The sequence below is a fragment of the Emydura macquarii genome, unplaced genomic scaffold (assembly GCF_026122565.2).
Source record: "Emydura macquarii macquarii isolate MOO-44397 ecotype Brisbane River unplaced genomic scaffold, CSIRO-AGI_Emac_v2 contig_1390, whole genome shotgun sequence".
NCBI lineage: Eukaryota > Metazoa > Chordata > Testudines > Chelidae > Emydura > Emydura macquarii.
In genome coordinates, this window is record NW_027131527.1 from 2568199 (window position 1) to 2629146 (window position 60948).

General features: G+C 38.1%; 2 protein-coding genes across 2 annotated transcripts; one reads left to right on the plus strand and one right to left on the minus strand.

The window, feature by feature from the left end:
• Positions 1-7660: 7660 nt before the first annotated feature.
• LRIT1 (leucine rich repeat, Ig-like and transmembrane domains 1) lies at positions 7661-19761 on the minus strand. The gene is made up of 4 exons (XM_067552928.1): positions 19640-19761; positions 15274-15740; positions 10439-10744; positions 7661-8673 (listed from the first exon to the last, which is right to left on the minus strand). The coding sequence occupies exons 1-4, from the start codon at positions 19759-19761 to the stop codon at positions 7661-7663; spliced, it is 1908 nt and encodes a 635-aa protein (XP_067409029.1).
• Positions 19762-35632: 15871 nt separating this feature from the next.
• RGR (retinal G protein coupled receptor) lies at positions 35633-59497 on the plus strand. The gene is made up of 7 exons (XM_067552929.1): positions 35633-35740; positions 39404-39560; positions 42501-42622; positions 54969-55122; positions 56202-56319; positions 57760-57873; positions 59078-59497. The coding sequence occupies exons 1-7, from the start codon at positions 35662-35664 to the stop codon at positions 59219-59221; spliced, it is 888 nt and encodes a 295-aa protein (XP_067409030.1). The 5' UTR covers positions 35633-35661; the 3' UTR covers positions 59222-59497.
• Positions 59498-60948: the final 1451 nt, after the last annotated feature.

The following is a 60948-nucleotide window of genomic DNA, read 5'->3' on the forward strand; positions in this document are numbered from 1 at the left end:
GTGCCAAAAGTGCAGCATGAGTTGTCTTAAAAAAAACAATTAATGCAGAATATTTCCAGAGCATATTTCTGGAAATATTGTGAAAAGTGGTCAAAGAAGTCTGTAAATTCCCAAAATAAGGGAGTCCCAAGAGAGCTCAAATGCAGCTCCTTTTAGCAAAACGAGAGAGGAAAGAGCATAAAACTTCACCATTACATCAGTGCTTAATAAAATCAGGGCTGACGTCCAAGCTGATGATTTGGCAGCAATGGCAGTAAACAATTCAGTGATGGCTAAATTGGATGTTGATAGGTGATACAACAGGATACTAACATCAAGAATAATAACCTAGTGAAACTGCGTGACATTTGCTTAAAAGTAACTCACAAAACCATCCACCAGAACCTGTAAGACACAGAAAATAGGAAGTTTTCCTCAGCGAAGCAACATATCAGCTGCCCAGTTCTCTTCATCATCAGTCAAGTTTGCTGGTCTCTGCCTCTTAGAGAACTTGAGTCCTAGAAGTTTGCTCCATTTAGAGCAATCCTATGTCAAGAGGAATTTGAGGACTATCGCGCATGACTGAATCTTTCTGACATTGCTGCTGGGAATATTTCTGACACATGAGATCCAAGGCAGTCAGTTGCTGCAATTTTTCCACGCAGCTCACACATATGCTACTTTGGGATGAGATTTTCAAAAGCACTCAGAGTTGAACTAATGTTGCTCCCACTGCAGCCATTTCCTGTGACTTGATCAGGAGCAGATTTAGGCCTACACAGAGCACTTTTGAAAATCGCATCCTTGCGCATCATCATCAGAAATGTACACACCTGGCACTTGCCACTCACAATCTTTCCAATGAATCAGACAACACCACGAATACGTTCCATCTTAGATCACCAACACAGCCACAGAATCAAAATACGAAGTAAGATGCGACCAGTTGTAATGGTAAAAGAACATCGTAAAACAATTTGCAAAATTTGCATTATCCTCTCTGATTCATTCATAAGGGGACTGGCTTCATTACTCACTTCAAGCATCATAATATGAGGTAAGCCTGCCTTCCACATTGAATTAGGACATATGCAAATGGTTTCCTAACACTTTACTTCAGGTAAATTCTGCCCTCTGTTGCACACGTGCATGATTCCATTTGGATCTGAGCTTCACTGTATCTAAGGGATATCTGTGTGTCTCTTTGGAGCTTATTTTGATAATTTACCAACTTTTTTGTGGTCATTTTTCATCATTTTAGGTTAATTTTGAGACACTTTTTGTGCTGTTTTAGAGGGCTTTTTATGTTTTATTTTCAGGCACTTTAAAGCTTTGTAGACTACAGCTGAATATTATTTAAATGCTTTTACCCATTAAACAGTTTCTTCAGAACTCTTTGGTGCCTTTTTTGACTTTTTAGTGTACTTTTGCACCATTTAAAAACTAATATTGACTTTCTATATAATAATTTTTAGCCACTGTGTGACTATTTCGGGACCTTCTTTACACTCTTTCCTTGAGCTTCTTTTATACTTACATGCCACTTTTTTTTCAACCATTTAGACACTTAAAAGAAACATTTTTGGATCATCTTCCAGAAGTTAAAAATTTTTGATCACTTAAAAAAAGCATTTAGATCTTGACATATTTTAGTACATTTTAGATGATCTTTTAAAAAACAACAATTTTGTTATTTTAGGAGCATAGTTTCAACCACTTATTTGAACTTTGGATGATATAGGATACACACATTTTAAAAATAATTGAAAGGATTTTTTTGTGGTGTAAGGTTTCCTTTTGGCTCATTTTTATATACTTTCGAACAATTTTGAACAAGTCTTTACAATATCTTGGGTTTTTTTCCTTCTTTGGCATTTCGGGGACATTTCTTGTACTTTATTTTAACCATTTTTGGACACTTAGGGGGCACCTTTTTTTATAATATTTTACTTGCTGCTGTCTGTTTTGACACTTCTTTGGGGGTCTTTTAATGCACTTTTTAACATATTTGACCATTTTACATTTTTCAACATATTTCAGATCATTTTTAACCCAATTCCCAAAGTGATCCAAAATGTCAAAGAAAAATTTTTCAAATGCATAACCCAAAAGTGTCATAAAACTTTTTAAGAGCACCCAATATATGTCAATCACTGGTCCAAAATGTCCACCAAAGGGATGAAAATTACAGCCAAAGTGTCGAAGTTTTATAATAGTACTGAAAACCTTCTAAAATTGGTCCAAAATACACCCCAACAGTATACAAAAAAAAGTCAACATGCTTTTATTAAATGTCACAGAAAGCTGCAAAGAGTGTACAAAAGAGAATTTTTAAATGCATAAGTTATCCTAAAGGTGTTAAATGGGTCCAGAAAGTACTTTAAAGGATCCAAAAAGAGTCAGAATAGTCCCAGAAAAAATGCTCAGAAATGTGAGCTTTGTAAACTATAGAGTTGATTAAATCAGTTCAGTTTACATAGTGCTCCAAAACTGTCAGCCACGTGTAAAACAAAAAACAAAACAAAAAAAATACTCAAAAATGTTGTCCCAAAACTGTTTGAAATCTCTTAAACAATTATGTGTGTTTAAAAATTCCAAAACTTCCCCAAGAGTGTCAAAATCATCCAAAACATGTTAAAAAAAGGTCAATGTATTAGATTATACATGTCCTCTGTGCAAAAGGTCCAGAAGTTTAAGATGTGGACTCTCAAAGATGATTTAAATAATCAACGTTGAAAGGTTAAGATTTGATTTTTGTAAAAGTTCTCCTCTAGAAGATGTTACAAAAGAGAAACAAAAGCAAGTGAAATGAAATCCAAAAACAAATTCCAAAGCAGATTCAATACTAAACTGCAGTAATGAAGATTACGGGATAAATCAATTTGCAAAAACATTTTAGGCCTATTGAAAATAGTACTCAAAATAACTAAGAAAGCATGTTAAATGATTACGTGTACAAATCAGGGGAAGTACCATAAATTTGTTTTTATTATTCTTTTTGAAAAACTGACTGAAATGACAAATTTTCAAAAAGCTCCTCCACCGGTTTTTGTGCTCACTCATCTCAACAAACACCCAGGTGGGGTTCATACATACACAGGGGCCTTTTCTATACCATTTTCAGTGCTGCACAATGGGTGGCCTGTGTGCACCAATCAGTTACCAAGTTGCAGTCAGGAGACAAGTAGCAAGGGTGGGGGGTGTCAATCCAGGTCGGGATACCAGGGATCCAGGGTCAGGCACCAGGTTACAGACAGCAGGCAAGTAGCAGAGTTAGGGATGAAACGGGGTCAGAAGCTGGAATCTGGGGTTCACAGCAAAGCAAGGTCTAGAGTGGAAGTAACCAGACAGTGACTTCATCATTGCTCAGCCAGCAACCCTGGAATTTAGTGCTCCAGCTTGGAGTGTATATGTGCCAATTAGGCAATACATTTGAAATGACCTTGTCTTCATGCAATACAGAAAAATTCACCAAAATAGTTCCACTCTCAGTGAAGCTACTGAATCTATTGACTCAATAGAAAAAGATTACTACTATTTACATCACTATATATTGGAAAGAACTCTTCTTTCAAACATGAGGTACATTTCTTTAACACGTGCTAGGGTCAGCACTACGTAAGTGGCGCAAAGGACACATTTTTTAGCCAAATTGACTCAATGGATCAAGTTCTACTTTGATTTACACACTGTGTAATCTTATTGGCCCAGAGTGTTCTGTTTAGATACTGCCAATTCTTCATAGACATATGTGTCAATTTACTAAACAAGGCACCTTGTTCCATATAATCTTTTACAGAGCCCCACATGCAGTATAATAAAAGGGAGTTCTTCAATAATCCTGCTACTTAGACTAAGATTTTGGGGGGGAAGGACAGTCTCTTTGTTCTGTGTTCATACAGTACCTAGCTCAAGGGGGCTCATCCACACTACAAACAACAAATACTCTGCCTCCTCCCAAGTCCAACCAGCGGCTGACATACTTGATGACTTCTTCCCTTATGGGAGGAGCTTTTTAGGATCACTATTGTTGGTTTTTGCCTACTTAAAAGTATAGTTCCACTAATTAACAAGGAGAGGAGACTTACAAACTTACAAACTACAGAACTGAACCTTTGGGGGAGTCTTGGGTATTGTCTAATAATTGCAGTCTTTGAAATATTATTCTCTTTTAGGTGAATTTTCAACACACTGAGAAGGATTTTAGCTGTGCATCAACTTCCATTACAGTCAATGGGAGTTATGTGACTAAGGCACCAGACACCACTTTGGAAATGTAAGGGATGGTAGTTTTCATCTTGGAACCATTTTAGTGAATGCCACATGCAAAAAACAGTTTTAGAAAAGTGAACTAGGAAATAGAACCAAATGGTGATAGGATTACATTTCTTCTTCAGGCAGAAAAACAACTAGCTATTTACATGTTACTTCCATGAAATGTTTCATGTATCTGGAACTTGGTATGAAATATATCTTCTTTAAACACCATAGAGACAGATTTTCAAAGGTATTTAGGCACCTAAAGATGCAGATAGGTACCTGGAGGGATTTTCAAAAATGCCTAAACATGTTAGGATCCTAATCCCCATTGAATTGAAAATCTCACAAAGTGTCTGTCTGAATCTTTAGGTGCCTATGAAAATCTGGCACATAGCTTTTAAATTCAAATTCCACCAGTTCAGTAGAAAATCAGTTTACAGAGTGGTTTGAAATTTAAACCATGGTTTAGAAAATGTAGGTATTTTTCTAATTTATACACGAGATATACTGGATGAGATATGTCTTTTCTCTTACTTCATAATTCACTTACATGAGACAAAGATATATTTGTTTTAGAGTAAAAAAAGTGCAGTTGCTGTACTAATATGACTCATGAGACAACAGAAAGCAAAAAAATCACACACAGAAAAAATACACTCATTGTTTTAGACATCTATTTATTCAAAAGCAAAGTGTAAAAAGTGTATAAAGTTTGAAAAATTTAACACATTCATGATGAATATTTCTTTCTCCCCCATATGAACAATATTTTGGCCCAAATGATATCTTCACAAAAATTAGTGTTTATATTCCCCAAATAGTCTATTTCTTCAGTGATGATATGCAACATGCAATGACCCTTGGCAAGATCATAATCATATAATGTAGTAGCCACCTAACCAGCAATCTGAGGAAAACAACTGCTTTTGCTCACTTTAGCTTGATGAGCTAAATCACATCACACATGAGGTTGGCAGGCAGCTGAGAAAGTAAATGCATATCTCTTTCAGTCTGGTCCTGTAAACCCTTGCTTATGCGAGTAGTACCTTTGATCTACTCAGCTGAGTACATGCTACTCATGTCAGGAACATTTAGAATATTGTGCCCTTGATTCTTAAGGGCCAGACTTCTCTATTCATTTACACTATGTCATTCTGTTGATTTCAGTGGAGTTACTAACTGAAATCACTCTAGATTGACACTGATGTAAATGAGAGCAGAATCTGGCCCAATGAAATTAAATTATATGCCAAACGTATGAGTATTGGAGATACTCTGTCTATACAAAAACCTATTTACAGCAAGAATATTTTAGCATCATCTTCGTGAAACATCTGAAACCACCATTTGAAACCTAATATGTACAAATAACATATCCAACACATACTTCATCAACTAATCTGTCATGCTAAAATACTAATCTGACATTGCAAAATGTTATTGGTAAACAGAAATCTGTGGGGGATGTGGCATTACATATTAAATACAGCAATCACAGTTACATAATTTATTCCCTTTTAACAGATTCTCTCAGTCTGAGAGAAGTTCCCTATACTTAAAATAGGAAATATAGGTAGAATGGTCATCTTTCCAAACTGAAGTTTCAAGTAGAAACTTTTTCAGGGCACCTACTTTAAGTGTCTAGGCTGGCAGCAAATTTACTCATTCTCCCAGAAGGGCAGATATTCAGAGGTAATTGAAATCCTGTTGTGGAAGTGGGTACTTGCAACATCTGAATAGCTATTCCTTCCTACCAGAATCCATGCATTACATGTACATATATAGCATGACTTCAGATAATTCCATATACATTTACAAATTCATATTTAAATATCACCCAAAAGAATAAGACTTCCACAGCTACCATTACTTGACTGAAGCCGTCTTGAATATCATTTGGCAGAATGTTTACATTTTGTCATGAGGTGACCTGAAGAATATTTATTAAAAAGTGAAAGAGGCTATATATAATATTTCTATGTATGGATTGCAGTGGAAAATTATTCAAATGGTAACTGCTTTGAGAATGAGCAATCATATGCCAAACTTCTTTAGATTTGTCAGGTTCTAGTAGTTGATAAGTTTATACTGTTGTAAAACTAAGTTTAGATGGACCGGGGACATCTAAGTGGCTTCTGGAACCTCTTCACCCTAAGATCTGCAAAGTGTTTGAAACAGCTTAACAGTGTTGTAACATGGTCCACGCTTACACTAGACTTTGCTGGGAAATTTCTTACCTTTATATTACCACTGGAGCAGCTCCACCAGTGGTAGCAACGATGTAAGAATATGTGTAGACTAGCCAACCAGAGGTTTTACCACTGTCTCATCTAACCCTGCTCAAAGCAGGTCTAAATGACACTTGGACAAAAATGCAAATGGCTGCCTGAGCTTTGTCTACATTATTGGTCCCACTACAATGGAGCTGTAGTGGTGGCAGTGCAACTCTGGGAGACTTTCCAAAAAGGTCTAATGTGGATAAGGCCATGGATTGCATCCATATTATCGTGGTAACAAACCGTGTACAAATTATAATATTTAGACAATCTGGCATGTAGTCCATCATATGATTGCAACTAGCAAAGTCATTATACAACAAATTATGCTAACTATAGCAATAATGGAAAATGATTGCCAACCATAGTGCTTACATACAGCACTAAATGATAGTTCTCATAAATCATAGCTGGCCCTGTTCAAGCCATAGCATCACAAAAATAAATCTCAGAACTCTTAGTCCCTATGTCTGGGGTTTTTTCCTCTTGATTGCTGCTCTTCACTATTTTTTTCTCAAATCAGTACATTAATGTAATAATAATTATGATTATCACATTTTATAGTTAATTGTGTGTTTGCATTTCATGATCTATCAAGCATCAAGATGGGTATTTTCACACAAGCTTTTAATTGTGTTGGGAGTACCCAATGAGCCTATGAATCTTCAAAACATATGTAGTTAAATTTCTATCATCATTGGAAATAACTTCATTGTATGTCATCCTAAAGGAGTTCAACATCGTTGATATTAAAATATTTAGTGTACTACAAGCCAGATATTAAAACAACAAATCACAAGAATGTATTTGACAAAATTACTTAACATTCTGATATTCAATGAGCAGACTTCATTTTGTCAAAGGAACACTATCCCAGGGGAATTTAGGAACAATCACAGAAATCTTTTGTGTCTATCTGATTAGACGCAACTCAGCAAACAAAACTGTGCAAAATGTTCCAAAAGAGCGGAGTATAACCAGTCTTCTCACATTGTTCTCTTGAACATGTTAGTATACATTACTATTGACATACTGACCTGAAATATCACACAGTGGTGTGTGATCTGCAGGGTAAACAGTCATATGCATTTGTGTGTGCATGTGTGTTTGTCTAACATGGCAACAATTAGCCTTATAATACTGTATCAGCAAAAGTACTCATTGGGTTGCCCCTCTGTCTTTGGTATTGCTTCTGAGTCCATGCTAGATCGTGCAGACAGCAGCCTATTAGACTCATCCGGGGTGTGTCTAGTTAAGTATTCTCCTTCCACTCCTTTAGTTTTGGCTCCTGGAGACAGGCTTTCAAATGTGACATAGGAGTCCTGAACTTCCTTGGGTTTCCGCATTAAGCATTTTTTGCAGCGTCTTTTCAATGCCCCACAGCAGACCACAAGGGTTAGAGGGACAGCAATGACACAGGCCACACTAATCACCACCACATTAATGAGTTTTTGGGTTCCACCGGCACTGGCAACTTCATCTGTGGAAAATATGATGCATTGCTCCTTTCTGGGGATCAGCCCTTTCACACAGACACACACTATGTATTTGGTCTTTGGCATCAGCCCATCAATGGTGATCTTAGTCTTACCTGGCTCCACACTGATTCTACGCATGTCCCTTTCTCCAAAAATGGCATAAAGGACACTGAATATGGTTGTGTTCTTTGCCTGTGGAGCTTTCCAGGCCAATGAGACACTTTGATCAGTGTCTCCAATCACTCTGACAGACCTCACTATACGTTCCGGCTCCTGTTGGCCAGTGGGTAGACTTGATAGAAGGTTTCTTGGATTGTTATTTTGCTCCTTAACCATATTCTGTGCCTCATTCTGGAGCCCTAGATTCTCTTCTGTGTTGACACGGACTGGTCTGGCACCTAGTGTAGGTGAAGTTGAGGTTGTGATAACATACCTAGCCACCAGCTTATCATTATAAGCAGCTGCTTCCATCCCACTCACCTTCCCATTCCATACTCCTTTAGAATTAGCATTAGGGTCATCGGTGCCTTCAGAATCAGTGATGATGAGGGATATGAAAGCCTCTGTAGCCCCTAGGAAGTTCTTGGCTTTACAGATATACTCTCCAGAATCCAGATAGGAGACTACAGGTAAGCCTAGAATAGACCAGCTCATCCCATCACTAGAAATTTCCTGGTGCACTGAAAAAAAAATAGCCAAACGTGGATATAATGTAAAATATTAAGATTAATTCAGCAAAATGACTATTAGACCTATCATAATGATCATTTTTCTGTTACCCAAAATATTATGAAATCAAAATAAACCTAATGAAAGGATATTAGCTGTTAGACTACTGTCAAGATCACTTTACTTGATCTAGTTCATCCACACACACTCCTCCAAAAATATGATGGAATTTTTCCATCAGGGCAAAGCTATAGTTGGAAAACAAGATTTTCCTTATCCTTAAAAAAACAACATATGAATGTCAAACTCTGTTAGAATGTGCAGTAATAAGAGTGAAGAAGGCTGTGTTTAGAGGAGTCAATATACTTTTTACTTCTGATTCACATGAAAGAAAATCACTGCTCAAGAGGAGACTATCTTCCAAGACATATATATGGTAGCTCCTAGAACGAGTAGACAAGAGACAAATGGCTGGGAAATAATATGCTTTTTGTTGTAGAATTAAGGTGAGTATTTATAGCATGTTAAATATTCAGAACCTTACAAAAATTAGATAGTCAACAAATAGTACACACACAGTTGACCTTTAGTTTTCTCCCTCTACTTTCCACGAGGCTCTAAATAGAGTTTCTTCCCCTTCTCTCCCTATCAACTTACATTTGTACAGAAAGAAAAGAAAACTTGAAGAAAAAAAGGAAGTTGGACAATGCAGGATGCAAAAAGTATGTTTTTAAGACTGTAAATATGGAAATCAAAGCACATGCAAACTTTATCCTTTCCCAAATTCCATCTTCTGAATGAGATTTTAGTTTAAAATAGAGATGAATTTTTCAGCTTTCATATTGGGATCCAAGCTTCCCCAAAATCTAAGCATGTTAAGATCCAGCATTTCGAAGCAGGACTCTTTCTAATGAAAATCGAATCAAATCAGCCAAACAAAAAATAATTGAAGGCTTTTGCTCCTTACAGATTAAGTATTTATTGAGTTGGGAGGTTTAGCAGAAAACAATTTCCAAATCTCCTGGGCCCATTCTACATCACTCTTACAACTAGAATGAGAACAGTTTTTCCTTTCGCTCTTTCAGAAAAGTTAATATTTCAACTGTCATATTATAGTGTTCATGACAAAACTTTATCACTAAGAGGTACTGTATTTTTTCCAGACAACTGTTGACTGAAAGGTGGTAAAGCCATGTTTAATGTGGCACAAAAACATCACAGAAACCTCTGACAGAGATCTATTAACTGTTTTGATAGCAATCCAACTTTGCAGACATGCAAAAGCACACAATGGGGCCATGGCAAGCCTACAGGTTAGGTTTTTAGGAAGGCTGTTTAATATGTAATTAAAATTAATTTTAGAGTGCCTCTTATTTCAGCTGCACAGGCTTCAGCCTTGTGATGCAAACAGGTGTGCAAACCATCCTAAAGTACTGTGCAGAGAACAGCTTGAGAGCCACTACTGCAGTGCAATTGTTGTGGAACAAAGAAAACATAACGTGCTTCATATGATAATTATATGATTTATAAATATTAACGTATTCACACTGAATTGTGGATTAGTTGTATGAGTCTTCTGAAAAATCACAAATACTGTAGAGAGTCACAGTGTTAACTTTCTTCTCTTGCTATCCTCCTGTTTTCTTATTCAGCATGCGGCATATACAGTGATTCTATTTATTTGGAAGAGCTGAAGCTGATATTTGCTCCTGGGTGTTCAGAAAATACAAGCTTACTTTCCAATCATACAATGTGAAATAAATAAGCAGAACCCACCTGTGCCATTGAGTTGATTATCATCAGCCCGTCTCCAGCTGAGTTCAGGAATGGGAACCCCAGTAGTACCACATCGCAGTAACACAGTGCTACCTAATATGGTCTTTACTTTGGCTACAGATGTATGTACAACAGGGCTTTGACATTTTCTTAGTTCAACTTGACTGAAGAAGACTCCAGCAAGACTCCGTGGGGTGAAGCATTTCAGTCTTGGCTCTATAAATGCTATGTTAGGAGACTGAAAATTTAGGAAATGGACCATTTCATACAGACTGCAGTCACAGACCCAAGGATTATCCTGCAAACCTGTGAAGAGAAATCATAACCATTATTAGTCACTCTGCCACCAACATTTCCATTACTATTTTTCACTTTATATTCTTTAATAGATAAATGGTGACTGGCTCCTAGTCTGTTTCCAATTAGGGGCATTTGAGGCCTTGCATATGGAATATAACCTTGGAGTCCAGAAACCTGAGTCTCAATCCTCACTATATGGCTTGGACCATTCTGAGCCTTACCTACCCCATCTGTAACATGGAGCTAACACAGCTTTATGAAGTGTTTTGACACCTGTAGATGAAAAAGTACTATGGAAGTGAAAAGTAAGATTATTCAGACAACCAAAACAGATTGTTAGGAGGAGACAATAGACTCTCTTTAATTAAGATTGCTCTCAGCTTAAATATCTTTGGCTTGACAAAAATAATTGGCCTGAAAATCACCACATTTATTGTGGAAGCGAAAGAGAGCGTTTGTGCAAAGTTTGAAGAGAACTCATTCTGCTGTTTTAGAGTTGCTCTGTTTTGAAATTTTGATTAAAGTTTCTTTGTCTCCCGCTAGCACAAAACTGGCTATTTGGACAGCACACCTTCAAACTTTCCACATAGTTACATTTCTTTGGAAACTTGTATGCCAGCTGTATTGGATGAAAATAGGTGACAAGAAATCAAACAGCTATTAGTTTTACCCAGTTTACACTAACTCTCCCAGCATTTATACCACTTAAGGAATGGCCAGGAAAGGGATAAGTTATTAAAACTCTACTCCCTTTACCAGAAAGTTCTCCTGACCCCAAAAGGTCAGCCACATTATCAGACAAATACGAGTTTGGATCTTACCCGTAATACCACTCTAATTTATCCCTTTACTGGACCTAGTGGTTGATTGGGAGCCTGAGACTGAAATGCAATAAGGGGGCTCTGTAACTTCTTGTTTTTAGCTTCTTGATAACCAGTGTGGGGGATCAGAAGCACTGGTTGTGACTGGTTGGTGAATTTACTACAGTGTTAGCCACCAGTTTGGGAGAATCTGCTCTCCTTTTGCATCCTGCCCTGACCTTGGCTTTTTCAGGTGAGCTACCCTAGGCATGGATGGGTCACAGGCAGTTTGAAGTATGGTTTTATTATATGGTCATAGCTTGGTTCTTTAAAAGGTTCTTCTCGAGTTCTTGTGGCTCAGCCTTTGGTTATGGTCCTCAGATGCCTTCTATGTGGGCATGTACTCACTCCTTGGTTACTATAACATATAAGGAGATTATGTATTTATCTACTCAGTAAAAAGGACTAAAAAAAAAAAAAGTAAAAGTAAAAAAGAACTATCTAAAACCTATGTTCAGTGTGCACCAACAATAAAAAAAAGTAAACAAAAAAGTAAACAAAATGCTAGAATGGGTGGATGAGGTGGCTTGGTGCAGCTGGAGTGGAAGTGACATCCCCTCTCTTTCCCCCTATGCACAGCTTTCATCTCTGAGGAACACTGCTCCAAGGGGCTGTGATACTGGCTACACGGAGCCAGGCACAGTGTGGGCTGACAGGCAAAAGGGGCCTGAGGAGCTGCTCTAGGATTGGGTCTTTCCTAGAAGTCAATGACAGCAAGGATAGTGTTGGAATTAAGATCCAGAATGGACCGGTTCAGAGTGGTTCAGAGATGGATAGATGAGCATTTGTATAAAACTATTCCTCCACCCCGCCTTCCATCTCCTTAGTATAGCAATACCTGCAACATGTCAGTTATGGGGAGGAGCCAGGAATACCTTATTTGCTGATGGGCCTTCCTCATTCTTGCCTTTGGCACAGATTTTACAACCCAAAAGGAATAACTTCCATTGAAAATCTTTCTCTGGGAGTGAAAATAAGAAGTGACTCTAAAATCCACTTTTCCCTCTTCTAAACTCACAGTGCAGCCATTTGTTAGATATCTTGGCAATACTTTCCTTTTTTCACTTCAGGACTCAAGGCTTATGTGAGTCTAGTCCAGTAGATACCGTGAAAATGTTTTTGCCATAGAAATAGACAAATAAACAGTGGGAAATACCAATTTAGTCACATAAATAACCAGTCTACTATATTTCTATTTTCCAAAAAAAGGGCTTGGGAGTAGTTGTCAAGACTTCCTCTCTCTCTCTCTCTCTCACTTAAGCACCACACTACTAATCCCTTTACTGTTGCCCATTTCTTGGCCCTTCCTCTGTCTCTTCTGCAGCTTTTTCCTGGAAGATGATCCAGATTCTTAGCTTCACATTTAACTGAATCTATGTCAGTGTGTGACACATGAGCCAGTGCAGCCATTGATGATCAATCACCCTATCACTCCTCAAGCCCCTACTCAATTTTTGATGCCTCATCCAAGCAATTCTTATAGAAAAGAACATCACTAGGCTGACAATGAAAGCCATGAAGATCAAGAAAGCACCAAGCTATTTCTAGAATACTTTTATTATAAAAACCTAAAACCAGAGGCTTTGAAGAGAATTCAGAATAATGTGCTTTACAGACCTAAAGGGAATGATTGAATCCTTGCTATTCATAGATTTTTATGCTTCAGTGAGAAAGAGCCATGGCCAGGAAGGAAATTTACGATGCAGCTGTGTGCCCCAAACCCATTCTTCTAAAATCCATGGACTTCCCACACTACAATCCCTGTGTATGTGCACAGAGGGGAAATCTGGAGCGGAATTTAAGGGTCAGGGGGTCGGTCTATGAATTGTAGTATGAACCTCTCCTGATATCTCCACATACATTTCTCTGTATGGGTTTCTTAAGTTCCTGGCACAAGCAAACTACAGGTGATTATGCAAGACAGTCTTAGGTTGGGCAAAGTAACAGCACAAAAACCCTTCCTGATCAAATACTGTAATAATCCATATAATGAAATATCATGAAGTAACATTTCCACGAAAAGAGATCTATGCAATATAATGCTACTAACAACATTCTATAATATGATAGGGACCATGCAATAGCAAACACATCTTTTGTTTTGTTAAGAATGTATATACCACCTTGCAAAATGCACAGATACTAAAAAACTGGATGGACCACAACTTGATTCTTTCTTTTAAAAATGTGTGGGTTTCTTTTAAGTGTGACTGTAGTGCTGGAAAAAGAAGAAGAAAAGTAGCAGCAGCATTGTAAGCTTCTTCACTCTATGGGGACCACCTCTGGGAATAAGAGTAACTCATGTCCTCTCCAATGAGGTTGTCAGCAAGAGTGTGACTTGATGCCAAATATCGTGTGGTTATGTATGCAATATGGACATAAAGAGTCACATCTTCAGGTGTAAGATGAAGTCAGTGGAGCTCCATCAGTTTATACCAATTGAGGATATGGTCCATAACCACTAAGAACTGCCTAGAGACCATCAATTCATTTCATAGTCTACCAAACAACTAGCAGATGGCAACAACCTGGAGACATCACTATCCTGAGATGGATTTGAATAAGTGACCTAGAGGTAAAAGACTCATAACCAATCCCCTGAACATCTCAGTATGCTCGTTACATAACTTTGTTCTAGGTTACTGCATTTGAGATGGTTCACAAGATAACTTGTTTTTCTGACCACATAAACCAATTTCTGTTCCCCTTAAAGTTATACTACAGAGAGAACCAGGTTTGCCAGCTGAAAATAAATGCTAGTAACATTATGCCTGTTCATAGAAACATTTCTGTCCTGATGGCTTTCTGGAGACTGCTGTTTGACTTTTTGCATACAGGTAAACAAGACTCTGAAAATAAGGATATGCCTACGGCATTTTTATGGCTGACAAGACACATCTTATATGCCCAGCAGCAGTGGAACAAGGTTCTCCCAGTGAATTTAGATATAATGATCATGAATCTCTCTAAGGTCTCCTGAAAATGCTCATCACCATAGTATCTAGGTACTGTTTTAAAAAAAGAAAAAGGTGTATTGTGGGATTTGGAGCTTCTGTCCCTTTGTGCTCCAGTCAACACCAGCAAATACAAATGCTATGTTTGGGGTCTAGTCTGTAGTCTACTACCATAATTCTCTATACTTCCATACTTGAAAGCTGGGTTCATTGGTCAGTCAAAGTTCCTTGCTTCTCTAGCCCAACAGCACGTGGAATCATTGCTGATGCAGCAACTTTAGCCCATGAAAGAAGGGATGCCTTGCATTTTTCAGCAGCAACTCCTCTGGTTCATTAAGGAGCGGCACTAATGGGCTCGGACAAGATCTCCATTCAGTCATCTTTAGCAAGGATTGTAACTGAGATGCTGAATTTTTGAGGTGGAAGGGATAGCAAAGTAGGGGCATGCAGTGCACTATTACAGATGCAAAGCTACCCATTAAAAAAAAGTTACTCTAGAAACCATGGTTGTTCAGATAGTATGAAGATCTGTAGCTGTCCTTACTTTCAGCAGGGGATTTCAGCCTGCAGGAGGCCTATAGGAACAACAACGTATTTTTAATAAAATACACTTTCTTCCTAGAGTGAAGGAGCAGTATAAAAAGTACTGCTATTGTATGTTGCATGCTCGATATTCATCTCGGTGCATTCTAATTTGCCCAATCTTATTTAATTATCTTACCTAAAATGATCTTGGAATTGTCATTGGGGAAGTAAGGAACAGCCTGGAGGTTGGCCCAGGTTGAAATAAGATCTTGAGGAAGAGTCATGAGTTTATTGCTAGACAGATCCAGGTAGGTGATGTTCTTGATGTAACGAGCAGCCTCTGCTGGTACTGAGGTGAGTTCATTATTGTGTAAATCCAGCAGCTTTAGCTGGGGCATGTCTGCAAGAACTTCCCATGGGAATAAAACTAAGTCATTCCCATCGAGTCTCAGCTCCTGTAACCGGCGGAGACCCCTAAAAGTAATCACACTGAGGCTAGCCAAAGAATTGTAGGGCATCCAGAGGTATTCTAGCTTACGGAGAGAATGGAAAGCTTCTCCTGGTACTCTCCTGATCGCTGTCTTTTCTATTCGAAGTTTGGATGTATCTCCTGGGATGTTCACAGGCGTGAGTGTCATCTCTGGGTCATTGCACAGCACAGTTCTAATTGGAAGAAAAATACTAAAATTACTTTTCTATATTTTGAAATCTCTTTACTTTATTTTAACCTATTATTTGTATCTGCTTTTCCCTTTTTCAGCCCCTTCTTTAGTTCATTTACTTACCAGCCATTGATCTATCTATGTCTATATAACTGACTCAGCTATGTAAAAAAATCAAAGCAATTTAGGTGCATGGGATCAAATCCAGTCTTGGTGTAAATGAATTCCAGTGAATTGCATCTATTTATATTAGGTAAGAATCTGGCTTGTGAAATCTTTCTTCTTTTTATTTTTAATTCACTTTCTGAAAATTGTGACCATAACATCCTGCACTAGAGAATATGCCAGTACATGTTAAAACACAGATTACCAGTTGGAGCCACCAGAGTAAAATATTAAACAAGCCTCTCTGAGGTAGGGGTCAGAGGAGTTGTGATAATTGGGCCTATAAATTTATCCTAATTGTGAGCTCAACTGTGAAAAATAGTGAAAGTTCATAAACTGTCACAATAACCTATGATAATCAATGTTGATTGGAAAAGGTGCAAAAGAAATAAAAAGGTTGATTAGTCCAAATAAGAAGCTGCTTGGTAAACACAAAAACTATGGAACTGGAAATCAATTAACCAAAATTCATGTGCTGGAAATTAGGCCTCATTGGTGGACAAAATAAAGAGAGGATGGATCATTCCACCCATTGCCTTATTGGGGACCTTCAAAAAGAGACTTTGAGGGAGAAAATGGGTAACTTTTTACCACCACCATGGCTGCAGTTGAAGGATTGTTGACTTGACACCAGACCTTGATACTTCAGTGGGGACACTTGAGCATCATTACTGCACCAACGAGGACCTCAATCCGATATGTGTGAGATCTTACTCTATCTCCCCCCACCCATCATGCTCCTTTCTGTTCCCCCCTCCCCCCATCTTCCTCCTGGCCTTTCTCTCTCAGCTTTTCACGTGACTCTGAAACCAACTGTACTGCACGGCACCAGCACAGCGAGATGAAATGGCCCATTCAGCTCTGCTCAGTCTGAGAAGGACCAGTGAAGGAGAAGAAACTGACCAGACTAACCAGAAGATGTTCCTGACTGGGGAGGTGAGCTGGAGTCCACAGTAAAAGCTGTCATGGACAACCTGTCAGCCCAAAACATTCATCTTTGACTGATCAGCTGCCCTGTATCCTGAGAATATGAGCAAAAGCCATATTTCCCTCATCTTTACTATCCTATCTGTTCTCTTCCTTCTGTGTCTGTCTGTTTTGTCTAAAGTAGGAAAGTGACGATCATTCCCAATTAAAGATTGAACAAGAGGACTAAGGCTTTCCTTCCCCACCAAGAAGTACTGTTTAAACTGAATAAGAGATTTTAACCAATATTCACGGTCTCCAAAAAGAGACGTTGTCAGGTTTCGATTCAGTTTGTTTTACATAATCAATCAATTTCAGTTTCAATGTTCATTACCTCATTTTGATTCTTTTCCTTTTGTACGTTTCAAATCAATAAATTAGACCTTTGGTATGAATTTTATAATGTGTTCACCACAGTCCTAAGCAGGCTGAGGTCTCTGTATACCAAACTCAAAACTTGTTTAAAACTGTTCAGTGTGGATGGTTTCAGAGTCATGATAACACCTTTGACTTTTTGGGCCCTTTATTCCATCTAAATGAATATAAAAGGGGAATGCACATTAAAGGCTGCCTGGAATCTCCTGTTCATGAAGTGAAGTCAATTAAATCAACAAAACACTACTTAAAATCAGAACTATAGTAAACTCTATTGGACTATATAATAGTCACTAGTCAATAGTCAGTAATATATGGAAGCCACTTCACTTCAGGCATTTATAAGTAAATGAACCAAAGCACTGGAAAATATACTGCTGGGGAAAATCCTGCACTGACTGCAGTATGAACTAGATGACATAATTGCCCTTTCCCATCTCTAAAGGCCAAATCCTAAATCCTTATTCTTTATTGACTTTGACTCTGAAAATGTAGATACCAGCAAGGAAGACAGAGACACAGATATCTTAGAAAATACAGTACAGAATGCACATTGGTTTGCCTAACAACAGGGAGAAGGGGGAAGGCAAATTCTTAACATGAAACAAAGTTTAATTTACAAACAGTAGCAGAATCAAATAAGGGTGTTCCACTTCATATGCTAAAAGAGATACTGTGAGGGAAATGTAATACGATAATCCAAGGACCATCTCCTAATGACTGTGGTTAGTTAACAAATGGAATATTATAAAACCAGATCATTTTTAGCTGAAAGTGGTTATTCCTCTTCTATTGGTGCAAATAAATAACATAGCTAAACTGCTCTTGCTAAGTGGGGCTTCCCAGAGTTACATGTTTTCAAGCTTCCAGTTAAAATTGTTCATTTATGATAGGTATACACCATAGTTACTTTCATTTAGTATTTCTACCACAGCATTAAGTCTGTGATAGAAGATGCACACACAACCCTGGGAGGTTGAGAAAAAATGCTTCACTTAACTCTCAAGCACAAGGGTGCAGTCAACACTCAGAACAGAACAGAACTGATAGGCTCGGAAGAAGGCTCATCCCCACCCTCCTTAACTGAGCGTTGGGGATTTGAGGAAAAAAACAAGAACTGAAAGAAGAAAACAAGGAGACAGAAAACACTTCTCAATAATGCAGTTCTTTTCTGTGAATGGCACAGAAGGTTCAATAATATGAGAAGTTCTTACAGTGTAGCAATGTACACTATGCTATTGATGGTATTTTCCAGATGAGAGTGTTGAGCACTAAACTGTTATTTTATGGGATAAGCCTCTTCTACCACTGGGAAATTTGCTGTTTTATCATTGAATCATAACATAAAAATGACAATTATTCACCTTACAGAATGGTGGACACCAGCCTTTTTAACATATTTACCACAAAGCATTACAGTATTTCCCAGTCACTGGAAGGCAATTCCACTATGGCCTTTTTGGGGTAATTCAGATTATTTTTATTGCATTCCTTCTCAGTAACTACAGGTAATTTGTTTTACCACCTTACTTCTCACACGGAAAGCTACTGATGCTACTTCTATAGCACCTGAACAGTCTTGAGGAAACAGGTCCATTTTACTGGCATCAAAATATAGGTGACAGTTTTTAATTCTTCTTTGTTGAATTCCTCCATTAGAATCCTGTCTAGAAGGAATACACATTCCAAATAAAAAGAGATTGCTTTCTCTCCATCTCTTTCTTTTTGTATTGTGAATATATCTTATAAAAGCTTGCCCTGTTTCCTATTAAGTCAAAACATTGCTTAATTACTACATTTCAAAAAAGATTTTTATACTAATAAATTGTGCTTCATCCCAAAAATAAAGAACTTTCAATCTGGTCTTTGTTGGGATTTTGTGAAACTGAAATAAACAATTCTCAGATTTTACATTTAACGTGTGGAATCTGCCTTTGAGTTTTCTTCTGATTTGGGGACTGTTTCCTTCTCAAAAAACCTCTGATTAAAGGAATCTTAAATAAATGGAATAAAGGAAAATACTCCATGAATTTCTTTGAAACTACTGTACAGAGCAAGCCTGATTAACTCTTTGACAGAAAAATAGGGTGGGTTAGAACTTAAAGACATTTTCTGCACATACAAAGTCTAGTATTTTCCATTTTATTCATCTTCACCATTATACTGATGTTAATTATATTGCTTCTATCTTAGTATAGAAAATCACCAAATGTTTTCTCTGAAATCAGATTACAGTGTGCTCAGAAGCTAATCCTTCTGCGCATAAAGCTGTAGTACAAAGTGATTGGGAAAATAACATACAGACAGCCATGACACAAGCCATGTTTTCTTCCATACATCTCTACAAAGGTGAACAGAAAATCTTCCAGATGAAATACAAGTGTATCAACGTACCTTGCTTTTGTTCCTTCATTGAGACTGTGGAAGGTGCAGCTACATTGGGAAGGGCAAGTGCAGCGAGACGAAGGCAGTCCTCCAAAAACTAAGCAGCAGACCAAGCCCAGAGTGATCCACATTGTTACCTGCACATGAGAAGGACACCCAGATACTAGACAAAGTGAAGGTTTTGCTCTATTGTTTTGTCCAGGGACTGGTTACATCTTGTTAACTCTCTTTCCATTTCATTCGCACAATGATCTTCCAGCCCTCGCTGAATCCATCAGATAAAAAGGATAGGCAGGGGATTAAGAATGGGGACTTGAGTTATTTTCATGTAGGTGCTTATTGCTTCCTGGAACTGCACAGACAGAGCATTTCTTTTCCTCAGCGAGCAGCATGAATCCTGGATCCCAACAGAAAACCAGTGACTGTGATGTGAAACAACACAGTCTTTTTGTGATTTGTATCAGAGGAAACAAATATTATTTTAATAGATGTTGTCAGTAGTTCACTTTCCTGAAGTGACTTTTTGGATATTCAAAAAGGGATCCTAGTACTACAGGAAACTGAGCCACTGAGAATATACAAAAATATCAAAAATTGTTTTATTGATTTTTCTTTTCTTTTTTTTAAAAAGAACCAACAAGTTTAATGACTAATTGATTTTGCCAGTATGACCGATGTTATAAAACTAAGAATGATACAGTAGCCAGAACTTTAATAAAATATTAAATACATACATTTTCTAGGTGTTTGTCGCAGTGCTAACACAATCCTGAAAGACTACCCAGACTAACCATCCCAAGACTGCTTACTGTGCTTAAGGGTCTTTTATGAGAGACCTTGACAAAGGTTTTTGAAAGTCCAAGTACATTATATCCAACAAATCACCCTCGTCCAAATTTTTGTTGACACTCTCAAAGAATTCTAATAAATTGGTGAGGCAGGATTTCCCTTTACAAAAGCCATGTTGACTCTTCCCCAACATATCATGTGCATCTGTGTGTCTGACAATTCTGTTCTTTACTGCAGTTTCAACCAATTTGCCTGATGTGAAGTTAGGCTTACTGAACAAAAGTCAGATAAAATTCTTTGGGTGCTGCAATATAAATGCAATAGGGCTGATTCTGACCTGGATTACACTGGTGTAAATCAGGAGTAATTCCAGTAAAATCTTGAAGCTAATGGCAGCCTTTCATTGACTTTAATGGAGCCAGGATTTCACTCAGTGGTGTTATTGTGGTAAAAACTGATGAAAAGGAGATTAGGTTCTTTTGTTTTGAGGCACAATGCTCAGTGTTGCTGAGTTCAGCAAAAAGGTTTCTACCTCTCCTAGAGGAACATTTCTCTTCATTTTACCATGAATCCATTTCCTGTCGTTTTCTTCTCTACTGAGGACTAAGGTCCGAAAAGAAAAAAAAAACAAAAAAAAAACCACCTCAGAAATGAAATTTCCTTTGGTCTTGCTCACTGGCCCTTAGATCAGAAAGCACAGCCATTACATTTCCTCCTTCCAAGGTTCTCTTAGTGGGAAGAGGTCTTGGCTCTGCCTATTTGCTATCCAGTTGCTCCCAGGGGGAAGCACTGGGCCTAGTCCCTTGTGCTTCCCTGCGTACCTGGAGTGAAACTGCAGCCATCCCTCATGCACCCAGGGAAGGAAACAGTGAATTCTTACACCCACTTACGCCTCTGTGTAACCAAGTAAGGGCCAGGCACAATCTAACTTTAAGTAGATTGTAAATCTTTTTTAAAAGACACTGACTTGCAGGATTTCTCTCTGGTTATGCCATAAGGGAAGGATTTGTCCTGAAGAACTGCCAGGAATGTTTTCCCCCAAAACTCAGATATATTCCATATCTTCTTGGGTGCTGAGAGATTGGGAAAGGTAAGTGCCATTTATTCAGAGGCCCTGTGCCTCACACAGATTCAAGGCCTTTCCTGACCCTTATATCTGCTCAGCTCCTAAAGACTCACTGCTTCTCCACCAGCCACTGCCATCATACCCTCCCATCTAGGGTGGGCAATTAGCTGTGTGGGATGAACATGGGGTCTGCAGAATTTATGGCAGCAACCACTGCAGGGTTGAAGTGGGGGACAATGCTTCAAAGAAGGACCATCCCCTCAGACCTGCACTTGCCTCCTCACCTACAACCCCCCCATTATGGATAAGTTGCTTTTGTGTCACCCTTCAGATATGGAATCAAGGGGTAGCATTCAGCCCTTCCTGAATAACATACATGTTCACTGCAGGAAAAACTGATACACTACTGAATGTTAATGGATAAATTACAGTAAGAGCAGTGGACATTATTTCTAACAAAGAACCTTTACTAAAGTTTTTACTACAGAATATAGTATGAATTAATAGAATTCATTTTTAATTCTTCATCAGAATGAAATATCACTAACAATTGTGTTATAACAATGTGTAAAGAATTCAAAGAAAGAAGAATTTAAAGGTAATCTATATGTGATGTGTGGGCTAACTATTGAGTAGACATTTTACAGTGCCATGGTTTTGCATAAGTTTGTTTCACTAGTAACTGTACAGTGATGATTTGGATCACAAAGCTTGCGAAAATCAGTAATTTTGAGGAGTGCTCAAAGGATTATTTTTCCCCATGCTATTTTTATATTTAACGTTTATTATTCTTTGAAAAGAACTTCAAGCAGCCCCTTATTTATTTGGTGGTATTAGGGACTATCATTAAGAGCTGAGCTTCCCAGAAAAAGGTTCTGGCTGGGGTGATGTGAAGCTTGTGCTGTTATGCACAGCCAGTTGGAACCAGACACAGAATAAAGACGAGCCCTTGCAAGCACTTTATGCACAGAGTGATCAATGAGCAGCAAGTGGTATAAGCAGTGGGGTGATTGCCCAGCCCTGCTGTCACCTCGAGCAAAGAAAAATATTTGGCATCAGCCATTTCCCCCAAAGTATCTTCCCTGATAGGTGGCAGGAACTGTTCCCTTTTTTACACATTTATTTAATTCTTTTAGGTCTATATAGAAGTGAAGGGTTCCATCTTTTTTTTTCTACAATAATCAACGAGTTTACTCACTCTGCTGATTCATCTAGGCATGTGCTGTGATTCCCAAAACAATAAGCTTATCCAGCTCCTCTTTTAGCCTCTGCCTTAAGGCAAGGGGAACGTTCTCACAGGCATGAATTGTGGGGCGGTTGGACTCTTCAGCTCTATTCTGTACACTTTGAGAGTTTCCCTGTCCCTCAAGAATCGAGAGATTATTTTTTCAGCTACAAATGTATAATCTGTGAACTGAGTACAATCATGGGAGAGATTTGGTGGTTGCAGACACATCTTCTAGAGCATTTGACAAAAGGGCAATGGAGCAAAGTAGGCATAGATTTGTTTACGCTGTCTGGAAAAAAACTATGTACTTGTCCTAGATAATTATTCTCACCTCCCAGAGAGAGCTCACTAGAACATACTACAGCTAAACAGGTGATCATGCATATCAAATCTATTTTTGCTAGACAAGGTATGACACAGTGATATCTAACAATGGGCCACAGTTTAGTGGGCATGAGTATAAGCAATTTGTAGTGAAGAATGTGTTTAGGCAGGTAACTGCCCATCCCCATTATCCCCAATCCAACAGGCTGGTGGGAAATGGTATCAGAATAATAAAGCACATACTGAAAAAGTCTGTGGAGTCAGAATCTGGTTTGTATTTAGCTTTGATAAATTACAGAAAAGCACCAATGAAGCATGTGTTCTTACCTGTTGACATTTTGTTCAATAGATAACTGGAAGCTAGAGACCCAAAATATTTTTGTCAGAATCACTGGGGACTTGCAGCTGTATAAAGAGATGCATAAAGAAAACAGACAAAAAAATTAATGATTTGGAGTCCAGGGAGCTACCACCACGTCATGAAAATGACACTGTGCAGCTCTAGGATAGGAAAAAATGGTCATAAACAGCAGTGGTGTCAAATAAGACAGCCCCCCAGTCACATGAGGTTATCTCCTCAGATGGACATGTACTATGGAGTAATAGCCAACACTTTCTCCAAATCCCAGAAGGGAGAAAGGACTACATTAACACAAACTAGGTATCTTTTAGAGCACGCCAGCAGGGTCTACAAAGGGCAGTTAAAGTGCTTTACAAATCACACCCCTCTAGTGCACTTTGCCAGCATTGTGTAGACAAGCCCTCAGTGTCCCTTATCTCCTTCCCTTCTGGGTGTAATCACTGATCAGCTTACTTTAATGCCCAGACTTCTTCCCTTCAGTTTGATTCTTGTGACCCTGAGTAAGATTTAATTCCTTCTTATTAAATGTGGAATTCTATTCTGAAAAATGATTCTGTAAAAACAGCATCCTTTCCTCTGTTTTTGTTTTCTAAGCAGCTAAACAATGTAGTACCACCAAAGGAGACTTCTTGAATAACAAATCCGTAGAAATTAATCAGTGATTTTAATGTAGGGTTTCGTTTCATGAAGGCATAGTCCTCAATTTTGCCTCTGTTAAGGCACATTTAAAGTAAATAATGACTGGCAGAAAGGTTGGAAGTAAATATACTTTATAAAAATAACAACTGACAAAAAAAGTGTCCCTTAAACAGCTGCTATTGCTATACACCAGCTATAGAAATTTGCTAATTAATTACTATGAAAGATCACATTCCTGAATGAGATAGAAGAAAAAGACACCATGGTAGACCAATGCGATAATCAAACAAAAGTTATATTATTCAAACATTTGTTGAATTTGGGGCTTATGTTCATACATTTCAAAGACAGATGCATGGAAAAAGGTGAGAAAGAACCAGAGAAATCTTATGACAATACATTTCCATGATTTCCAGAATGTCCATCATTTTAAACTTTCATTGACTATTTCTCACTAAACTCTTTATGCTATCATTTAGTGCCTATTATTATTTGTATATCTTTCTAACTATAAAATAGGTTAAATGTTTCAAGCCAATAAAGCTTTTTCCCCGAAAGAAGTGAAATACAGAATAAACAGAGTGTCATAATACAGTTAATAGAGCAAGAATGGCTTCATTCAGGATGGTGAAGAAGTCAGTGCTGGAAGGTTTTAAGAGGGGATTTGAAGAAGAAAAAGTAGGGGCCTTCATCTATAGGAAATGGGAGAATGTTTCCAGTGGGTGGACAACATGAAAGAAGACATGAAGCAAAGTGAGAGAGGAGACAGAAGGATCAATAAGGAGAGATGATACTGAGAATTGTAAGGACTGAGGGGGATGTCTAAGAGCAGATGTCTATGCTTCTATCCTTCAGATTAGGATTATAATTAGGAGTTTAAAAAACTTCTCTGTACCTGAGTGATACACAAGAGGTATGTGGATGAACACACTACGAGCAAATGCAGACCTCAGTTAAATCACAAATAATACTGAATGCAACCCAACACAATTTTTTCATCTCTTCACATAGCACAGATCTGTAGCTTGTTGACAGTGCAGCCAGCAATGCAATATAGAAGACACCTATACATCAATATTAATAATATTTATCACATATATATATATATATATATATAGTGCTTTATCCCATCACACTGCTCTACAACTATTAAAACATTACTTAATTTATCATTAATGTTAATTAATTAATTCCCTCCTAGTATGCAACACTTATAAGCAGTTTTTTTGTTGTTGTTGTTGGGTTTTTTTAGTATTTAGGTTCAATGTTCCGTTTTTAGTGGAGGATAAAATGGTAATATGGTACAGCAATACACTGTCTGCCATTGGGCCTACTCCTGCCCCAACTGAAGTCAATGGGAACTATGCCATTAACTTCTGTGGAAGCAATAGAGAGAGGGCCTTAAATTACAGGAATAGGGGATTTGGGTACAAACTAGTAGGGACAGAGGAAAAGATGCAAGCAGGCAGTGTAAAGTTGCATTCAATAAAGGTATGAAGATTTATTTTACACGCCCTGAAAATGGCAGGATCTCTTGTTCAGATTTATCTAATTTTCCTTAAAGAATTTTGAACCCAGATGTAGATGGAGATCAATAGACTCCACTTACTTGGAATCAGAAGCAAGATTCAAATTTAGAAGCTAACATGAGAGTCAAAAAAATCAAATCTTTTCCTACTGAGTCAATTTTCTTTAATCGGACTCTTAGAACATAAGAACTCTTATTTTTGCTTTACCACCTCCCACACTTGAGATAGGTAGTCTAAAATAGCATACATTTATAATAAATAAAAGCTGTAAAATGCCTTATTATCACTCTTCTGTCTGAGAGCAGACAACTCAAGCCAGACACTAAAGCAATTTCATTAGGTAAATGCGTCTTCAAGAAGCTTCTGGAAAGACATCTTGTGAAATGGAAAAATCCTCCTCACTGATGCATGTTGAGAGCACATTACTGCATTATGTCATTCTAAATTGGATTTTGCACTTAATGCTGATGAAGAAAGCTTCTCCAGACCTATAGGACTTAAGTAATTAAGTAAACCTCTAGATGTGCATGGATGAAAAAAAGAAGAAGAAACCCTGATGTTTTTTGGCATGGAATATTAAAGCCTATCAGTTATGTTTCTTTTTGTTACAGTTAGTAATGAATAACATAAATCATTACACCATAGGAAACCAAGAGTGAGAGACATATATAGTTCATGAGACCATAATTTGATCTATATTCTTTAAAAATCAATAACCAACTCCATAGGGCCATGCCCTGACCTCTGTGAAAAGCCCAAGACAACAGTTTCTATGAAGTAGGGCTCTGAGAGGTCCAGGGGGGAAATGATTACTCCCCTCAGACACCTACAGGGCCATTCCTTGGCCTCATCTACAGCCTCAGAGCTCAAGTAGTGTCCGTAACTACTGCATTCCAATGGGAAGGGGGCTGGTTATTAGATCTGCATATTCATGGCTCTACTAGCCATGCATCTTTCCCTCCTCTCCCACAGATGTCCTCCATTCTCACAGGCAATAACAAGAAAACAGTCATTACAGATCCCAACTTCATGCAGAATCCCCCTGTGTAACCTCTTTGTGGTATGGATTCCCCATATGCAAAAACATCAGAAGATTTGGATCTTTGTAGCCTTTTACAGAATATCAATTCTAGACAGTGGTAGTGTACATGTTGTCTAATAGATGAGCTGTCTGAAAGTAATAAGATCAGTTCTCCCACACCTTAGAAAAGGGCATGAGATCTGTATGGCTTCATCTCAGGAGATTTTAGCCATCATACAGCCATTCACTAAGGGAAAAATTGGTGATGATACATTCTGTGGCATTCCTGAAGAGCAAAAACCACGTCTTAGTAACAGGTTGATTTTTGCCTGTTTGTCACTTATTTCTTTATCACTCATGCATCCTACAAAGGTAACCTGTCAAATTTAATCCCTACATACGTCTAACTCTGCAAAATGTCATGCATTCCCCCATTCAAGAAGTCAATAAACCATTCATTCACCATATACCTAATCAGTTGTATACACTATATAAACAATTCATTTTATGCAATGAAAATATCAAGTTCAAACAATAGCAGAGGAAAAATATTAAGTATGTCCCTTGTTAATGTAAATCACTAATCCGCAAGTGTGGAAAATGGTGATCTGTTTTCTTGGTGAACGAACAAGGTCTTTGGACATTTTTAACCATGTAAATTAATGATCATGGTCTTACACGTACATAGCACTTTTCATCCTAAAGGATCCCAAAGCAAAAATTAAACTGATACACGAATTGCACACAAAACTCACTTTCATTCACTAATGAAATGCAGCCACCTGCGGGACAAATTGCAGCATCTGTTCAATAGCACATGACAATTGGGCACAGAAATTTAGGATAGCAAAATTAGAGTACTGTACCTTATCAAATTGAAAGTATAAAGAAAATGTTGATACTCAGAACTGAATTACACATCTCAGAATTCTGTCAGGATACTGAGATTCCTGAGTACTTTTATTCAGCATATGAAGAGACACACACATATCTACCTAGGTGTCTCTCATACAGGCTATGCTCAGGCTATGACATAATCCACATGCCCACACTCTGTATATTGCAACCGAAAATGTTTGAGCTTAGGGGTAAGGAGAGAAGAGGAAGAGAAAGCATCGAAACTAAATATTGATGACTGGATGAGAATAAATTTGTATTGGAATTTATGGATTTCTAGTTTAATCCTTGCAGTGTATAGGAATAAAGTAGCATCCCTTTAAATAGTTGGTGAGTCTTCTGTTGGTACTCACTCTGTTTGGTTATAGAAGCTGCCAGAAACCAGTTAGCACAGCAATATGTATATAGTTCCAGAGGGGTAGCCGTGTTAGTCTGTATACAGCAAAAACAACGAGAGTTCTGTAGCACTTTAAAGACTAACAAATTTAATTTGTTTGTAAAGTGCTACAGAACTCTCATTGTTTTTAATATGTGTATAGCTAGACCTTGCATGTTTGAGTATAGTTAGCAAACATGATTGTTTGGGGCTCAGTTGTGCCCCTGTGATTCATCATGCTGTTGTGTAAAGAACAAAAGGCACAATAATGTATATATTTGATATATATTTAGGATAGATAACCATTTTTACATTTACCTTTTCCCCTAATAAAATCCACTCAGGCTTTTACACTTTAAAAAAAAAATTAAAACTGGACCTAGCATCCCAGGCTCCATGGCAGAGGGTCACGCGACAATATTATAGACTGGCAACAATCTTTTCTGATTTGAACCCTAATAGCATTACTCTAAGCTGTGCAGGGTCACCTCAGCTTAGGAAACAGTGCTTGTTCTGCATCACCATCGTCATTGTCAAGTACACTGGAAAATGTAAACCCTAAACATCATTTAGCTTGCTTCCAAATGCAGGTGTAACATAGTGAGTTTTGTAGAAGAGACCCCTCCTCCACATCCCAGTTTGATAATCAACAGCTTTCATATTCTGACTAATCTCACTACATTCTTTTCAAGGTTTCATAGGCCAGAAGCATGACCTTGTGGCAGTTTTCATTAATCTCCTGGAAATTACAAGTCAAGTCTGATACATTGGGGACTCAGAAAATTGGAAAACAGAGAGAGGGTAATAAAAGGTAGGAGGAGAATACGGAGCCTTTTTTTGTCCATGTGGTATTTTTTAAACGTTAGCTTTTCAGTGTAATGCATTCTTCTGTATTTATTACATTCAGTGATACATTGTATGCATATGAATGACATAGACAATATATTACTTATACATTGTATGTAAATACATTACTGCAATTGCCCTTGGACTAAATGTTCCATAGTGTTTGTATATTATCAGCATTCTTGTTTTCAAGTATAATTTCTGCCTTTCTGGAAGGTTAAAGAGATGGTGGGGAGTCTTTTGGAGTTGTACCTTTTTTAATTTTGAAGAATTTATTCAAATGGCTCAGGGATAGATTCTGATACTGTTGCTTATATTGGGTGGCACCTTAACCTGTGAATAGTCCTATTGAAACCAACTGGACTATTCACAGAGTAAGGTACTACTCAGAATTAAAAAGACTATCAGATTCTGGTTATAAATGATTTTCCTACTGCCCTGTCCCTCATTTGCTCATTCTCTAGAGTTATATAACTGGCCTAAATGCAAGGATCCTTTCCTCTGAGAAATAAAAGAGGTAAAGACAATAGTGACCTGACAGGAGGAGGAAAGCATGTGACAGTTAGGAACTACATGTTCAATGCTGACTTGTAATATCCCTGCAAATCTGGTCTTAGTCTAGTATACGCTGTAAGGTTATACTGGGTCCCACATATCACTAGAGTAATCACATTCATTGCAACAGAATTACACCAGGGATGAATTTGTCCCACCATCTCCTATGCATTAGAGAAGCTGACATTTAAAGCACATTAGAAGTTCATTTTATATAAAGATTCCATTTGGGTGAAATTTACACCATCCAGTGGAAAGGATCCTTGTTAAGGAGTTTAGGTAGGAATTAAATGGTGCACAGGATCTTGTGCAGGTTCTATCCACTGAAGTAAATGTCTTCCTCTATGAATATATGAAATTCAGAATTTTTAACAGTATAGTGTAGAAAGTTAGTAGAGCATAAAGTTTCCTATCTTGTCTTCTTTCTGATTTCAAGCCTGTTTTACCCTCAATGCCTGCATTTAACTTCCTCTCCTTTAACTCTAGGGATTTCTACATTCTCATTGGGCAAATGCATCCATTAGAGTATTAAAAAGAGATATTTATGTTTGCTTTTATCTCTTATATAATGTATTCTGAGGCTCACCCCCATTTAGCCAGGGAAATATAAATGAAGAGAACATTTTGATTTTTTGTCATTCTCTTTTCCTCCAATTTGGCAAATAACCTCTGAACTATCTGGTCCACATAAGTATTGAAAAACTGCAATCCTCTTTTATTACTTGGCTATCCATACAACAGACAATACATCATCAATGTTTCTCACATTGGAGAGGACTACAAAAGCACTAAGCATCTTTCAAAAACTTTGCTTTCATCATCATTAATTCCATTTTATGAGACAACATAGCCTGGTCTTTACAAATGTCACTACTCCATACTGTAAAAGGGAACTAAGCTTGAGCATTTTGCTTGGGCTATGGCTACACTAGAGCTGCTCTAAAAGAGCCCTCTCCTGTCAGTTTAATTACTCCAGCCCCCGCAAGCGGCGGTAGCTATGTTGTCCTGCCAATAAGCACTGTCCACATCAGTGCTTAGGTCAGCATCAATTATATCGTTCAGAGGGGTGGCTAATTCACACCTTTGAGTGACTAAACTTATATCAACGTAAGCTGTTGTGTAGCCATAGCCTTACTAATTACTTTGACCTAGAGAGACAGAAAACGGAAGCTAGAAATCAGGCAATCCTTTAAAAAGCTGTAACATTTGACACCGGAAATGGAAAAACAAAGATACTTTACAATTTTAAAATAAATTCTATCAGATCCTGCCATCAAACTAACAAATGCACCTATGGTCCCACAACATGGGCCTGATACTCCAGCAGGATATATAACTTCCACTGGCTTCAATGGAAGTTACTCGCAGCTTGCAGGAAGAGAAAAGAGCTCATAGAGAGAAAGTAGGTTGGAAAAATTGAAGTAATGATAATGATTACATCAGGTGTACTCAGCAATGACTAATAATAGATGTGACAGAATTACTATTTCTATGTACAGTAGAACCTCAGAGTTACAAACAGACCAGTCAATAACACACCTTATCTGGAACCAGAAGTACATAATCAGGCAGCAACAGAGTTTTTTTTTTTTTTAAATAAAGCAAATACAGTACAGTACTGTGTTAAACATAAAGTACTAAAAAAATAAAAGGGAAAGCAGCATTTTCTTCTCTCATAGTGTTTCAAAAGCTGTATTAAGTTAATGTTCAGTTGTAAACTTTTGAAAGAACAACCATCATATTTTGTTCAGAGTACTGAACATTTCAGAGTTACAAACAACCTCCATTCCCAAGGTGTTCGCAACTCTGAGGTTCTACTGTATTACATAATTAATATTTTTTCAGATTATAGGGACATATTATTCACATTTCTTATGGAAATACCCTGTTGAATTTAATAGGACTGAAATCTACAGGGCTCTCTCTGTAGGAACCACTCAAAAACCTACCAAATGCAACATAGAATTATATCCATTCTAAATTCCATAGCCAGTTTCTTCATTCTTTCCCCAAGCAGCCTAATGTATACACAGAGTGAACTGACTGCACCATTATGCCCACTCTATAGGACAATCTGGGATGTAGGGACGAAGTAATGGACAACCTGGATGTGAGTAGATTACTGTACATGCCTGGCATTGCTAAGGCATTTCTACTTGCTTGTGCAAGCATTTCTACTTGCCTGATCATAAAGTTATTTTGGACTAAATTAGTGCACTAGCTTTTGGGACGGAGGAGGTGAGTGCCTTTTTCGGGCGCTTTGCTAACCTTTTGATTCTACCTAATCATTTTCCTCTATAACTCTGAACCTGTCCACACCCTTATATTTTCTACTTAATTTAAAACTTCTCGACTTCTGCCCAGTAAAACTATGCATCTTTTGGCCCTATTTTATCATCCCACTGTTCTAAACTCCCTGCATGTAGATGGTATCAATCCCTTTTCCTTCTGATTTACCTAGGGCTGGATTAAGGCAAACCGGGGCTTCAGGCACCCCCTATATAGAGATTCTCCTTGGCCCTGTTACTGCACTATGGCCAGGCCCCCATGTCATGACTTACACACACATACACACACACACCTCCAGCAGCATGGCTCTACCCCTCCTTGGGGTGCCAGTGGTAGGGGCGATCCAGAAAAGGGCATTCTACTCCAAGATCCAACACCATTCCCCTTTAAACAGACAGTGCTTTCTGGACCACACTCCCTGTATTCAGTGGGGGAGGGAGCCTTCTCACATATCAACAAAGCCATGACAGGGCGGCTGCAGTGAGGACTTCCTAAAGAGTCCTCTGTAAAATTAGTGTCAGTGGCTGTAACAGAAGCACAGAGCTGTGGGTTTCAGTGTTGACAAATTGGATGTAATGGAGTCGTTCAGACCTCTCAAGAGCTATTGTTTAAGGCTGTCTGCAGCTCAAGCAAACACCACCGCATTGCTAATACGCAAATACAGATCACGATGTTAAGGTCTCTTTGTAACCAGATGGGCTAGAAACATTATTTTTAATTAAAGCTGCTATGCTGAAATCAACACACGATTCCTGGAGCTGGGGATTTAGGTTCTTACTTATGCTTTAATCCAACCCTCAACTTGGTAACTGTTTTCCCTTACACAGAGTTTTTTTCTGATGGCAGGATTTGCCTATTTTTGTTAGGCCTCTGAAAACAGTGACCATGCTGCTTGCATTAGCGTAGGGCAAATCTTTAGAAGTTTTATTGTTCAAACTCATTTCAGGAAAAAACCCAAACATTCTGATCCAGAAGTTTATCTCAACTATCCAAAACCTTTGATTTTGTATAATGGGCTTCCTCACAAGATTTGCAGTACTTCCACTTCTTGTCTCAGCTGGAGTTGTTGTGAGAAGAGTCTCTTTCTGGCTATTTCTCCATGTCTAGTTCCTAAGAGATCCTGGTAATATATAAATGTATAAAAAATGAAAAGAAAAATCTGAGCTTGTCAGATCTTCAATGTACATTTCCTTTGAGGTTGGTGCTCAAGACAGATGCATGGTAAGGTGGCTACACATGGGAGAAAGGAGGTATTAGGGACTGTGGATTCTGGCATATTGTTTATTTCTATAGCACATGAGTTCATGTGTGTGCAAGCAGATATGTACTAAACCTAATGAAGCAACCAACCATGAGCTGTGCGTGGCTCTAGTCCAAAGGCTCCATATCCATTAAAAGGTGGGGCGAGCTAAACTAAGAATTTTGAACCTTTGAATTTCTATGACAAGCTCAGCTAGTCCTTCATACCCCATCCTCTTAATTTTTTTACTGATGGATGGTCACCATTGCTGGTCTCCCCATTAAGATCCCCCAGGGAGAGCAACCTCTCCAACTCCAACTGCACAGCAAGACTCTCACTGTTAACTGCTCTTCTTAACTGCAACTACGTTCCCAAGGCGTAGTTTGCCTCAGCTTCAGTTATTAGACCCTGAAGTTCCTGTGTTCACTATTATGTCTTTCTTTACACAAGTTTTGAAGGAGGCCTGAGAGAAAATTGGATTAGACACACACATTCAGGTTCTTGCTATTTTGAGTGGAATGATTACTAAGAGGCTCCAAACATGTTCAAAGGGTTGACACTGTTAACCTTAATACAGTCTGCACTACAGTATTATCTTCTATGTTTTTGCTCCCACTGCAGAGATCACATGCCTAACTGTCTAAAACATTTCCCCAATCACTGTTTGAAAATCAAAACTAACTATGCTGGCCGAGTTAAATCAGATGTCTCCAGACAACGCGCTTCTTGTTTTCTCTCCTAACCTTTGATTAGGAGCATTTCCAATTAGAGCCAAGGCTATTACTCATCTGTGTGACTGAACTAGCTTCCAGTGGGTTTGTATTCTGAGATGATCTCTCGTAAAATATTGCAATTTGGCATTTAATAAGTGTTTTCAATATAATGAGTCAAAAACAATTTGGCTGAGCCTGAATCAGAGGAAAGGGTTAGAAAGGCAGCTAAATAATAATAATATCAATTTAACTAATGTCTGCCATAAATATAAAAATATATGTTGATCAGCTATCATTGTTTAGAGAAAATTCATGACTGTATTTGAGTGTTCCATTATCTTTGTATTGCATCCTTTTGCACTGTGTTTGTAGCTATGCATATTTTATTAAAGATGATGTGCCAACCTAGCAAACACATTTTGTCCTATGAAGTTCACAAGGAAATCTGGCAAAAGGACCGTGTCTAATCTGCTTTCTCTATGTTATTTACAACAGTCTAGACAGATAAGTAAACTAGTGAAGTATTTTTAAATGATGAGAGTGAATGTAAGCAGATGTTTTATTGATGCAGTTAGAAGATCACTGAGAATTCATGATGCTTATTTGTAGGATATAATCACATTAAATAAAAGTAAAGCAATTCACGTAGTGTCTCTTTGCCTCAGATATCCATCTGTACCCTGGGGGTTATAGTACTTCCCTACATCACAGGAGTGTTATAGATAAAGACAGATAAAGATTATAAGATGCCATGGTATTATGGTAATGGAGACTATGTAAATATCTAAGACAGATAGAAGGTCCCTGGAGTCCTAAATTTACCTAGGGCAAAAGAAAAGAAAAGAAAAGAAAAGAAAAAGAAAAGAAAAGGAGATAAATGCAGACACATCTAAAGTGATCACAATTTAAAAAAATCATCAACATTCCTCAACAAGTATCAGTTATTTCCTAGCCTAAATATAGGGCAAAACGACAGTGTCTCCTGTACCTTGGCAAAATCACTGACTTTTTAATGGTGACCTCCATATTGTTTGTGAAGCATTAAAAATGGAATGAATTAAAGGAAAATATTAGCCTGTCAGTGTCTCAAAATAACTTATTTTTTGTGTCACTTGAATAACCAAAGTTGCTGACCGCTATTCTATATGTCACAACCTTCCAAAGCAATGTGTTAAGCAGTGAACTGTACCTGACAGGAAATGAAAAGGACAGAATTGGCAACACTATCCCTACAATTGCATTTATTAGAATGATTCTGTGGTATAGCTTATTTCTGTGGGGCGGATCGGATGGAGGGTAATCTCTTTACAAATTCCACATACTCCACAAAGCTCAGTTCATCATACCAAGACTCCACTTTTGCAAACACTTACATACATGCATAAAGTTATGCATGTGAGTAGTTCCATTAGACTCAACAGTACCACTCTCATGTGTAAGCGTTCGTAGGCTTGGGTCCCTAGTTTATAAGGATTAATTGCCTTTTTAGCATGTTCTCAGTTGGTCTGTGACAGTGAAATACACATCTATGCTGGAAAAAAGGATCAGTGTCATCCTATAGAACTAAAAAACATGCTACAAGGGGCAGAGGTGAGGAAGGGTTAGATTCAGAGCCACTACTGTCAAAAAATACATACCCCATATTTCTTAATAATACTTGATGGGGAAAACTATACACACCAGAAATTCCCTGTATGTTCTTTTTTCCCTAATTAGAAATTCAATAACTGTCCCTTTGTTTTTCAATTCACTTCCCAATTACATATTACATGAGTTTCTTTCATTCCAGACCCTTTAATTCTTTTTCAGTGTTGCAGAATTAACCAGACAGTGTATATAATCCTGTCTCTACAAAGACCTTGTTGTAAATGCAATGAATGCTTTCCTTTTGCTGTGGTCTGCAAATACGATTTGCTGGCGGGGGGGAAGGAGGGGTGCTCTTATGCACATCATTAATGGCATTCTTGTGGGGATTGCAGTGTTGAACTAAAACCTAAAGCTTTTACATAATAACTTGCATGTGTCTGCACGTGAACTGGCCCTTTAAGAAGGAAGCTGTCTTGGGCTACTGGAAAAGGGGTGAATCCAGGCAAAAGGCTGATAGACTGTTAGGTGGTGGGGTATAGAGCCCAAACTAGGTGGCATTATTATTGCAAGTATGGTCACTTCATATCCTCTCCCTGAAGGCTTCACTGAATTAGAGGTGTTTGGCATTGGCACTGCCCTGCTGATGGAAGGTAAGCTGTGGGGGAGCGTTAAATAGTCAGATCCTTTCTCCATTGTTATTTCTGAAAGTCGAGCAAAAACAGGGTTTGCACAAAAAAAAATGCAAAATTGAAGCAAAGACAAGCATTTGAAAAACAGCTATTTAAACTTCTGGTTTGCTGTTGTTTCTATGGCTACAACATCAGTAGTTTTGGTGATTAAAATAAAATGATGGGTGGGGTGGAGGTTGCTTGCAACGCAGAACTGTTCTGTTTATGTAACTACATTACCGAGAGAGCCAGTGCTTGTTACATTGCCTTTTTAGCAAGAAATCGACTGCAGGTGGAGGGGATGCAAGTTTTTGTTGTTGATTTTTTAAGTGTTTTTATTTTCCTTAGGGAAGGGATGCTGAACTGATTTAGGAAACAAAGCTAATAGTTAGCATTCATGTTTTGTTTGCTGTGATGGACATTTTACAATCAGAGAAGTCAAAATTTGGCCTCATACTTTAAAATATATTCAGACTGATTTAGTGTAGTTGTAATTAATAGCTTTTTGGTAAATCTAGGGAACAGAAATAAACCTGCATGAGACTCAAAAGCCTGAACACTGTTAAAAATTGGGTTCCAGGTAGAACAGACTCAACTAACGTAACTTAGCCAACATGGTCTGTTAGTCTATGGGCTGCTCTTGTGGGAACATATACAGCTTCTTCTGACCATAATTAAATTGTTAATTTATATGTATTTGGGGGGTCTATCAAAAGACTATTCATGTGGCCATCACCAAATGCTTGTTCAGGGCCAGCTCTAACCCATGCAAAGCTTGCACCCGTGCAGGGCTCAAACATTTGGGTCCCACTCTTTTCTCCTTGCTAGAACTGTGCACTGGGTCTGAGGTTCTGGCAGCATTCAAGGAGACCTATCAAGGAGGAAAAAGCCTTTGTTCTATAGCCCATCCTCAGGAATGTCAGGAGAAAAAAAGTACCCAAGATTCCAGATGCAATTTTCTGGACTGGTAAGGCCCAGTGCCAGCTAAAAGAGAACAGCACCCCCCCATCTTTGAATCAGAAATATATCCACCCACACAAGCTGGCCAGAAGAGTTTCACACTTTAGGAGCCCATCCTTGGAGTACAGGAGAAGAGAGTTTCTGCTGCTAGAAGAGAAAGGCCTGAAGGTCTAAGAGTCCATCTCTGTAACATGGACTGAAGAGACAGAGGGTTTAGGGCCACCATTGGCCAAATGAGGCCCTGGCCAAGGCTGACTTTAGGTTTTGTAGGCCACTGTATAAATTAATTTTTCACAACTGGAAAGCCAAGAAGTAGGAGTAAGAGGGGTATAACTGGTGGTGTAGAAAGGGTTTGACAGCTGAGTGGGACAGTATGGAATCATTTGTCATACAGGATGACTGTTCAACACCTCTTATCCAAGCTGAAAACACCTTTCCCCTAACTACCTGCTGACTGGCCTTCTAGTCTCCCCCACATCAGCATTCTGTTCTCCTTTTTTCCTCTAAATCTGCCCACAGCCCATATTTACCCCTCCTAGCTCCTATCTCTGTCTGTTACTTGCCTAAGCACCATATGCCTCCATGTGGCTGGATTCCTCCTGCTACTTGTAATCTGGTGTGGGGGACAGAGTGCAGATCTTTTTCTTCTGTCCAACAGTAGCTTTTGCATTCTGATCACACTCCAGGGATGGGGTTTCAGAGGACAAGTCTCTTTTGGCCAGCACGCTCTCAGTCTTTTCGGTTTATACTCAGGGACTGGGTCTTGGAGTCCGCTTTGAACCAACGAGTGAAGAGATGTTCAAAAATTAGAAATTTTTTTTTACCTCAAAAATGTTTGGTTCAAGTTTTGGAAAGGACTTGGGTTGGGTCTTATTTTATCAAAGCCTGCTTGTCCCTATTTATTATATGTATTTTTCTTCAATTCCAGTCTAACCCCTGATTCTCTTATGGTGGTTGGTGAATTAACTAGTCAGTTGTTTTAACTATCAAACCACTGGCATCTCAATCAATATTCAGCGGCATATGTAGCTAACATATTACATAAAGTTGGATCTAAACTCTGCAGGTTTAGATCTAGGGTTTCCCTTTTGATCCATATACCACTATGACCTCTTATAACCTCTTATATTACTATGGTAGATGCTACAAAGGAATCAGAGCATTCCATTGCAATGCAAATTCATTTTAGCCATCCTGGTGGTGTTGTGGTATATATACATATATATCTGTGATAAAACATACATACAAGCATTTAGTGACTGAAAGCCAAATAAAGTACAAATTCCATAAAAATAGACCTTCCCACATGCTAGGGGTTTTAAAAAAAATGAAGGCCTAATTTGATTAAATTTGATTAAAGTAAACACAACTGAAGTTGTGATGGCTCAATATTTTTATACGCTAATTTTAGATAGCGTGGTTGGTTGTTCTGTAGGTCACTACACTGGAGTACTAGTACATTGGAGTACTACTTTACTGGTATTGTCTGCCTGGAGACAAAAATGAAATGTGTATAATCAATTATAAAACTAAATCATTTTAAATAATAAAGGGTTAATATCTTTACAAAGATGTTGTAAGTTTAATGAACATTTTCCTTTTGCTATGGTTTACCAATTCAGTTTGCAGAAGGAAAGGAGAATGTCTGTTTTCATTAACATTAGTAATTGGACATGACTGCAGTATTTGAACTGAAAATTCAAAGTTGGAGATTTTTTTTAAACATAATGTGTCTGAGTGTGCACAAGAATTAGCCCTTTAAGAAGAAAGCTGTTTTTGGCTTCTGGTACAGGGAATCCATGAAAAAGGCTGATGAGTGTTTGCTAGCAAGACGTAAAGTTTGGGCCAGTTAACACTATTATTGTAAATTTGGTTACTTCATACCCTCTCCCCGAAGGCTTCACTGAATTAGAGATAGTTGGTATTGGCACTGTCCTGGTGCCCTTGAAGGTAAGCTATTCAGGGGAAAACTAAAGGGTGCAGGAGAAATCAAATCCTCTCCCCCGAGCTATTCCTACAGATCAAGCAAAAAAGAGCATTATATATATTTATTTTTTGAAATATTTTTGTATCTATTTTGCAACAGAATATAGATTTCAGGGTTATTGTTAGTAAGTTTATGCCACCATTGATTAGGACAATTAAAATAGGACAAGGATTGCTTACAATGCAGAACTGTCCAGTCTGTATAACGGCACTATTGAGACAGATAGTGCAAGTAAGATTACTATTGTAAGGAATCAGGTGATAAGTGTTATTCTATACAGATTTTTTTAAGTGTTGTTCTATTTCTCTTTAGAAAAAAAAAGAAAGACGTGCTATGTATTATATTAGTTAGATTTGGTGGCACTATATGGAACCTGGCAAAAAAAGTTCTGCCTTGAGAAAAGGAAAAGTGAAATATAGAAATATGTAAGAAGACAGTTTATGCTTCATATGAGGAATCACACCCATGACACTATTGTGCAGCTGGAGACTTGGCTTCCTTTGTCAGACATGTCTTCTCCCTTCGAAAAATCTTTTTGTCACTTATTTCTGTTGACCCCTATGTTTATTTTATGGGTCAGCAGTTGTTTATTGTATATATCTTTTCATAGCAATTATTGCTGTCTCATTACGGAAAAGACTGGTGTCATTGTGTTTCCCATTTCAGTTGATTCTAGCCAAAATGATGATGTTTTTCAGCTCTGCTTGGGTTCTGTCTGAATGGCTTGACAATCATTTCTTTTCGCAAAATCAAAGAACTCCGAACACCCGGTAACTTCCTGGTTCTCAGTGTTGCATTGGCTGATTGTGGGATCTGCATCAATGCATTCATTGCTGCTTTTTCCAGCTTCCTGAGGTATCTACATCTTACACTTTCTTCTCATGTATTTTTTTTTAAACTCAAAACGACTGCATAAAAAACAAATAATTCTAAACCTAATAGGTTAATCAAATGAACCCATATCTACTGCATTATTTAACCATATTTGTCTATCTTGAAAACAATGAAATCAGATTCATTATGTAGGCCAAGATTCACAATAATATTTAGGATCCTAACTCTCACTGAAATTGGGAGCTTAAGTACCTTAGTGCTTTCACCTTACAAATTAAAAAGTAGCTTTAGCATTGCCAGTTAAATCACTGAAAATAATAACTTAAAGCCAAAAATCTTCACTAATGATTAGACCAGAGCTAAGTGAATAATTCAACAACTATTTGAATTTTCATTCAAATAAACCTCCAAATTTGTCCCAAAGTTATTTGCGACCCTATCTGTGATTTTTCCCTGAACACTAGTATGAGGGCATTTTTGTTCACAAAAAAGTTGGTAAAAATAAAAGTGTCATTCATGCAAATCTCTTTGCATGGAGGTTCAAATCAGTTATGACATGTTAAGCCTGCCTCCTTTTCATAAGTGTCAGTAATTCAATCAGGGAACAGAATAAATACCATGTGGCTATACGTGACCAATTGCACAGCAAATGAATAGTCACAGCAACTATTTCACAAGCAATCCAGATTTCCAAATATGTTCACATAAAACATCTATTGAATAATTCCATGAGTTTATTTTAAAAAGTGTGAACAATAAACATCTCATATAGAAAACAGTTAAATTATTCAAATAAATATTTGCTATAATTTACCCATCTCTGTTAATATGAGTAACTGAATTTTTCAGACTAACAAAGTAAATGAACAAACACAATAAGGTCCCCAGTTCAGTATGTTTTTAAGTCCTTCCCTATTGCAAGCAGTATTTAAGCACATATTTAATGTTAAGTATGTATTTAAATCCCATTTAAGTCATTAGGGATACTTCCCTGAATTGGAGTCTAAAAAGTAAAAAAAACAAAGACAGTATCATACAGTATACATGGTCCATTGATTTCAAAACCTGCAATTTAGTTTTAATTTTACTTCACAATACAGTAATATGGTATTTATAAGAGCAATGAGAACAACGGTTAGATGGTAAGCTCTTTGGGGCTGGGACCATCTTTTTGTTCTGTGATTCTATAGCATCTAGCACAATGGGGTCCCAGTCCATGACTGGAGCTCCCAGGGACTATCGCTATACAAATAATAAATTAGACTCTGAAGGGGTCCACTCACCAGTGTCAGGCAGGGTGTGGCAGGTCTCCTCTCCAACGCCCCTGTTGATAGCTTCTCTGGTCCTGCTGTGATCTGGCCTGTCTGTGGCTTACATCCTCCAGACAGCTCACATGTTTCACATCCACCCCTTTCAGGGTATACAAGGAGTCCAATAGCAGAGTAGCCCTCTGGGCTAGATACTTATTATCTCTGGGTCTCCCACTGGGTGGAGGCCTTGTCCTTCAGGCTTCAGGGCCTTTCTCTCCCCTAGACTCCCCAAATTAGGGGTCCACTTCTGCATTTGGAAGTCTTTAGGGGCTGGTAGGGGAACACAGGCCCACCATCTCCACCAGGTTCTAATTTAGGTCCTAGTGTAGACAGTTATGCCCTGCACTACCAAAGTGCTACACTGCTGCTCCCTGGATTACAGCATACCTGTCCACTCTTTTCCAATGGGTAAAGACATCCAAAGATAAAGTCTCAGATCTTCTACAGATCTCAAACCTCTTTCCTTTGTGTTTGGCCATGCTACAGTCAGGCCTCAGGCCACTGAAATTCCTGCAGAGCTCCTTTCCAGGAGCTCAGAATGTAGGTCGGCTCATCTCCAGAGTCTGCTGCTCTTTTGAGCTGGCCTACTCCCCTTTGGAGCTGTTCCTCCAAGCCATGCATGCTTTGCAAGTGTGGTGGGATGGAGCTGCCGGGCCCAGCACAGCTGCTTCACCCCTTTCTTACTGATGCAAGGTTTGTGTACCCAATATTAAAAACTCCAGTATTAACATCTATAATTGCAAAAGCTGACAACCCTTTAATGCATCCACAAATTGTGAGCAAAAATAATTTCAGACACATTTTTGTGCCTGCAATTAGTGACATTTGGATGGCCAGTTGAGTGCCTGATTTGCAGGCATAGACCCACATTTTCCAAGTAGGGTACCTAAAATCAGGCACTTAAATCTAAATTTATATTTAGAAGGGGCCTTTTTTCAAAGCTGCCGAGCACTTACAGTTCCCATTAATTTAAATGGGACCTGGGTTGTTTAGTATCTCTGAAAGTCAGGCCACTCCTATGGATTTAAAAACTGAATTGGCACCAGAGTCACATACTATGGTGTTAGGGGACGTATAAGAACACTGAAAGGGAAATCACCAGGTGACTTCAACTCCACCCACAATTTTACAGCAACAAAAAAGGCAGGATTGGTGAAGGCTGAGATTAAAATGTAGCTCTAAAAACTCTTTGCAAGGGTGATCATTATGTTTTGTGTGCAAATTAGCAAATTACTGTTCAATGAGGTTCTACTGTATTTCCTTTCATTTCATGACTAAGATTTTGTAACTGGTTTCCATTTTTTTGTATGAACTTTACTAAAGGGGCTTAAACTGACAAGTTATCCACCCTCAATGCATATACATGTTGAAATTGTATAATTTAATACGTAGATTGTTTGCTTACAAACTCTACATTCATCAACACAACAACAAAACATGGTTTAGATTTTAAATACAGAGAAAAATGTATTACACCAGACACACTGTGGTAACTACTGACGAATATTAATGATGACCACACTATCAACAGTATTTACACATTTCAAAATAAGAAAAAAATATACTGTATTTTTTCTGAATTATTTCAATTACCAAAGATGTCTTCATCTATTTCTATTACATTTTGAATGGTTTCCTTATTTGTTTGCAGGTACTGGCCCTATGGCTCTGATGGTTGTCAGATTCATGGATTTCAGGGCTTTGTGACAGCACTGGCAAGCATTAGCTCCTCTGCTGCAGTTGCCTGGGACCGGTATCATCATTATTGTACCCGTAAGTGCTACAATTTACATAGTCCCATTGTTTTGGCATTTCATTTTAAAATAGGAATGGTTTAGATGCAGAACACCCTAGCTGCAATAGTATTAAAACATTTACAAATATAAATATATACCAATACATGTTAAAAACTATTTTAAAATAGGTCTAAGATGTGGCATAAACAAAATATTTGATGATGGGATCCTGGCCATGTAGGGGGCTCTAGGCAATGGAGAACAGTAAGTGCTTTAAATATGGATTTAGAACTATATTTAGTACCATGGTTAGTAACATAGATGTATTACATCATCCAGGTTACCACCACATATTGATCATAGTGTCATGGTCCCACATTATTATTCCCTAAGCTATCCAGAACCTCCAAGGAGATTAAATTTCATGTTTAAAAAAAATATACACCATTGCCCCCAACCCAGCAATCTGATCTGCACAGGCAGCCCTTCATGTCTGGGTGTTGCCTGATTGACTGAAATTAGGTTCTGCAGGCATACAATTGCAGGATCAGGCACCACATCAAAAGCAGGTAAAATAGATAGAATGCATTATATATTATAGACCGAATACAACACCCATATTAAGAGGGCCCAAGCGCCTATATTCTAAAGAGTCATTTTCTTGCAACTTTCTCAAGTTTCCCCTTTTTAACTAACATGCAATACATTTGCTCTCAGTGAGGGAGCACAAAAATTGTTAAGCAGTTTTCAAGCATGGAGAGAGTGGAGGAAACGCTGTTTTTCTGCTAACAAAAAATCATTGCAACCTTTTTTTTTTTTTTTTAAACTAGTTCTAGCACCTCAATTGGAAATGGAAATTTAATATTTGGCAGGGAGATATAAATGGACACTAGAAGCCTAAATACTTCCAAGCACAGAAATACCTTTCTGCGGTCTTGTAAAAATTGGTTCTGAATTGGCTAAGATATAGAGATGTGCACTAGCTTTAATTATAAAATTATCTGCCAGTGTTCTCTGAGCACAGTGTTCATGTGCATATTTAAAGTGAGTGGAAATTTCCATTGAATCACCGTATCCCAGGATCCCATTAAATTTGTGCATGCATGCGTAGGATTATAGTTTTAATATGTACAGGCTTCTGGAATATGGTCTATGAGGAGACAGAGCTACACAGAAGTTGCTATAATTTGTGCTGGGAACTAAACTGTCCTCCAGCCGGCCCCATTATTGAGTGGAGAAGGGTATAAAGATAAAGCCACCTTTAAATTCTGCACTGAATGGAACTCAAGAGGACCCTACGGTGAAGCCCTGTTTTCTTTTAAAAACAAAAGAGCTAAGAAAAAAAACAATGAAAATATGAATATTTGTTTCCCAGACTTCAAAGTTCTTTTGGCTAGCAAGAAATTGCAAATGGAAATTCCTGTGGAAATTCCATTATCTGAACTATTTGGCTAGACACCTAACCTCAACACTGACCCGTATTCCTTAGCAGATTTACAGGAGGTTGCTCTGTAGGATGTTTGCAGCTGTGGAAGCAGAGGCTACCCATGGGTTATGCTGAATCAATGCTTCTCCCGTGTTACCTCCCAATACCACATACTTAGTCAGCACTTTCCATTTGGGGAGTGCAAAAACTACCTACCTCCCCAACAGAGGGGAGATCACTGGCACCTTGTGCTGCCACAACACCTCTCTCAACAGACATTTTGTGATCGGAGTTCTTGCATACCTGGCTATGTTGGTGAGCGAATCAAGCCCTTTATTTGTTGTGCTAAAAGTATAGTACAGTATTATCTGAGCATGTCTATTTTCAGAGACCCTGCTATTAAAAAAAAAAAAAGTCTTCAAAAATGAACTGCTAATTAACGGGGAAATCACTGACTCTACTCTCCACTCCTCATGCCAGCAGCTACCTTAGTATTCAGAGAGCCTTTGAGACACAGCATTTCTGTGACTAAAACAGCAAGTATTAAAACTAAATGTGAAGCTTGCCATAAGCTTTTTTTTTTTTTTTTTTTTTATGTCAAGCCCACTCCATTAGATGCAAAAGGGTTGCTATCATTTTGTTCTGAAGCTTTGGTCAAGAATTCAGCTCAGGCAATGAAAAGTTTTCCTTTCAGGCCCAAACAAAGGCCCTGGGATAGCACAGGCCATAAGTAGCATGCATACTAATACCCTTTGGAAATATGTTTGCGAGAGAACAGCAGCATCCCTACTTGACAAAAGAGCTGGACTGAAAATAAGTATATCTTTGGAAAGACATTTTACAGTCTGCAAGATTGACTAATTCTTTTGTAGTGTGTGTTGTACAGCTTTTTTCCCCACCCATTCAGTGTAGGATCTTAAAAGCTAAGGCAAATGGACCCTGAGGATACAAATTAACTTCTCTTTATTTTGCTTGAATTGTTACTTACTGATAACCAAACAACAGCAATGCTCTTAGTGAAGATTTCAGATTAAAAGGAAAAGCAGAACAGAGTAGTTTTCAAAGCCAGTGCTCCAAGACTATTTCACATGCTGATTGTGAGGGAAAGCAGTTCACAGTTCCTGATCTCTAGAAATCTGATACATTAAAACTCTAGCCACATCCTGCCCTCAATCTATACATTCAACTCCCATTGACATCAGTGTGAGTTGCATGCCTGTACTAGGGGTGCAAAGTTACTGTTAGCCTATAGACAGAAGTATTTTAGGGGCTATGTAGTTCTCAGTTTCATCTTTGGCTCACCAGAAAGAATGTGACCGGAGATACAGGCTGCCCAGATTCAATCACATCTCTCATCAGGCTGTTCCATTATCATGGAAACTCTAAACTTGATGTTAGGGGCTGGGTTTCATTCCACACCATTTATCATCTGCTTTTGGAACTCTAAAGTTTAGGATGAAAAGGGCAATAGAACTCTGACAATCTGATTTCTATATGTGATGGGACTTTTCAGTTAATGTCAGAGTAAGAGGTTTACCCTTGGAGTTGAGCCCTGAACTCCCCTTCATCCTGCCTCCTCTAGAGCAAAATGGTCAGTTAGGGTCCAGGCAACCATCACACTGGAAGTAGCAAATCACCATTTTCCCCAGTATGTGAGGAAGGCCCTAAAAAGGCTAAAAGGCCCTGTAAAAGCATGTATAAATCAAGGAACTTTAATCGCTAACATGTTAATTTTTAATGACTTAATAAGGAGACAATTTGATTGTCATATGGGAGGGGAAAGTTGACATTTGAGGTATTTAACATCTTCCGCCCAAAATCCTCAGAGTAACAACTCAGGGCAATTGTTTCCTCTCAAAACCCAAGAGAAGTGACTGGAGTTTAAGAAGGAAAAAAAATTTTTAAAGCAAACCAAAGGGTATTTCATCTCAGTATCTGATATTTAGTGAGAAAATGGGTAAAATCGAAAGGGATTTCAAATCATTTGATGATTACAGAGAAAGTTACTCACATGCTTTTCAAACAGGCAGCAGGTGCCCCTGGGTGATGATGCCTTTAATGGGAAAAGGGAGGAGAGACTGGAACCAGCAGATTCAAGAAAATCCTGTGGTAGTTGGGAGTGGGCAGCAGTGTGAGGAACAGGGGTTCAACTAGGCATTCTAGAAGTGGGCACTTTTACTTGGGTACATTACCAGCTTAGAGAGAGGTGAAAGCTTCTATCCTTGATTAATTTAAGTATGGTGAAACTCTGCAAACATGTCAGTTTTTATTGATCAAAAAAGGAAAAACAATGTGATCCTCATACATGAGGAGAAAGCTGACCATTGGGGAGAGTATGGGGTGTTTAATAACCTCAGCTCCATTCTGCAGTATTGATTCAAGGCCAATTAAGTGATTGCTGTTTTAAAAAAAGAGAAGTGAATGGGGGAATGCAAAATCTGAAGGGGATTGTATATCAGTATTCGATAATTAGAGAGAACAGGAGCAAAATATGAGGGGACTTCAAATCAATTCTTTTAAAATTAGACACAAAGGAAAAAGACAAAGGGGATTTATATCAATATTTGAAAATTAGCAAAAAAGGGATAAAACATGAGGAAATTTTATCTCTATATTTGACAATTAGAGAGAAAATGGGCACAATCTGAGGGGCCATGCCATCAAAATTCAATAATTAGCAAGAAATGGGACGAAATATGAGATTTCTATATCAAAATTCAGAAAGTTATTTCCCCCTCACGTGCCATTCAAAAAGGAACCCCATGGGTGATGGAGTTGTAGCATGAGAAGAGGGGGAAAGTTGGAATGAGAAGATTCCAGAAGATTCTGTTGCAGGTGGAATGGGTATCAGCTGGGAATGAAGAAAAAGTTGGCAAGTGAGAAATGGGGTTCAGATGGACATCTGAATAGATAGCTCCATCCAGAGCTTGAATTAGTAATGACTATTAAATATGGGACAAGTCACTTGAATTATCATATATGTCAATCGACTGAAAAGGAAAAACTATTTGATTCTCATACATTATGGGAAAGTTGATCAGTGTTGTGAGGAGTTACACACCAAATCAATAATTCAGGCTAACTGTTTTCCCCTTCAAAACCATATGTGATTTCAGTTTAAAAAGGGAGGAGGGAAAACAAAACCTGAGAGGATTTTATATCTGTATTTGAAAATTAGAGAAAAAAAGGCAAAATCTGCAAAGATTTTCTATCAGTAATTGTTAGTTAGACAGAAAAAAGGGGCAAAGAAGGGATTTTGAAAAAAAAGGGTAAAATTGGAACATATTTTACATTGCTCTTCAACAATCATAGGAAAAAGAGGCAAATATGAGATTTTTACATCAATATTCAGTGATTAGACAGTTATTGCATCTTCATCTGCTAGCTGTAAGTGCTGAACAATTAGGAAGCAGTCCTTACCAACTTATTGTATTCAGTGTAGCTGCTCTGTCATGCTTCCTTTGTCTAGACTTGCTGCTATTTCATTGTTTCTCCATGAGACCCTGAAGAAACTCTAATTTCTACAGATATCCCCATGGATTTGCATTGCAACAGGCAGTGAAAGGTTACTCACAGCCATTGACAAAGGGAGTTGGGGCCCTCGACAGCCATAACAAGAACCAAAGTAGTAAAAACCTTTTACTTAGGACACCTTATTAACAACTGCATGTAAAGAAGCCATTTTGCAGAACACTTACTGGATTTTTATAGGACCAATAACAATGCTACATATTATTGAGCATCATGTAATGGGACCCTAACTATAGACACCACATATTATTAAGGTTGCCTGATATTTCCCATTATAAAGACTCTATTTTCAGTTGCTCAGAACTTCACAATCTTTAACCATTGTGACTGAAATTTTTCATGTGCAGTATCTGCCTCAAGCTGAATTGTTTTGGAGAATGTCAGCCACAGCAGTTCAGTCATTTCAACAGCTCTTGTGTTAAAATATCCTTGTGACCTTTTCTTTGAGAAGTTGTAGTTCCTTCATGCTGTGGAGCATGGACTCAGAATTTGGCAGGCAGATGGCCTTTCAGTCAGGGATGTGCTTTTTGCTGTTTCTGTGAAAATCCACCCAAATATGGGCAAGTTATAATCGTTTGAAAAAAATCTCAGTTCACAGATGCTCAGTAGGCACTCCTTAGAATGTAGCTATTAAAATCTCCAAGGATTACAGGATCCAGTGGGGGGAAAAAATAGCACGTGATCATATAATTAAAGTCCATCCTAATACACAAGGGGGGGCAAATTAAGATTGTACCTTAATTCTGGCATTTCCTAACTTTTCAGTGCTTGACTTTGCAACTTTAATGTCCTGTTAACACAGTTGTGTGTGTAATAAATATATATATATATATAGACAATCATCTTACATAAAGCATTCCTAAAACAGATGATGAAAATCTCCCAAAGTCATGTCCCTCTGTATATGAGAGGGAAAATATCCTTTCTGACCCTCAAAGGAGTTAAGGCCAGAGCACAAGATTTTATTACTCTTAGTAGGTCTGATTCTTTATGGTCTTGCACTTGGTGTAAACATTACCACTTATCCTTTTGATTTGGTAGTATTTTGGCCCTGATTCAAGAAAGCATCTCTGTTCATGCAACACTTGAGGACATGCTGACCTTTAGGTATGTGCTTAAGTGTCTTCCACAATCAGGGCCTTTATTCCTACTTTGGATAATTGTAAGAGCCTAGACAAGAAGTTTTGAGTAAAGCTATAATCTGGTCTACACAGTGTTGAATAGTTATTGTTTTGTATCAATGCTGTCACACAAACTCCAAAACTTGAAATAATATTGTTTCACTGTGATACGAGACTGTGGTCTTGTCTATTCTTGTATTGAAATTAGTTGTGTTTATTTTTTCAATGCAATTCCAGCTCCAGGGAACTTGACTGATATTGATTTGTTTTCTTAAATTAACACCATCTCTGAAGTGAATGTAATGCTCTGGGAAGATGTCAATCATATTCTTCAGGACTATCCAAATTCTCTAAGCCCTGACCAGATACAGCACAAGCAGTGGCTGCACAAGCTTTATTTACATTGCCTTGCCATTGTGGCATCTCTGTTCTTAAGTGACCACCCCCAAAAAGAAGAAGGTAGTTTTAGTTCAATTCAGTTGTTAACAATCTGCTGAGACTTCAAAGACCCTGTTTATTTTAGTAGTAAAACAGAACAACTGCACTTGACTCTAATTCAATGCCAAGAACCTCTAACTACTTTACAAACATTAAACATACCTTTGTGACATACAGTAATATGGTTATGCAGTGTTGCAAATGAGGAATGAGACAAAAATAGTTAAGAGCCAAAGTTTTCAACAATATCCTCCAGTTTTGAGTTTCTCCGATAGACCACATGCTCCACCACCTTTTAGAGCACAGTCGAGACCTGGTCAAAATACAGACTTCCCACCACCTCTGATGGAAAACTTTGACAAAAAACAAAAACACCTGTGTCAATATGCTCCGAGGAAAAGTTCAAACTTGTCAGTGGAAAAAAAAATCAAAAGCCAAAATATTTATTCCAAAAAGGCATACGTTTTTAATTTGGAAATGCTGATTTGGTGCTTTGTTAGAGTTGTACTTCTGGAGCCTTTTGCTCACATTCTCCTCTGAGTGGCCAAGCTACAAAAAAGAATAAGCCAGCAAATAACAGGCGGCACACAATAAAAAGGCTGAGCAACACTGTGAGATGGTGCACTTCCCCTCCATCCCTTTGTATCACAGGAGTTTTAATCCCACTGGAGAGCCCAGGCCCTAGAGACCAATGGGAGCATAAGACAACTGAACTACAACTCCCATACGGCACTATAAAAGGATACCCAAAATATTTAGTTTTTCAGGCACACAATTTTTTACTGAATAAACCAAAGCAAATATTTGTACAAAAACCAATCTATGCAAAGCAAATATTTGTACAAAAATATTTCCACCCTGAAAACCTTGTTTTCTGTTGAAATACTGTTTTGATTTCTGTTGAAATTTGTTGATTTTCTGTTGATTTTCTGCTGAAATTCTGTTGATTTCTGTTGAAATTTGTTTTCTGTTGAAATACTGTTTTGATTTCTATAATTCATTGACCAGACAGGCACGTGGACTGTGCAGAATCAGTTTTTGCTAATAGCAAAAGATTAGTTATTCTTAAAGATCTAGAGGAATGGAAGCACCTGCTCTAACTTTTAGGTGCAAATTAGTTCACAGATGAAACCAGGTTTGAATGACAGCACTGGGTCCTGAAATTAAACATGGCAGGTCAGACTGTAAATCAGAGTTTAAAGGATATTAACACATATCTGAGATAAAACATGGTTTAACAAAAACAAAAACAAAAACAAAAAACCAAGCACCGTATCAAGATGGTCAGAACTTTTGGTTACTACTGTACCAACTTTGATCACCTTGGAAAATGTGCATCTGTAGCAGGAACTTAGCTGGCCTGGCTTCAGGCCCCACCAATGCCTCAATTTACCTTCCAGTTTGCATCAAACAAGCCACCACATTTGGTGTTTTTAAACTACTGCTCCCCTTCAAAATGTGGTCTATTACCATAAAAACACTCAGAACCTTCCAATCCTCTTCTCCTGGCTCAATTAGTCCTTGCAGTTTATAACAGGTTTCAGCTTCCATATGCCCTTCCTCTAGGCTCAAAACTCTTTTCAGCCCTTTACTGGGTTTTCCCCTTCGTCTAGCTTATAGTTCTTTGCAGCTGTCCTGTGTAGGGCTTCTCTCCCTGTAGGTTCCTCAGCTTAGACTTATTCCTCAATATGCGCCTGCTCCTTGCAAATCCATCTCCCTGACAGAGTTGCCACCTGTTGCCCCCTTCCTAGAACACCCCCTCTCTGCCGGCCTGCCTGCTATTTACCTCACATCATGTGACCTCTGGAACTCTTATTCCCTCCACCTAGGGAGGCAAGCTACACTTAGCACACGTGAGACTGAGCCTCATCCTCCTTATAGGGCCAGCTCACCTTGAAACACTATCCAATCACTCCCTGATGATTTTTGTCTTGACAAAGACTTTCTTCCTCCCTCTGTATATTTGTAGTGAGACAATTGTGTATTATGACACAGCCCAAAATCTGGATTGACTGTACCCCGAGAAATGTGATGATGTAAAATTTCCATTAAATTAAAGGAAGGACTAGAATCGTAGCAAGCATTCTGTAAAAGATGCTTCTATACATAGTTATTACCCATTTTTAGAACTTACATAGCTTGCTGGCTACAAAACAAGGTTTGGTTTGGTTTTTCAAAATACCAGAGGAGATTAGTCCACTCTGAGGGCTTACCACTTGCACAATCATATTCTAAAAGCAGTAAAAAACACTTTTTAAAACGCCACTTTTGTCTATATCTTGGCAAAAAAAGACAATCTTAAAGCAGATGCAGGTTTTATTTTTGCTCTTTTATAAGTACAAATAATGGTTTAATAGAGTTAGCTAAACCAGATTTTGTAGAACACAAAATAAGATTTGTCCCAATTGACTTGGAAGTGATAGATGTATTAAGCAAACCCACCCGAACCATTGTTTATAACAGAAACATAAATCGAACCTTTTTATATGGCAAGCAGCCCTACCACACTTGTTTTAACATATATTTGTTCTGGCTGCATTTTTAAAAGGACAAATATGTAGAGCTTCTTGTTTTATAGACACACTAGGAAAAGAGGTTAAAGATAATCAAAAAATTCTGTTCAGTTACATTGATGTAAATAAGGAATAATTTCACTGTTTTCAACTGGAGTTACTCTGAATTTCTATCAGTATTCAAAGAGCATAATCTGACCCTTTGCAGGCAAGATATATCATATATGTAGGAATCATACAATATATTAATTAATTATCATGATAATAAAGCAATAGTGTTTAAATGACCCCCCAAAAATCAATGGCTGTTTGATAACTACTGCATTAAATATACAGTACTTCAAAATCAATATTTTTTACATTTTATTTAATTACATTATAACTTACAAAAAATGTGATGTATTTATATTATACAGAGAGCATTTTCCTAGAATATAATAAAAAGCAATTACACTAGACTTAATCATTTCAGCTCTTTCTGGTTTTAATGTATTTGGGCCATTGATTCTTTTCCCTCAAGCACAATTTTAAAAAAGAAAAACAAAATGCTGAAAATTGACAAATTGTTGTATAAAGGGAGTGGGCAAGGAAGCAAATACACCACTGTCATAACTGATGGAACTCCACTGACATCAGTGGAACTATGCCAGCTTACACCAATGGTTTATTTGCTCTTTATTGTCTAAATAAAGCCTGTGTGTGTTGTAAGAAAATAGCACATTAATTCACCACATACAACTCCCCTATATATATATGTTATGAGTATGTGGTCTTGTTAGCAATTTTTTGTCTATCTTCACAGTTTCACCAGTTTAAAGCTCACTTTTCCCTTCTGTTTAATGCTTCCTGCACAAAACGTGTATTTCTATTCCTTCCTTTTTTTTAAAAAAGTACTACAGGATGCTACAGAAATGGTTCAAAACACTACCTGCGGAGCCTGAGGGCTATTGCTGGAGATTACCATGGCACTTTTTCTTAATAAAGTCCCCCAGTCTCCACAGTTTACATTCCCAGACTGATTTGTGTCATAAAAACATAGAAACTCAGGATTAACCATACCAAATGAGATAATAGGACCCTCATTTCTGTTATTCTGCTTCTGGCAGTGTCCAGTTCCTGATTCTTCAAACAATGGTGAAAATATCCCATAATGTTTCTGGCCAGCTGTACATTACTCATTCCAGGGGGGGAAGAAGATTGCTTCCCAGCCTCAGTGAAGATTAGTTTATGCCCTGCAGCAAGAAATTTGATTATCCTCATATCAGCATGAATATAACTATAAATGGATATTCTTGGTAACAAAATTATCCAGCCCTTTTTAAATGCAGCCACAGTATTTGACTCCATGACCTGTGCTGCAGCAAATTCCATGGACTGCCTGCCTTCTCTGAAGAAATATTTCCTATATATTCTAAATTTACCAACCATTAATTTCATTTATTGACCTATTCCTCTTATTTTTTATGGGAGTGGGTAAAAAGATATGACTAATCAGTTTTTACTATAAAATTATATAGGGCAAGTACCTCTATCAATTTTTCCATGATTCATCTCTAGCCCAGGCTGAACAATTATACTTTCTGAGGGCAGAATAATTTATCTGGCAGAATCTTTATTACAGATAATGATGAACCAAAAAAAAAAAAAAAAACCTTGACTTTGAGATCACTGATTATGTCTGCAGTTAGAAAAAATATGCAATTTGTAAGGTGAGCAAATTTGCGCTAGAATCATTGAGACAATAAACAAGCAGCTCATAAAGTTATTTATAGAGTCACATTTCTGAATAGTACAAAACTTTGTGATGAACACTCATTTTTAGAATCCCATTTCATCTCCCTGACCCTTCTATTTGTATGGGATCTTCTTTATATCCTTCAGGTATGTAGCCTGATCAAATTCTTAAAACATGTTTTGAAAACACATGAAAAACTCTTTAGTGGAGGTGCATTAATGAACATTTCAGCTACCGCACTATATGTACCTCCTGTTTTGTGTAAAGTTGAGCAGTAATATCCTAGATATGTGACAAGAGTATGCCAAAAAGAAGAGTAGTTTCCTGGTTACTGAAGTCCTGAATTATTGCTTCACTGTGTTACTCCAGTTTTATGCCAGTGTAATTTCACTGAAATCAGTCTGATGTCCCTACACTATGCTTCAGGCAATAAAATATGGCAGAAAGCAATTACTATGCACCTTGGATCATCCTGAGTGTCAAACACCAGGAAAAAAGTAATCTTGGCAAAGATGGGTTGATAGCGAGCAGGAATAGATCATTTGGAGGACCATACTTAAACAGGCATACCATGTCCTTGACCCACTATGACCCTTCATGTCTCAATGTGCAGACAACCCAAGAAGGGGCTAAGTAGAGAGTGTCAGTTCTGCAATATTTGAAAGATCCAAACTGCAACAAATTGCACCTTGCAATTTTCCTCATGGCCATAGCTTTTAGGGCATTCATGTACGCATAGCTGGAAGCAGGGCCAGTGCAGCCACTAGGCAAACTTGCGACAAAATTTGGTGGGTAGCAAAAAACTGAATGAACTATTCATGAAACTACATAAGTAAACAAACAGGCTTCAGCAGTGGGAAAGAAAGGACAATGAGAATGTATAATCAGTATTATAATATTCTCTTTTTTCATGTAAAATAAATCTGTAATTATAAATGCAGATTTTTTATTCATACTAATGCACAATATTTATTTTCAAAAGTTAATGGGGGGGAGGGCACGGAAGGCTGAAGGTTTGCCTAGGATGCCTAATACTCTTGCACCAGCTCTGGCTGGAATACAGTACCTGGTCCATTAAGTGATGTTCTTAGAGTCAAATCCAACCCCTCCACTGCCACATGAGGGAGGGTAGCAGAGGGACAGGACCTGAGAAGCCTTTACAGGGGCACTGCACCCCATTTGTGTGTCATTGCAGAGCAAGGTTTGGAGGTGTAGGCCAAGTTACAGTAGGGGAAGAATGGATGGATCCATCAACTATTCTCCTCCATTGAGTAAGGAGAAAAGAGTGAAATGAGATACTGCGGGGCTACTGTAAGAGCCAGAGTAGTTCCAATGCCACTTTTTGCCCTGGAGCGATTCCTTCCACCACCACCACTGGCATCTGTCTTTTTCCAAGTCTGGCTACTTAAGCTTGGCATAGAGACAGGATTTAGCTCTGAGGCAGGAGGCCAAAGGTTGAGGGGATTCAACCACTTGAGGTGCAATAAATTCATAGAAATAAGAGGGAAGACTGGATAATTGCATAAAACGGGAAGTAACATTTCTGCCACATCAGTCCTGGAAAAGGAAAATTAAAAATCTCTTCGTATTTTAAGATTACGTTTTTCTCTGCTTTGCAGGAAGTAAGCTACAATGGAGCACAGCTGTCTCGATGGTGATATTTGTGTGGGTGTTCTCTGCATTTTGGTCTGTGATGCCACTGTTGGGGTGGGGTGAATATGACTATGAGCCCCTAAGAACCTGCTGCACATTGGATTACACCAAAGGAGACAGGTGAGAAGGTCCATAGTACTATTCTCTTAGCTTTTTGTGAAATGGGGGATCAGACCAGCAGTAAGTGAATTTTACAGCAAACACTTATCTTGCAGGGCTGACACTAGACATCTTATTGCTATAGATGCCCCATCTTTTCTGGGAGAGAGAAACTGGGTGATGTACACTGGTGGGTTGCTCCTGGCGTCCAGCCATGGATACTGCTGTGTGAGGTATCTCAGCAAATCTTTGCTGGGGACACCTGGGCCAGGGACCCACTCATATGGCAGATCCCACTCATTGCTGATGTCATGAAGGCTGTGGCACCTTTAAAAGAGCTAGATCCAAAGCTGCATTGGTACAGCTCACAGTGTGAGGGCAACTGGGTCAGACGCAGCCCTCAAAGTCAAAATCCTAGGCAGCTGCTATGCAATCTATGCTGAATACTGACCCTGTTCCTTCTCATGTTACGATGTCCTCCATTCTCATTTGTCTGTTTATCCACCTATTGCATCTTGTCATGATCTTTGATTCTGAACACTCTGGCAGGGACAATTTGTTTTACTCAAGTAAAACGCCCTGATTCTTGACTGAGGACTCTAAGTAATATCACAATAATAATTCATTACATTATTATTATCTTTATGTAATACCATCCATTTGCTGACATCAGATGAAACTCTTCAGCCAACAGTCCCTACAGCTAAACGAGGAGGAGGCTGATGGTAGGGTGTTTTCAGTGAGGCACTCTTCTTACCAGAACCCACTCCCATTGCTGATGCATCAGAGTGCAACTTTAGTGATCTTCACAACATGCCGCAAAGCCTGTCTGCTGCACTTAAACCATATGTCCTGTTCAGCATGTTTACAAATCTAAATATATAAATACTTACAGGCTTTTGCCTGAGAAGAGATTACAAGAGATCTTTTCTTTTCTATGAAGTCTTTCATTGGTAGTAAGGTAATATTTAAAATTGTGGTTCATTTGTGTTTCAAATACTGCAGGAGTGCTGGAGCACACGCTGATTAGTGCTTTTTATAAACAACAAACACCACATCAAAAAAGAATTAATGGGGGGCTGTTTTCCTCTATCCTCCAGGAATTATGTCACATTCCTTTTTGCACTGGCCATTTTCAATTTTGTGATCCCAGTCTTCATCATGCTGACAGCTTACCAATCTATAGAGCAGAAGTTCAAGAAAAGTGGACAATTCAAGGTAAGAAAGCTTCCCCAAGTTCCCCCACAACAAGATCACCTATATGAGGTATAAATTCCTGAACACACACACTCCCTCCCCGCCCTCATTGTCCTTGACCAAGATTTTTGAAACAACCCTTGCCCCCCTATAGAATCCTTGCCAGGTTATACACTAAAACCAGTGCATACTGAGATAGGATATAGGGAGTTTTTGTTCATTTTATATAGCTAACCATCCAGAGTAGCTTTGCTCATGAAACTTCTTTGTTACTTACTTAACTAAGTCTTAGCACATCAGTACAAAGCGCCCACAGACCAACAGCACTGCAAAGGAAATGTTGTGAGGACTCAGTTTCTAAGTGAGAGGCTGAAGGGAGGCTGGCTTCACAATTGTGACTTGCTTACACTTGGCGTGGGTAAATCAGAAATCTTTCTGAAGTGGAAACAAAGGAATTGTTTCTTCAGAAATGTTCTGGAGCACTGGGTTTATGATGATGTAATGTGGTGATTATGTAACTTGTTTTCTTAGGCACATGTTGTACAGTCAGTGGGCTTTGCACTTGACTGGCTAGCTCACACAGAACTCCCTCAGTTATCAAATTCATTCTCATGACCTCCTTACAAAAAGGAACAGAGTTAGTTTTTTAGGCAAAGATTTGTCCTAGCAGACTAGCGCGTCAGATACAAAGTGTGTACACAAGCCATATATTTCTTTAACAACGTTCAAAAAAATATTTGCAGTGAGTTTATTAAAGAGTCTGACAGCTTGTATCTTTGTCTAGGATGGTGTACAACAGTGCCTGGTATTATGTAGTCCTAGTTATGATGCAGAAAATGTACAGGCTTTAAAAAACTACAGTTCAGTACACACACACACAAATATGTGAGGTACTCCTACACTATGGCCATGAGAATTACAGAAAAGCCTATAAAATATAGAGACAATGGCAACACTGTTTTGACTAGATATCGATGAAATCTCATTTAATTTTTTGTATTATTTGTAATATTTGCTTTGTCCTGTTTATAATACCCTCTTAGATGCTTACAAAATCACATTCTGTCACTGATTTGTCCATTTTGCAAGCTTTCCGTTGCCCCCTGCTGTTTTCAGTGGAAATGAAATTAACATGGCTGCTTACTTAGCATTCCTGCTGATTTCAAGGGACACTGTGTACTTCACTCGGTTATATCACCACATGATCTCTGTCAGCTCTCTAGGAATAGCACTCACATGCAAACAGTTACTACTCTCCCAGCACCAAACATTAGGAGACACATCCACACCATTCTATCCAAACACCATCAATAGGAAAGGTGAAAGCACGAGGACGGTCTCTAACACGTATTTTTCTATTTAAAAATCTTTTACTGGTTTTGAACAAGGAATAGTAGGTTACTATATCTGTGCAACATATAGCTATGTAACAGAATGAGTGTGTGGTTTTGGTTTTTTCAGTTTAATACGAGTTTGCCAGTAAAGACACTGGTCATTTGCTGGGGCCCCTACTCTCTTTTATGCTTCTATGCTGCAGTTGAAAACGTGACGTTCATCTCACCAAAACTCCGAATGGTATGTTAAAAAAACACCACATTGACTTTGCTTTTTTCTGACTTACTTCTACAGCATAATATCAATTCACTAATCAATAGCTTGAAACAAAATATATAAAACAGTAAATGGTTTCTACATAGTGTATTATTCATGTACCATCTTTAAAGAAAAGCTGCTAAGTATAGTAATTACTATAATTAAAAATTATATTCGTCAGATCACCATAAGTGACTGCAAACAATTTAATTACCTTCACTTGTTGCTTTATCAGTTGATTTTGGATCTGGATCTATAGCCTGAGTATTATTTAGTTGTTCATTTTTTCATCTAACAAGTTCAAGTGGTATTACTCTAAAGTGCTGCTTTGGGCTCATTGTTTTCCAGCGTGGTGCATTCATTTCTTAAGTGAACCTTTAATTAGCAAAACCATTCTTAACAAAATGCTGTTTTACTTTTCCCACTGGACTCCTCCCCTCACCGAATAAAATCTTTTCTGAAAATGAATCTTTTGTTTAGGTTCTCTGTGTTCTATATTTGTGGAAACAAGAAGGGAATGCTAAGACTGCATATAAAAAGGGTGGGAGTTTAACGTATGTGCATGAAGTATAATTCCATTCTATTTCAAAATCAAAATAACTAGTCTCGGGGAACTGACTGGCTCAGGGGTTCAGTAACAACATATGAAGCCTGTCACGTGTAGCTCTGGTTAAAATCTACTCTCAGTTACAGGTAGTCAAAAGTCATTACCATATATTAGGTGTTCAGTACCCTATCTAAAATGAGTTAGTGATCTCAGTTGACTTCACAATGGATAAATGCTACCACAAACTGTGCATTTGTTTTCAGTCTCACCTGAATCTCCAGGGTACAGACATTGAACTGATTTCTCATTTTGGAGGTGGTCCCCTCCTAGTCAGGGAACATTGGCTGGGTAGTTTGGAGATGCTTCTGTTGTCTGTTCTTTACCTGTCATATGGGTAAAGGACTTATCTTCAGTTGACCCAACACTCATCACAAGCACCAAATTCACTTTTAAAAAATAATCCAGCAAAACACTGAAATGAAGTACTTTGGTAAGGGGTAAACCATGCATTTCTCAAGGCTAGACTGAAGTGATGCTACACAAGCCCATTGGATCCTCACTGCAATTTTTGCTGAAACTTACATATGCACAGAGAGACCGATTTTAATTTCCTGTTAAAAATGTTGTATCTTATAACAGATTCCCGCCATTATTGCCAAGACTGTGCCAATAGTGGATGCCTTTGTCTATGCCCTGGGGAATGAGAACTACAGAGGAGGAATATGGCAGTTCCTTACAGGACAGAAGATTGAGAAAGCAGAGGTTGATAACAAAACTAAGTAACAAATTATGGCTTTAAACTAAATTAATGCAGACACATAACTGAAAGCAAAACCAGCAGAGGAAACCATGTACATAAGCTAACTTTAATTAAAGGGGGTTCCACATTGGAAAGGTTCTGCATTGTCTACAAGCAATGAAATATTGAAAGAAAGTTATGCGGATAACTGTTGTTTCTCTTTCAATCTATCATGTGCTGCTTGTCAAACAAGCTGCCTTAACCTGTGTTGTTGTCGGTCTCATTTTATACGTCATTGCAAATAAACTGTGTGCTGTGAAGCATTTTTTTTCTGCTAGACTACGATCAAAGTGTAGAAAATGAACATGGATATTAGGTTATCCAGTAAGGTCTACCAGTATTAATATGTGCTTGGTTTGTCCGAATGGTATGTCTGGGTAATCAAAAGATTAAAGCAATATCCAGAATTATACCATATGATTGTGTCGATGGCTTATTCATCTGCATTTTTTAATTTCACATAAAATGGAAGTTCGCATATTTAGGGCCTGAATCTACCATCCTTAGTTTGTCAGAATTTCCAATCACTTCACTAGGTTCTTTGGTCTGCAAAAAGAGTACTGGATTGTATCCTACTCAGTTTAACCAAACCAAACTACTGTACATCATTCAGTTTCCTATTTAACTTTACTTTTACTACTCATGATGACAATCAGTCAAGGACTCTCTTATTACTCCATTACATTTTTTCAGATTTTATCAAACACTGAACAAAGACTGGATGCACATATAGGCCAAAATCTGTTCTGAAATCGGAGTGTAAATCTGAAGTAACTCCCCTACTGTCACTGAAATCCCCTGACTTCAGTGGAGTTATACCAGTATAAACACTGAATAACTGAGAGCAGACACTGGCCCAATTGTGAGTAATCAAGAATCAGATTTTTGAGCAGATAAATAGCAACTTAATCCCAAAATTATGGCTATTAAAATGTATTGTGAGTGATCAGTACTGTGCATTTAAGACTTCTGTATTCAATCACGTTTATGATGCCTGTATAACTGAAAACTGGCAGTTGGATGTTGCTTGTTATTACAAGATGTGTCTCTGCATGACCTATTTACAAAAATAGGTTACATGACACATTAGATTGAGAGATTGTGTGTACAGAGACCCAAATCCAGCTGGTTCTTAGAGAGAGCTCATGGTTAGTTCACAAACACTGAAACTAACAGAGTTTTGAATCCAAGTAAAGAAAAAAGTCTTATGAGTCAGGATCACCATTTCCAACACAATTTATTGGAGGGGAGAGAGTTTTGAGTAATGGAATACAGAAAGGTAGAATGGTGCAATACTAGACCATACTAAACCATTAGAGAAAGCTGTGTATTTTCTCGAGAGTTCGCTCTTTGGAAACCTTTTTCTTACCTATTTCCATCCTGGAACACAAAGATTTATTTTATTTGTTTAAGACCAGGCAAATTCACATTACTGAGGCAAGTTCCTTTTGAAGCCAAAGACCAAGATTTGGCTCTCAGTGCATTTTAAACATAATTTTGTGTCTTATATTGTAATCATTTTTGGGTTGATACTTGACAAGTGGTGGAGCTTATCAGTGTTCTTTACCTCCCTACCTGGTTACAAGTGTCAAAGTGCCTACAGCTATTACTTTAGTTTTTATGTATCCCTTTTTTAGTATTTGATTTTTTAAAACAATGATGGGTGAACCTTAAAATTGTTATTGATTGTGTGGAAGGTTGCTCAAAGCTC

Coding starts and splice junctions, on each gene's coding strand:
- LRIT1 (XM_067552928.1), bottom strand. CDS start 19,761: ATGTGGATCACTCTGGGCTTGGTCTGCTGCTTAGTTTTTGGAGGACTG. Junction 15,741..19,639: donor AATGAAGGAACAAAAGCAAG/GTACGTTGATAC, acceptor TCTTCCAATTAG/AACTGTGCTGTGCAATGACC. Junction 10,745..15,273: donor CAATTCCAAGATCATTTTAG/GTAAGATAATTA, acceptor TTCTCTTCACAG/GTTTGCAGGATAATCCTTGG.
- RGR (XM_067552929.1), top strand. CDS start 35,662: ATGGTCACTTCATATCCTCTCCCTGAAGGCTTCACTGAATTAGAGGTG. Junction 42,623..54,968: donor GTATCATCATTATTGTACCC/GTAAGTGCTACA, acceptor TCTGCTTTGCAG/GAAGTAAGCTACAATGGAGC. Junction 55,123..56,201: donor GATTACACCAAAGGAGACAG/GTGAGAAGGTCC, acceptor TCTATCCTCCAG/GAATTATGTCACATTCCTTT.